General features: G+C 48.8%; 3 protein-coding genes across 4 annotated transcripts; 1 reads left to right on the top strand and 2 right to left on the bottom strand.

Annotated features, from left to right (window-relative positions):
* The first annotated feature begins 29,892 nt into the window (after positions 1-29,892).
* LOC123089395 (probable E3 ubiquitin-protein ligase ATL44) lies at positions 29,893-30,971 on the top strand. Its single transcript, XM_044511087.1, has one exon. It carries the CDS (start codon positions 30,120-30,122, stop codon positions 30,750-30,752), a length of 633 nt encoding a protein of 210 aa, XP_044367022.1. The 5' UTR covers positions 29,893-30,119; the 3' UTR covers positions 30,753-30,971.
* Positions 30,972-34,254: 3,283 nt separating this feature from the next.
* Positions 34,255-52,219, bottom strand: LOC123089394 (MLO protein homolog 1). Of its 2 annotated transcripts, none has more exons than XM_044511085.1 (9): positions 51,909-52,219; positions 51,478-51,762; positions 51,284-51,400; positions 51,129-51,188; positions 50,788-51,037; positions 35,524-35,573; positions 35,389-35,429; positions 35,062-35,274; positions 34,255-34,964 (listed from the first exon to the last, which is right to left on the bottom strand). In XM_044511085.1, exons 2-9 carry the CDS (start codon positions 51,638-51,640, stop codon positions 34,461-34,463), a joined length of 1,398 nt encoding a protein of 465 aa, XP_044367020.1. In that variant the 5' UTR covers positions 51,641-51,762; positions 51,909-52,219; the 3' UTR covers positions 34,255-34,460. The 2 variants fall into 2 exon arrangements, with proteins under 2 accessions (XP_044367020.1, XP_044367021.1); XM_044511086.1 differs by having other exon boundaries at positions 50,788-51,045; positions 51,136-51,188.
* An 8,063-nt stretch (positions 52,220-60,282) lies between these two features.
* On the bottom strand, positions 60,283-64,913 carry LOC123089393 (monosaccharide-sensing protein 2). The gene is made up of 8 exons (XM_044511083.1): positions 64,730-64,913; positions 64,268-64,390; positions 64,019-64,126; positions 62,779-63,348; positions 62,391-62,668; positions 61,570-62,079; positions 60,979-61,166; positions 60,283-60,852 (listed from the first exon to the last, which is right to left on the bottom strand). Exons 1-8 carry the CDS (start codon positions 64,896-64,898, stop codon positions 60,378-60,380), a joined length of 2,421 nt encoding a protein of 806 aa, XP_044367018.1. The 5' UTR covers positions 64,899-64,913; the 3' UTR covers positions 60,283-60,377.
* Between the last annotated feature and the right edge of the window lie 6,893 nt (positions 64,914-71,806).

Genomic DNA, 71,806 nt, shown 5'->3' with positions numbered 1-71,806 from the left:
AACGTCCAAATCCAAATAAACACGAACTGGAGCTAAATTCAAATATATGGAAATATTGCAGCGTCAAGAACTTTCCCAGGAAAAAAAGTTGAGTAATATTCGAGGATTTTTTTCACACACACAAAAAGGTTCACGCGCTTGCAAAGGATTCCATATCGTGGTTGTGGTACTAACTAATGAAAGTGCTGCCTAAGTCTAATGCTTACGTGTACTAGTACGGTTTTCTTTTAACTTTGACCAACCTTATATAAAACTAAAGTAAGCTCTCACACGCGCACTCATCAATATGCCGCTGCCGCCGTTGCCCATGCCGGCGCCCGCCTGCTCTGGCTAACAATTTCTCGCCGATCACCGTTGTGTCGCCGCCATCCCTGTGCCATGAAGTCGAAGGCTCGCCCGCTCACGTCGTCTGCAGTCCCTCCTCGCGATGCCGCCGCACTGCCAAGCACGCGAGCAGCTAGTGGAGCCACGTCTATGCACGCACCGTATGAAGAGGAGGACGAGCGCGTGCTCCAGCACGCCGGCGAGGAGGAACTAGCATGTCATTGTCGTCTTCGCCTGCGCGGAGGAGGCGCGCATGGTGGCTGTCACGGAAGAAGCCGGTCGCGCACACGTCGAGCCCGCAAACCGGGTGCGGACGCAGAATCTACCTTCGAGACCTTGAATGCCACGTGGATCCTGCAATCTGAAGGAGCAATTTGGGTCAGTCGACTCTTGTGAGCCGTTTGATGCAACATGGATAGCTAGAAGGGCTTCTTCCACCTCTTTTGCCGTATTCTTCCTTCACTCCGTCGAACTTCTTTCACAAATCGACTAACCCAAATTATACTACTAGTACGAACGTATTAAGTATAGTAGGAACACGAAGATACGAGCAGTAGTACCAACTGCAAGAAGAACAGTAGTAAGACATAATACTAGTACTATTGTACATACTAAAGAGTTCAAATAATGAGAAAGAACATAAACATAGTTCTGATGGGGCCTCAGCACAACACACCCTTGAAAATAAACTAAACAACTAGTCCGCTTCACATTGCAGTAGAACCAGTATGAGCAACAGCACTGCCACCTACTCGGAGTCCGAGTCCACGTCCTCGACTTCATCCTCGTCCCTCTTCCTCTTCCTCTTCGCTGGCGCTTCTTTGCTTGAACCGGACACTGGGCTCTGCTTCTTCATCCAACCCTTGTAGATATTTAAACAAAGATAGGCATCCATTGCTGTGTACAGGATGTGATCTTCATCTAATGTCTTCGACTCCCATGCATGATGAAACTCGTGATGAGGTTTCTTCAGTTTAGCGTACAAAGGATCAATCATGGCTGCTGCCAGGGTCAGCATTGAAGGTTGAGAGGAGGACACCAGGCTTGCCTTCTAAAGATCGAAGGGCTGGCCTACAACGAGACCTATCCGACGCAGGACATTCCTGTCGTTCTTAAATTTTACAGTAACGAATTTCACTCTTTTGTCCTTGAGGAAGTTCTTAAAATCCTGGCACTCAACGTCGGCATGGCATATGTGGTAGACCAAGAAAATGTTATGTACGCAAACCTGGATCACGGCGGGCTACTTCCTCTCTTCTTCCTTTATATCCTTCTCTCATCCCAGGACTGTGGTGTACTCAACATCTAGCCCAGCGACCCACTCATCCGTTGAACTGTTGAACATGCGTAGGAAGCGAGCAAGCCATGCTTTCACCGTCGCGGATCCACTTGTGTAGATGATGATGAACTGATCGCCAACGATGGCTCTAACTTGGTACTCAGCGGCGACCATGGAGATTTGGGAGGCCATGGATTTTGGAGGAGGGTTAAGAGAAGTTGAACTATTGTACCCCGCAAAAAAAACTGGGAGTGAACTAATGTGAAAGGACGGGACGACTAGGAGCAAACTGTTATAACATAGAAGACGGGGACGAGTAGGGTGTGCGAACGGCGTGGGGTTGCTGGCTTTCCCGGTAGATAAATGGCTGCAAGCCCCCAAAGAGTTCTCGAGAACTATGCGGGACCCACTAGATGTCATGTCTACTAGACCCATATCGTAAGCCTGACGGTATAGCTTTTGCCTGTTCGCACGCTATGCCAGCGCGTGGATGTAACTTCACTTAATTACGTCAACCGTCGCGCCTCCCACGACCTTCGCCTCCCTCGCGCCCTTTGAGACTTCGACCGGCTATAAATGAGCAATTTTTTTTGCCTACTCCGCATGCATGATACTCCCTCTGGTCCTTTTTACTCCCGTCAACCGTTTGCAAAATGTTTGACCAAATTTATACTAAAAATATCAATATCTACAACACTGATTATAATGAGTATAAGAACTACGTTTTATAATGAGTGTAAAAATATTGATTTGACATTGTGAATGTTGATACATTTTTCTATAAGTCTCGTGAAAGTAGAGGTACATTGACTTCAGACAAAACTCAAATGCACAATGCAGACTAGTTCCTCCGTCCAGGTGCGTGCCATGTCCTATCTTGTCATCACAACAAGGTTAGCTATTAGAGTACCACTACCTCCCTTCTAGTTTAAAGGGCTTGATTCAAAAATTTCACCTACTCTTAGCAAGATAGTAGAGGCGGTGGAATAGTTTTTGAAGTCTGCAAAAGTACTCAACTAATGTTGTCGTTCTTCACAAAAAATGTGTTTACCAATGCATGCATGAACACTAGTTACTCTAACCCCCCTCTCTTCTTTAATTCTTTGCCACATCAGCATGTTTGCTATTCCCGTGTGCATGATACCAGCTAAGATACCACCATTATGGCCAGCCTTAATCATCGCATGCAATAATTTAGTGCACCTTGAAATATGAACATGTGTGGGGAGTGTATGTTTTTAATGACTTGAGACTATACCTAGCCCGGCATGCAAGATGACTTATTATGCACCGCTCCCCATACCTGCAGGAAGCCCGCTCGTCTCCAAATCTTTTCCTCTCCATGTGTGGAAACAATATGCCTGCCAAACTCTCCTTCTCCCTTCGGCGGTCCCACCACTCCACCCCGTGTGAACATTTTTGCATGCATGACTCTCCTCCCCCCACGCTCGTCCAATCCGTTGTGACCAGCAATATTTCAACCCCTTCCCTCCCCCGTAATTTACTCCAACAAATATGCCCATGTAGCTGTTACTTAACTGCAGGTGCATTGGGTCACTGACATATGGGCCCAACAGGGGTCTAGCCCACATGTCAGTGATGCAACTGGACCTGCAGTTAAGTCAGTGTATCTTAGTCCATATCTTACGTAGGTGTGCCATTGCTTGCTATAAATACTGCGCCTCCCACGACATCGCTATCTCCTCCCCCTCACATTCATGTTCATCGCTATCTCCTCCCCCTTCCTCTCACGTCGACCACCATGGCATCGCCCCTCCCAAGCCCTAGGAGCCCCTCGCTGCACCGCGCGGACGGTTACGCGTCGTCGTTCCGTTCCTCGCCACCACTAGTCGAGGAGACCACGTCGGTGTTCCGCTCCTCGCCGCTACGCGATGCGTCTCCGTTCCGTTCCTCGCCGCCACTAGTCGAGGAGGACGCGTCGGTGTTCCGCTCCTTTCCACGACGCGATGCGTCGCCGTTCCGTTCCTCGCTGCCACTAGTCGAGGAGGACGCGTCGGCATTACGCTCCTCGCCGCGACGCGTCGAGGTGGACGCGTTGGCGTTCCCAATCTCGCCAGCACGCATGTCGGAGGACGCGTCGGCTCCCCGCTACGAGAGAGTAAGGCAATTGGCTCTTTGGCAGAAGGCTCGTGCGAGGGCCGTGAGGGTGGTGGAGGACGCCCGTGCTGACGCCCTGAGTGCAGTCGGGCCCAAGTGCCTCATCTACGCTTGGCGGTACGTGGGCCGGGTGCATGCTTCCAGCGAGGAGGAGTACCTGTTGGCGCCGGATCACCACACAGGTGAGATCGCGCTCGCCCGCCGGCAAGCCGCCAATCAGCACCTAGCGAGGTGCGAGGCTGAGGAAGAGGCGTTGTGTCGGCGCGCTGGGAAACGGACGTTTACCAAGGCACTCGTGGCGCGCCGCAAGCGCTCCTGTGAGCGATGTGGCGTTTAGGAGGAGTATAATTTTTGTTTCATAAGGCGATCTCATTAGTTTTGGGACGCAAATGATAAATCCCGAACGTTCAGGAATTTTGAGCGTCCTTAATTAAGTATGTAAAAGGGAAAGTTTGGAAACCTTGTTTATTTGTATGCATTTTGCAAGTACGTGCATATAGCACAAACTTTACTATATACTATCGCACTACACGTCGCTCTCGATATATGCTTGCAGACTGTGTTACTCCCTCTGTCCAGGTCAATAAGTCATCTTTGGTTGTGCACCGTGACCAAGAAGGAGGGAAGACTTATACACCTGGACGGAGGGAGTACTACTATTACTTATGTACGTGCAAATGCACGTTTTAACATTATGATGTGATTTTTGTAAAAGTAGAAAAACAACACTAGTCAAGCTTGTGAAACGGTTCAATGCAAAACAAATGCAAAAATGCTCGTTTGATTCTTTACTTTTAGCTTCCTTCTCTGTGGTTATTTCTCTATCATACTTTGTATGGAGTATCTCACTGGTTGGAAAGGCATGCAAATTCCCAAACCGCTTCCTACACCCTGTATCGAATTTTTTGCCTAACAAGTTGTGCCGTGCAATTGGAATTCCAACTTGAGTACTACTACTAGTAGGAGTACCAGGGGCCAGTTCTTTTAGGCTTCTAGATTAGTAATCCCATAACTACTACCTCCGTCCTAGTTTATTGGTCCCCATTGTAATCTGTGTCAAATTTTGATCATAAATTTAACTAATGAAATGTTAGTGCATGTCACATGCACTACTCCCTCCTTCTAGGTGAGTAAGTCATCTTAGGCTGTGCACCGTGACCAAGGAGGATGGGAAAACGAGAAACGTTAATGTTTATTTGCTAATTAATAGTATTGCATGCAATGAACTAACCACTGCATGTCGTGTTTGATATCTCAAGTCATTAAAAGCATGCATAGTCTTTATCTCTTATTGGTTGATATGTCAAGAAACAAGAAAAGAGGTAGAAGTTAATGCACCGCACCTAAGTGTTTTGGGATTATTTGGTTTTCGTAAGATGACTTACACACCTAGACGGAGGGAGTAACATTTTATCAGTTAAATCTTTGGTCAAAATTTAGCACAAATTACAATGGTGAGGAATAAACCAGGACGGAGTAGTAGTTTAGAAGCCCAAATAAATGAGTAAGGCGCCTTATTGTTACTCTCTACTATAACTAGTTTTATGGGAAAAGCTGGGGAAGCCGCCAAAAGAACTGGACCTAGGAGTATTAGCTAGGGATGGAGTGTGCGAGATGAACCGGAGAAAGTAAATGCAGAGAGATGAAATGCAAAAAAGACGGAGGGATGTGATGGTTGCTTGTCCGTTTTATTTTACCAGGCCACTTATTACTGGGAGTGGTTGGGTTTTGTGATATGACGACTTTACTGACGCGCCACGAGTGGGGTGAGAGGTGATACTCCCGTGCAGCGCCGCCCTCTACACTTGTACTACATCGGTCGTGGTTTATTAGTCCCCCATTGAATTTGAATGAAGATTTAACTAACAAAATGTTAGTGCATGTCAACAAAAACTATATCGTTGGATTCGTATTTGAACATAGTTTTGAATGATATAATTTTAGGCGGCATGCATCAGCATTTATCGTATTATATATAATGTTAGTTCAATTTTTTGTCGTACTAATCTATAGTAGTAAGGTGCCCGTGCGTTGCACCGAAGAGTGAAATGCATTGATCGGGGAGTTGTTTATTTTGACAAAGGATGTGGGGGTCATCTCATGTGTAACGGGTATCGATAGGTTTCTTCGGATATTATTTCATCTCTAGAGCTCACCAACATCCGGGTGAAATAGATAAAAAGGTATCTTTTGCAAACAAAAGCGTTCAACTATTCAACCTGCATCCAAAACTTGTGAAGAAATAACACTTATTGTTCTTTGCAAGAAATGATCTTTAAGAATTAGTTTTTGAGTATCGATTGTTATACATGTTGGGTACAGATGACATGGCACTTTCTTATAGTCAACAGTTGGCTATACTATTAAGTAATATTAACCATGCCCTTATACACCTAGACGGAGGGATTAAATCAGGATGACTAGCAAGGGAGCAGAGGAGATGTAAGAAATGGTTCATCGTAAGTCTTTCACCAGTACTGTAGTAAAAATTCATACATGGAAGATTCTAGACTAAACCATAAACGGATACACTTTTACTCATGCGCGATACTCCAATAGAGCAAGATCCTGCATGGAAGTCTCCACATGCTTAGACAGTGGATTACATTGAGCGAAGACTAATGATCAACATTTAACTTGATAATGCGTATGTCCAGGTGAACCTCCTTGGAGTCCCCATGCACTGCGTCGACGGGTAAAGGATGCCATGGGTTTCCAAGTCCACATCGGTGGGAAAGTCCCAGCTTCGCAGAGTCCAAGTCCATCCGATGAGGCCGGTCTCGCCGCCCACGTGACCCAGAGGGGTAGTAATAGTGAGCATGCACCCATACATCGGCCTCGTGTCAGTGTCACCGTCAGCGGCGTCGCCCCTGATGCACACTACAGAGACGGGACGACAGCCTGCGTGGGCCTCGTCGGTGCCCACGATCAAGAGGAAGACGTTGTTGTCCTCCTCCGAGACTAGCAGGCAGCGGTGATCCTCCAGTGACTCCGGCATGGTGAATGGGTAGCACGTCTCGTACTTGATGTTCTCCGCCAAGGGCCAGTAGTGACCACTGCATGCATCCATGAGGTGATGCACCACATCCGCCGGCGAGCCCCAAAACGGCATCGGGCACTCATAGGAGTAGACGAAGGGCTCCTTGGAGGCATCGACCAGGCCGTCCATGAAACGGGAGTGGCTGTAGGGGACGTTGCACCAGTTGAATATATGAGCAAGTTACTACAAGATTTAATCTGAATAAGCATAAAATAAATCACGACGGCTATAACAGAGATGAAACTAATCATGTGGACTAGCATAGTAGTAGGATACAGAGTAGAAACATGAATTCTACCACGATTTCGAACAGGAAGGACAGAAACACATACGGTGCAACGGGAGCAGCACCGTTTGCGTTGAGGTTGTCGCCCATGTCATTGAGGAAGAGGTTGCCGAGGTCGAGGAATAAGTCGTTGTCGATGAAGTCGTGGCTGCCAGCAGTCGCGAGAGTGCACTCCCGAAATTTCAACAGCGCCTGCCGAATGGAGCGCAGGAGGGAGTGGATGTAGGGGACGTTGCGGCCGCCGAATGGAGCGCAGGAGTAGCACACGAAACAGTAGATGGTGCCCTTACTAGTACTCCCTAGTCTCTATCTATCTATATCTATATCTACTCTTACAGAAAACCGAGTTGATGATGATGGTATGCCTGCCATCTTGTAATATAGACTGTCCGATCTATATCTGATGGATAGAAAGCCAACTATGACAATTTTACAAAAGATACCCACACCTCTCTCCACATTTACGGATAAGGCCTTGCCTCATTCATCCTTATCTCCCACAACCTCGTGCTCCTCCCTAAGTCTCTATCTCTACTACTCTTCTTTGTTTTTTATAACAAATCGAATAGTATTGCGTCGTCCGCTGCACGCCCGGCTGAACACGCCTCCTCGCCTCCATCATCACCAACTGAGTCTTTTATAGGAGTAGGAGTAGAGAAAAAAAATGAGTTGGTGATGATGGTGTGCCGTGCAATGCATGGGCATCTTGCTATTTGTTTTGCATATAATTCCAAACAGCACGTAGACACGGTCTTTGAGCACGGTTCGTAGTCGTTCCACGCTCGGGCATTGAAGTTTGTAACTATTTTAGATTAGAATATACTACTCCTCCGGTGCTAGTAGTAGAGCAGAGTCCTACTCTACTACTCTACTCAAGCAAGTTAGGGCATAGTACTGTAGTAGGTACTGTAGGGAGTACCAGTATTGTGATCACTCAAGCAAGTTGTCTGGCATCGATATGACCCTACGGTGCTGGTATGTGTCTCGTAAGTCAAGCGGCGTGCTGTAGTCATCATCACCTGTCCACTTCCCACAACACATAATTGCTTCTCCATCTTTGTCCGCACATAATCTTGTCCAATCTTCCATCCCCGCTAAGGCGCCTCCCCCCTCGTCCGAAACCCAAGCACTAACAATGGCAGAACCGAGCAGCATCCGCCGAAAGAGTGGCTGGAATTCGCTCCCCACAGAGTTAATCAAGCTCATTTTTTCGCGTGTGGACAATCTCAGTACCATGTCGCTCGCCGTGTGCTCATCGGGGCTGTACCGTTTACTCAAAGCCCTCAGGCCGGAGCTTTTTAAGCCAGCTCCTTGCTTGCTGATGCCACCTGATCTTTAGAAACGGCGTGTCACGCAGCATAACGATTGTAGGTGGCGAGCATCAACCCCCTTGACTGCGATCCGATCCCCATCAGCCTCAACTACATTAACGGTATGTACTGAGTCGGCATGAACACGTCTTGGATGGTGCTCGTCGACGGTTGCAGCAGCTGGATGCTCGTGGAGGTCTACACCCGGCGATTGATCCCCCTTCCTTTGATTAACATTGCACTGCTTTGGCACCGCGGCCCAAAATACTCAGAATCTTACAGTAGCCAACATGATACCAAGTTTGATTTGCCCAAGGTTGTACTCTGCCAAGTGCCCACAAGATCTGCGAATTATAAAGACTTCAGGCTAATTGCGTTCTTCAACCGCGGTCTCACCTATCTGACAAGTCACTGCGGTAAGTGGATAAATCTGCACGTCCATCGCAGGATCATATATCCTCCATGGTTCTCTGATGCCATTGAACACATGGGCTTCATTTACACTGTCGACTCCTTCTATGGTTGGACGTATTGCTGGCCTACTCCAGTCATCGCTACAAACGGCTGTTACAGCAGTATGTTACTTTCCTATGATATCATGATGGCTTGCTTATATTACTGTCAACATTTACTGAAAAAATATTCATGCTCATAACATGCCGTTCTTAAGATTGACTATCAAGAGCCCTTTTTTATTTGACTCCAACTTGATATGATGTTGTAGGCCGCCTGGTGTCCCTACCCTTCCTAATCACAGAACCTTTCAAAGAAAAGCGGCATGGCAGTTGCAGGTGGTTCCTGGCTCGGTCAGACGACGGCGAACGATTGATGATCGTTCGCACGTACCGGACGTGTTGTTTCGCGGAATACAATCACAGTCACTGCAAGGTCTTTGAGCAGGATCCCAGCTTCTCTAGGCCTTCAGGAATTTTTGAATGGAGGCTGGTAAGTAGCCTTGGTACACGCTCTCTGTTTGTCCGACTGAATTATCCGATTAACTAGGAGATAACCGATGGCAAGGATCATGATGGCAGCGCGGTTTCGTTCATCAGGCAAAATTGTGTGTACACAGCGTACCATGCGTCTCCACATGCACCATACCCTGATACGTGCTGCCATGCTCTGCAGCCCAAAGTAGGAGAGAGGGTCGCAAGTATCAGACTTCGACTTGCTGGCTGGAGTTTCCCCCGTCAGGCACCCATCTGGTTCAAGTTGTCAGCCAATCTCCACAGCTTAATAAATAGTAACATCTAACTGAGCCAGTTAGTTAGATGCGTACACTTGGTGTAGTAGGATCTTTATTTAGTTTGATGCATACACTTGTTCTTTTTTGGTAGCCCTTTTGTAATGATGGCTAATGTTTGGTTTGGAAGAGAGAGCTGCGTCTTCACTCTTCTGGCCTGCTTACTGCTTCTGTTGCACCCCCAGCCTTGGTTGCTGCTGCTATTGTTTTCGATGTACAATCAGTAGTATATTTCGTCTGTTGGTTGAATAAATGTGTTGTTAGAACGACAAACACAATGTTTTGGAAGTCGTTGCACGGTTCGATCCTTTAGTGCCCCGTACCGTACGTAGCGCATACTATTTTTCGTACGGAACACATTTTCCACTTGTTGATAACATGCAGCCCAGTGATGAAGGCCCAATAGAGAAGCCCATAATTAACTGGAAGGGAGGCTCTCACATGAATCCGGCCTAGGTACATGCTCATGGTCCCCTAAACATAAATAAGTAAATAAATAAATAAAGTTAAATGCTCATGCACCAGTTCTTTGGGAAAATAGGTAGCCCAGTATTTCTTTTTGAAGAATACCCAAGCTAGGCCTATTTGTTTTCTCCAAATTACTGGGCTGCAAATCTTTCAAGACGAGGAGGGATGAATTCCAGCCTGGCCAAAGAGTATGGTCAATGTCTGTTAAAAGTAATATCAAAAGGGGTTGAAAATTCCAAAAAAATTATAGCAAATGGGATATTAGTTTCCTTTTTTGGTTTTGTTCTTCAGTGATATCTTACACGTATTTCATTGGATTTAACATGACATAGTACTAATTTATTTTTAAATTTGTTTTAGTATGGCTATTAATTTTTGGATTAAGAATATTTCATTCCCCAGCAAAAATTTGCAAATTTCCAAAATTTCCCACATATTTAGTTAATTTTTTGACCCTGGTACTGACCAGAAAATGGCCAGCAATTCTAAAAATGGAAAACGGGCTGCAATAAATTCCATATGAATTAGAAAATGAATAAAAATTATAAAAATAATAGCAAATGGGCTGTACACGCCACAAATTTCGAGGCTGACTTGTTTATGCAAGGTTTTGTCAGTGAACACACGATTCTAGCAGCAGTGACTGTTGGATATCCATCCAACGGCCGACGTGCTTCTTCAATCTCTGAACTTCTTGCTCCAGCCGCCTAAACTAGCGCCAGCGGGACTGCCTGCTCCCTCCTCTTGTGGCCCGCTGTGATGCAGCGCAGGCTTCCCCGGCCCACCCTCTCCCTCCGCTGGCCTGGCCGCATGCAATCAACTGCCTCCTTATTACGCGAAAAAAATAATTCCTCCCACTGACATCTGGGGCGTACCGGTTGGGAGGTTGACCTGTGGGCCTACTAAGTTGACGCGTACGTAGGGCTTGTCAACTTAGTCAACAAACGATTCTAGCAGCAGTAACCGTTGGATTTGAATCGAACGGTCCTGCTGCTTCTTCAATCGCTGCTCTTCTTGCACCAGCCGCCCAAACCAGCGCCGGGGAGACCGCGTGCTCCTGCCTCCAGTGGTTAGTTATGCTGCCGTTGAGGCCTCATCGCCCCTACTACTCCCACCGCTAGCCAGGCCCTGCGGCGACGGCAGCCTCACACCGCAGCCGAACCTGTGAAACCTCGTACTCCTCTCCGCGTGGGCATCCACTGCCGCGTCTTCCCCGGCTCCGCGTCGTCCCCTTCCTAGGCCTCGCCGTCATCCACCGCCTTGGTGCTCTCGGCGCGGCGTGGTCAACGTGGTCAACGACATTCCATCGGAAGAGTATTGTACGTGGAGAGGCTGACGGCTGGGTCCACGGCCACAGCCCAGTTTTTTTGTGATTTGCCAAGTAAGTCGCTTTGTCAGGCCTGTTGGGCTGCAAATCTTTCAAGACGAGGAGAGCTTTCATTCGGTTGGCCGATAAAATGGCCCATCAGTAATGAGAAATGGGTTGTACATTTTTAAAACACATCAAACCGGCAATTAGTTTCAAATATCTTTTTTTCATTTCGAGATTTTAAATAACATTAATTTTTATGCGTGGAGAATTCGTTGGATTTTATATTGATATACATTTATTTTTAAAATCAGTTTGAATGTGAGTCAAAATTTCGGGATTAAAAACAGCTCGGACCGCACCGAAATATGCAAAATTTCGTATAACTTTTGAACCGTGGCCACAATATGGGTTGTAATGCTAACAAAAAGAATATGGGCTAAAAAAACCTTAAGAATTAGCAAATAGGCTGTAAATTATTAGAAATAATGGCAGATGGGATGTATGCTGTTTTCCACAGATTTGAGACTTTCCTAAAAAAAGGTTGACGCACAAGCAGTGACTGTTGGATGTCCATCCAACAGCCGTCGTGCTTCTTCAATCTCTGCTCTTCCTGCTCCAGCCGCTCAAACAAGCGCCGGTGGGACTGCCTGCTCCCTCCTCCCCGCGGCCGGCTGTGCTGCGCGCAGGCCTCACCGCCCCACCATACTCCCATCGCTGCCTAGCCATCCCTCTACTCACCCACACCTGCTGTTATTCTCCGGCGATGGCAGACGAACCAGTAAACCCTCGTACAGTCATACTCCCCTCCGCGCGGGAAACAACTGTCGAGTCTTCCCTGCCTCCGTGTCGTTCCCTTCCTAGGCCTCGCCGTCGTCCACCGCTCTGGTGCTCTCGGCGCGGCCTCGTCAATGACCGACATGCATTTGAAGTAGAGTGTACCTAGAGAGGCCGACAGCTGGGTCCACGGCCGCACGCAAGGAAATGCATCCTTATTACATGCAAAATAATGATTCCTCCACTTGACATCAGGGACCCACCGAAAGGGCCTCTATATTTCGCGAAAAAAACGTTACCGCCGCTGACAGCTCGGACCCACCAGCTATATCTTCGCACGCAAGGAAGTGCCTCCTTATTACGCACAAAAAATGAATACTCCCCCTGCTATCTGGGACCCACCATGGTGGGAGGCTGACTTGTGGGCCTACTAAGTTGACTGGGACGGGGGCCTTTGTCAACTTTAGTCAATATGAACGATTCTAGCTCCAGTGACTGTACGATGTCCATCTAGCGGCCGTAGTGCTTCTTTGTAGGACCTTGAAGTATGTCTAGAGGGGGGTGATTAGACTACTTGACCAATTAAAGACTTAGCCTTTTCCCAATTTTAGAGATTGGTAGATTTTAGCTATCTTAGGACAAGTCAAGCAATCATCACACAATTCAAGCATGCATGCAAAGAGTATATAGGCAGCGGAAATTAAAGCATGCAACTTGCAAGAAAGTAAAGGGAAGGGTTTGGAGGATTCAAACGCAATTGGAGACACGGATGTTTTTGGCGTGGTTCCGATAGGTGGTGCTATCGTACATCCATGTTGATGGAGACTTCAACCCACGAAGGGTAACGGTTGCGCGAGTCCACGGAGGGCTCCACCCACGAAGGGTCCATGAAGAAGCAACCTTGTCTATCCCACCATGGCCGTCGCCCACGAAGGACTTGCCTCAGTAGCAGTAGATCTTCACGAAGTAGGCAATCTCCTTGCCCTTACAAACTCATTGGCTCAACTCCACAATCTTGTTGGAGGCTCCCAAGTGACACCTAGCCAATCTAGGAGACACCACTCTCCAAGAAGTAACAAATGGTGCGTTGATGATGAACTCCTTGCTCTTGTGCTTCAAATGATAGTCTCCCCAACACTCAACTCTCTCTCATAGGTTTTGGATCTGGTGGAAAGAAGATTTGAGTGGAAAGCAACTTGGGGAAGGCTAGAGATCAAGATTCATATGGTAGGAATGGAATATCTTGGCCTCAACACATGAGTAGGTGGTTCTCTCTCAGAAATGGTAAGTTGGAAGTGTAGGTTTGTTCTGATGGCTCTCTCCACGAATGAAGAGGAGGTGGAGGGGTATATATAGCCTCCACACAAAATCTAACCGTTACACACAATTTACCAAACTCGGTGGGACCGAATCATCAAACTCGGTCGGACCGATTTAGTAAACCTAGTGACCGTTAGGATTTTCGGTAGGACCGAAATGCAACTCGGTAAGACCGATATGGTTAGGGTTAGGGCATAACGTAATCTCGGTAAGACCAATTACACAAACTCGGTGAGACCAATTTTGGTAATAAGCCTTCCAGAGAGTTGGTCAGGTAAACTCGGTGGGACCGATTTGCTCTTTTCGGTGAGACCGAAATGTTACAAAAGGGAAACAGAGAGTTTACATTGCAATCTAGGTGGGACCGATCGCTCACTTCGGTTACACCGAAACGTTACGAAAGGAAACAGAGAGATTACAATCCCATCTCGGTGAGACCGAGATCCCTATCGGTAGGACCTATTTGCCTAGGGTTTGTGGCAGTGGCTATGACATTAGAACTCGGTGGCGCCGGATAGGAAGAATCGGTGTGACCTATTTTGCCTTTAGGTTTAGGTCATTTGTGGATGTGAGAAAGTAGTTGAGGGTTTTTGGAGCATATCACCAAGCACATGAAGCAAGAGGCTCATTAAGCAACACCTCATCCCTCCTTGATAGTATTGGCTTTTCCTATAGACTCAATGTGATCTTGGATAACTAAAATGTAAAATGAAGAGTCTTGAGCTTTTGAGCTTGAGCCAATCCTTTGTCATTAGTATTTTGAGGGATCCACTTTCATCATCCATGCCATGCCATTCATTAAGCTTTCCTGAAATAATAGTCTTGGAATAGCATTAGCTCAATGAGCTATATGTTGTTATGAATTACCAAAACCACCTAGGGATAGTTGCACTTTCAATCTCCCCCTTTTTGGTAATTGATGACAACATATAGATCAAAGCTTCGACAAATGATAATAAGATTGAAAAACATCGTCGCGTTAAGAAGTATGTGATAAGCAAGAGCTCCCCCTAATTTTGTGCATAGTTTAAGATTTGCTTTGGACTGCAAATGCACAAGGAATTAGGCTCATGGGTTACTCTTCCATGTCACATACATCTTGGTGGAGCGCTCAAAATGATAAAGATTGCATACATGCACTCATCACCAAGCAAAGTGAAGATCACATATGGATAGATAAGATAATATCATCAAACATGCATAAGTGTAGCTTATGATCAAACACATGATCATCAATGTCTCACAAAAACCGCATAGTATCTCAAGCAATCAAAAGCAAACAAAGTTTAACCACCAAAGCAAGAGAGAACAAAAGCAACACTCTCTCTCTCGAAGCCTATGATCTATACATTTTTCTCCCCCTTTGGCAAAAAGTTACCAAAAAGTTCATAAAAAATGCATAGTGCTAGATCGACTCTCAGGCTTGATCTTCAGGTGGTGGTGTCCGGAGAACTCCAAGAATGAAGGCTTCAGTTGAAGTAGAGGGAGCTGGAGGAGTTGGTGTTGGAGCTGGTTGCACTGGAGCTGTAGGAGCTGTAGCTGGTGCAGATGATGTGGCTCTGGTGTCTGGCACAGGCACTGCAGTTGACCTCTGAGCTCTAGGCACTCTGGCTAATACATTAGTGGTAGTCTTTCCCTTCCTCTCCTGCATGTCATCCTGTAGCTGCTCCACAACTGACTGAATCTCAGTTACTTTGACATCTAGATCATAGAATTTTTGTTCCATGATTCTTTCCAAGCTCTGCTGATTTTGAGTGAGGGTGGCCAATCCCTTCTCAATCCTCAGTGTTGATGCTATCAAGTAACCAAGCTGCTCCTGCTTGTTCTTTAGAAAGTACTCAGATGCCTCCTCTTGAGTTGGCATCTTGGCAGCCTTCTCTTTCCTTGCCTTCTCCTTCTTCTCTTGAGCTTGTACTGATGATGGTTCATTCTCATTCATGACAACCTGATTGTCCTCAAAGTCTGGATAAAGAGAAAAATGTTCCTTATCCAATAGATATTTTACTATGCCCATCTTTGAGTTAATCAACTCCTGAATCTGAGGGGCATATCCACAGCTTCTCTTTTGATCTGCTGCTGTCCTCTTAATGGTCTCAACCATTAGGCTCATGACCTTGAATTTCTGTGGCACATCAAACAAATGCAACATGTTGATTGCATGCCCTCTAATCATGTTGTGGTCACCAGACTTAGTCAACAGAGTGTGCCTTAGGATGCAGTTGATTGTTGGCAGCCCTGACAGAAGAAAGTGGACTGACCCAAACTTATGTGTCTCAATGGCTTTGTCTGGGATCTCCTTGTACATGTGTGCCATGGAATTGTGGTCCATCTTCTTCTTGTCATAGACATCCAAGTCATCTTCACTCTCCTTTGGGGCATTGATCAGTTTTTCCCACTCCTTAACGGTTGACTGGTACCTTGTACCTTCAGACATCCAAATTATCCTCCCATCTGGATAGAAGTGTGTTGTGGGGTAGAATTGCATAATGAGTTCATCATTCCAGTTGGTGAGCTTTTGCCCAAAAAAATCTGCAACTCCACATCAACAAAACTGTCTTGCACTCCAGGATAGTGTTCTTCATTTTCTTTCATGTAGGTCCAGTCGACCCACCTCATATCACACACTATGGGCTTCTTGTCCAACAAAATTGTCTCATAGAAGTCCTGATGTTCCTTTGTATGGAACCTGTAATCAATAGCAGTCCTTCTCCTTGTGGCATATGGATCTGTCATCCTCCATAGCCTCAACCTTGAGTCTCTTCTGATGTTCATGTCCTCAGCCACAGGATGGGCATCATTATGGTCTGGTATCTTGGGCTTGAGCTTCCTCACGACTTGTCCTTCTTCATCTTCCTCATCAGCAACTTCAGGCACTGGGTCCTTGTTCTTCTCTGCAGCTGGAATACTCCTGGTATTCCTCTTTGGTGCAAGCTTGGGCTTGGGTGCAGCTTTGGGTGCTTCCTTGGGCTTTGATGTTGCAGCCCCTCACTTAATTGCATCACCCATAAGATTTTGTGCCTTGGGTGCTGGTGTAGCAACCTCTTCTTCCTCTTCCATCATGGAAGGTTGCCCAACAACTCTGGCTATGGTCTTTTTGACCCTTTCTTTCCTTTTCTTTCCTTCTATAGCAGGCTCTTGGGGATCAGGCTTCTCAGGCACTTGAGTAGATCCTCTGACCTTCAGCATAGGTGTCCTCTTGGCAGGAACCTTCCTATTGAGTCTAGGTTTAGTGGTCTTGGCTAAGCCATACTCCTTCTTGAGCACTACCTTCTTGGAAGTAGCCTCATCCTCTTCTGCTCTATAATCCTCATCCTCAGAATCTGAGGTTCTCTTCTTCCTTGTCCTGGTGGCAGCTTTAGGCAGGTTGCTTGGGGTGCTCTTGCTGCCTTCATCTGAAGTGCTAGAGGGACTAGTGCCCTCACTCATGTGCATCTGCTCTTCTGACCTATTCTGACTATCACTTTGGTCTGACATGCTGCAAATCACTGACTACTGACCCTGTGAAGAGTTATAGATGAGATAGAGTGGATGAGCAGCACAAAATGCAGAGATTTTTGCAAAAGAATGATTCAAAAATTCAGTTTTAGTTTTCCACAGAAAGCATTTCGGATCAACCGATTTTCAAACTCGGTGATACCGAAGCAGTTTTTGGAACCTAAACTGATGAACTCGGTTGGACCGAGTCACAGTTCGGTGGCACCAAGGCAGCTAGGGTTTCACAAAGTCCTAAAATCGGTCTCACCGATTAGCAATTCTCGGTCAGACCGAGAGTTACTAGTGCAATGGCATTAGCCAAATCGGTGGGACCGAGTTTTTCAACTCGGTGGGTCCGAGATGGTTTTGGCGGAAACCTAACCCTAAATTTTCAAATCTCATCTAATCTAAGGATTGCATTGACTGGATAGGAGTGTTTCAATCGTGGCAAGAATCATTAAGAACACAATGTGCTAGGAATCGGACGAGGATAGCGCTGTGATCGAGTTCATACCCTAACTTGGCGATGAACTCGCTACGGCGGCAATGGCGGGGGTGAAATCCATTGACGGCGGCAGAGACCAGCGACAGGAGGCGGCTAACGACGAGGAGACGATCCAGAGACCCTGATGGCAGAGCGAGCTATTGCGCGGGCGAAGAGGTTCGAAGAAATTTCCAAATTTTTGCTCGTGACTATATATAGCCTGACCCTGTCGGTGTGACCGAGTGGAACAACTCGGTGGCACCGAGATGCATAACTGTGTACAATTACAGCAACTCGGTGTGACCGAAAAGTTCAAATCGGTTGCACCGAGATTGAAAACCTAGATCGACTTAGTGATCTCGGTGGGACCGAAATGGAGGAATCGGTCAGACCTAGAATCACAAAGAAGTTTTGGAAGGTTAAGTCTATGACAAATCGGAGACTCCGAGTGCTCCTCACACAGAGTGGTTCGAATCTGACTTGATCAAATTTTGTGATGTCGCATGAATAGAGTTTGAGACAAGAAAAGCATAGATATCTAGAGAAGGTTCTTAGGCATTCTTGTCCATCCACTTGGCAAAAAGAAAAAAGAACCAAAAAATCAAATCAACAAGTGGATGTCCTCGAATGAGTAAAATATGCACCAACATGCTCACACAATAAGATGGCAAATGAAATATGTGGCAAAACATGCACAACCAATTCTATCATCTATCAAAACAATTGGCGATGACTAGGTCATCTATATATGAGTATATTGACTTAGGAGCCAAATGAAATCATTTGATCATAGGTCATACTCATCGTTTAAGCTTAAGTGGGGTTACCACTCTTACATAATGCATTGATGTGTTCACACCATTAGAGTTGCTTTGACTCAATTCTTAGAGTTAAGCTCCCCCTAGATGTGAGATCCCCTTTTAGAGGGATGAACTAACCTTGGGTTTTGTCGATGATGACTTCATGTAGGTGTTGAAGATGTGGATGCTCAAGGTTGATGTAGATCATTTGGAGCAATCCTTTCGAGTGAGTTGCACTTTCAACATACCTACATGGGTTAGTCCCACAAGGAACAAACAAGAATATCCATAGACATAGAGTGATGCACACACAAGATAATGTCCATGAAATCATTAGGTTACCTTGTCCCTTGCCTTACCAACATGAGGGTTTGTGACTCCTTGAACTAGTGCAAGATGTGGAAGTTGATTGCACTTGTTGTTGCCAAAAAGATATGAGTGAAGAATGTTGGCGGAGTCACCCTCAAGAACTCTCTAGTTCTTCTTCTTCGGGATCCACATCATTTTGATGGGAATCCTTGGAGTTGTAGTTGTACTTGATGAAGTAGAACTTGACGTAGTCTTGGGAACCCACTTGACCGAGACCTTAGGTGCTTCTTCAAATGCATCAATCTCTTCTTGAAGCTTGTCCTTGCCTTTGTTCTTGTGGTCTTGTGGTGGAAGATCATCTTGTGCTTGTGTTCCTTTGAAGGAAGTAGGATCATACTTCTCTTGTTGAGGAACAAACTTCGTCTTGGGGTATTGATCTTCTTCCCACTCAACTCTATTGGCATTGAACTTTTGTTCAAAACCAACACCTTGATTCTTCCGGTGCCTTCCTTGCTTGCGTACAATTTCCTTGAATTGCTTACTCCCGGCAAGGCTCTTGTAAACACCTTTCTCTATAATTCCCTTCAATAAGCTATTTTCTTGCTCAAGTGTAACTTGGCTAAGAGAATCATTAGTGGAATCAAGAGAACTACTAGAAGCAACAATATTGGATTTGACATTATTATTGTTACTACTATAGGAAGTATCTTTCTTGTACTTGTTACTAGACTTGACTTGAGGCATGTAAGTAGATAAGAGTAAACGCTTGGCAATGTAAGAAGAACTTTTCTTGCGGAGATCATCATTGATTGCTTTTAAGAACTCATGCTCTTGCTCAAGATTGAGCTTTTCAAAGCGTAACTTCTCATGAGCCCTTAAAAGTTCTCGATGATCTTCGAAGATAGTTTCATGAGCCAACTTAAGAGTGTTTAGTTCTTTAGTTAGAAGCTCAATCTTCTCCTTATCATTGTCATTCATTTTATCTTGATTAGCATGATTAATTGACGTTTCATCATAGTATTCATCACTAGAGTTGTCAACAAGTAAATCATCATCCAGAAGCAAGTCATCTTCATCACTATTGAAATCAACATACTCGGGATGTGTTACCTTTGGACCTTTGGCCATGAAGCATCTTCCAATTCCTTCATTTGGTGAATCAAATATGTCGTAGGAGTTGGTTGACACAAGTGCTAGACCGGCAACACCTTCATCTTGAGTATATTCGGAGTCAGAGTGATAGATTCTCTCAGAGTGATTGTCGGAGTCGGAACCGGATACCCATTCACCAACATGAGCTTGATGTCTTCGTTTTGTGTAGCTCCTTGATGACTTGTCCTTCCTTTCCGAATCCTTTCTTCTTCGTGAGGGTCATTGTTCATAACGATCATCTCTTCTCCTCCTCTCTCTTGGTGGTGATTCTTCTCTTTTGCTTCTTCTTTTTGGAGAATCTTCTCTTCTTTTGTAGGGTGTCGTACACTCATTGGAATAGTGTCCGGGTCTCCCACAATTGTAGCAATTTCGCTCTCGACTAGAAGATCTTTTGTCATTGTAAGACCTTGACTTGGAGCTTCTTTCTTTGCTTCTACTCTTGTAGAATTTGTTGAAGTTCTTCACCATTAAGCTCAATTCTTCATTGAAGGTTTGTTTCTCACTTGATGATGTGGGGGGTTCACATGAGGCTTTGTAAGCACCACTTGACTTGTTGTGAAGTTCCTCCTTATCCTTAAGTGACATATCATGAGCAACAATTCTTCCAATGACTTCCGTTGGCTTGAGATCTTTGTAGTTTGGCATCATTTGGATCAATGTGCACACGATATCATACTTTCCATCCAATTCTCTTAGGATCTTCTTGATGATGAATCTGACGGTCATCTCTTCACTCCCTAAGCCAGCAATCTCATTTGTGATAAGTGCAAGCCTAGAGTACATTTCAGTGACACCTTCACCATCCTTCATTTTGAACTTGTCAAGCTGACTTTGGAGCACATCCAACTTGGATTCCTTGACGGAGTCGGTACCTTCATGCATATCAATCAAAGTATCCCAAATTTCCTTTGCATTCTCAAGACGGCCGATTTTGTTAAATTCTTCGGGGCACAATCCGTTGAGATGATATCACAAGCTTGAGTGTTGTACTGCAGCATCTTCAATTCTTCCGCATAGCTTCACGGTTCGGCTCTCTCCCATCAAAGAATTCACCTTGCAAGCCAATACAAATAATTGCCCAAACGGCGGGGTTATGTCCGAGAATATGCATTTTCATCTTATGCTTCCAACTAGCAAAATTAGTACCATCAAAGTAAGGACCTCTACGGTGATAATTTCCCTCACTAGACGCCATACTCTCCTAGGTTGTGAAACCAAGGCTATGACCACCAAAAGCTATGGAAATCAAAGCAAATGGAGACCAAAGCTCTGATACCACTTGTAGGACCTTGAAGTATGTCTAGAGGGGGGTGATTAGACTACTTGACAAATTAAAAACTTAACCTTTCCCAATTTTAGAGTTTGGCAAATTTTAGCTATCTTAGGACAAGTCAACCAATCATCACACAATTCAAGCAAGCATGCAAAGAGTATATAGGCAGCGGAAATTAAAGCATGCAACTTGCAAGAAAGTAAAGGGAAGGGTTTGGAGGATTCAAACGCAATTGGAGACATGGATGTTTTTAGCGTGGTTCCGATAGGTGGTGCTATCGTACATCCACGTTGATGGAGACTTCAACCCACGAAGGGTAATGGTTGCGCGAGTCCACGGAGGGCTCCACCCACGAAGGGTCCACGAAGAAGCAACCTTGTCTATCCCACCATGGCCGTTGCCCACGAAGGACTTGCCTCACTAGCAGTAGATCTTCACGAAGTAGGCGATCTCCTTGCCCTTCCAAACTCCTTGGTTCAACTCCATAATCTTGTGGAGGCTCCCAAGTGACACCTAGCCAATCTAGGAGACACCACTCTCCAAGAAGTAACAAATGGTGCGTTGATGATGAACTCCTTGCTCTTGTGCTTCAAATGATAGTCTCCCCGACACTCAACTCTCTCTCATAGGTTTTGGATCTGGTGGAAAGAAGATCTGAGTGGAAAGCAACTTGGGGAAGGCTAGAGATCAAGATTCATATGGTAGGAATGGAATATCTTGGCCTCAACTCATTAGTAGGTGGTTCTCTCTCAGAAATGGTAAGTTGGAAGTGTAGGTTTGTTCTGATGGCTCTCTCCATGAATGAAGAGGAGGTGCAGGGGTATATATAGCCTCCACACAAAATCTAACCGTTACACACAATTTACCAAACTCGGTGGGACCGAATCATCAAACTCGGTCGGACCGATTTAGTAAACCTAGTGACCGTTAGGATTTTTGGTGGGACCAAAATGCAACTCGGTAAGACCGATATGGTTAGGGTTAGGGCATAACGTAATCTCGGTAAGAACGATTACACAAACTCGGTGAGACCGATTTTGGTAATAAGATTTCCAGAGAGTTGGTCAGGTAAACTCGGTGGGACCGATTTGCTCTTTTCGGTGAGACCGAAATGTTACAAAAGGGAAACAGAGAGTTTACATTGCAATCTCGGTGGGACCGGTCGCTCACCTCGGTTACACCGAAACGTTACGAAAGGAAACAGAGAGATTACAATCCCATCTCGGTGAGACCGAGATCCCTATTGGTAGGACCGATTTGCCTAGGGTTTGTGGCAGTGGCTATGACATCAGAACTCGGTGGCGCCGGATAGGAAGAATCGGTGTGACCGATTTTGGCTTTAGGTTTAGTTCATTTATGGATGTGAGAAAGTAGTTGAGGGTTTTTGGAGCATATCACCAAGCACATGAAGCAAGAGGCTCATTAAGCAACACCTCATCCCTCCTTGATAGTAATGGCTTTTCCTATAGACTCAATGTGATCTTGGATCACTAAAATGTAAAATGAAGAGTCTTGAGCTTTTGAGCTTGAGCCAATCCTTTGTCATTACTATTTTGAGGGATCCACTTTCATCATCCATGTCATGCCATTCATTAAGCTTTCCTGAAATAATAGTCTTGGAATAGCATTAGCTCAATGAGCTATATGTTGTTATGAATTACCAAAACCACCTACGGAGTAGTTGCACTTTCATTCTTCAACCTCTGGTCTTCTTAGTCCAGCTGCCCAAAGCAGCGCCGGTCGTGCCGCATGCTCCTGCCTCCCGTGGTCGGCTGTGCTGCCGCGTTGGCCTCACCACCACCTACTATTCCAACCGCTGACCAGGCCCTGCGGCGACGGCAGCCTCACACCGTAGCCGAACCAGTAAACCCTTGTACTCCTCTCCGCGTGTGCTTCCACTGTCGCGTCTTCCCCGGCTCCGAGTCATCGCCTTCCTAGGCCTCGCTGTCGTCCACCGCCGTGGTGCTCTCGGCACGGCGTGGTCAACATGGTCAAGGAACGACTTCCATCGGACGTGTATTGTACGTGGAGAGGCTGACAGCTAGGTCCACGGCCGCAACAAGGGAGTGCCTCCTTATTACACGTAAAATAATGATTCCTCCACCTGACAGTAGGGACCCACCGGACGGGCCACCGTATTTTGCGAAAAAAACGTTTTCCCCCTGACTGCTGGGACCCACCAGCTACATCTTCGCACGCAAGGAAGTGCGTCCGGGCAAAAAAAAACGATTCGCCCCCCTGACTGCTGGGACCCACCAGTTACATCTTCGCACGCAAGGAAGTGCCCCCTGACTGCTGGGACCCACTAGCTACATTTTCACGCGCAAGGAAGTGTCTGACAGTCGGGACCCACCTGGTCGAAGCGTATGTACAGTTGTCATTCTGGTCGCGAACGTGTATGTACATATATACTGGTCGATGTAGAGGCGCACACCTTCGTAGTAGAGGCACGTACATGTCATAGTAGAGGCACGCACGTAGCATGTACACGTACGTACAGCGGCCAGTGTGCAAGAAAGAAAATACGGCCACGTATGTATACATACGGGCGGGGTCTCGAACGCCTACTCGCGCATACGTACGACCAGGGCTCGTGTACATGGCTGGGTCGGAACAGAGAAACAGCATCGTCATCGTGTTCATGGGGAGGCAACGAAATGCGTCGTGTTCATGGGGACGCAATGGAATGCGTCGTGTTCATCGGAAGGCAACGGAACGCGTGGGAGCCAACCGGCTGGGTCGGAACGAAATGCGTCGCTGTGTTCATCGGAAGGGCTTGGACGAAACAGGCGATGGAAATGAGGCCTGGCGTACCGTAGAATGGAGTAAATGGCCTTGTGTTTGACTGGCCACATTCGAAACGGGATCCTGTTCATCGGGAGGGGTCTGGCGTACCGCAAAATGGAGGAAACGGACCTCCTATGGTCGAAACGGGGGTCCTGTTGATCAGGAGGGGTGTGGCGTACCTCAAAACGGACGAAACGGACTTGTGTTGGAGCACTACGGTCGAAACGGGGGTCCTGTTCATCGGGAGGGGTGTGGCGTACCGCAAAAGGGGACTCCACGGGATATTGTTCATCTCCACCGTCGACCTCCTCCAGCCTCCACGGGCTACCGTCGACCTCCTCCAGCCTCCACGGGTTCCTGCTCATCTAGCCTCCACCGCATGCTACTCCACAGGCTACTGTTCAACCACCCCTCCACGAGCACCCCTCCACCATCTACTGTTCATCCAGCCCTCCACGGGGTTGTCCTGTTCTTCCAGCCCTCCACACCACGGGGTCCTGTTCATCCAGAGGCAACGCCACCTCTCACTGTTCATCCACCCCCTTCCCCCCGCAATGCTCACTGTTCATCCAGAGAGGCAGCATCGATCGGCTTCAGTTTGCAGCAGTAGCGAAGGAATCGCTCGATCGGGTTCAGTTAACAGCCATCGATCGATCGCTCGGGTTCAGTAACACGTAGCCTGCAGTGCAATCGCTCGGGTTCCGTTAGAGCCCAACGCCTCGCTCAGGTTCAGTTAGAGCCAATGCCTTTCACACACGCGCGTACGTGTACGAGAGAAACGCGCATCGCTCGGCCCCCGACCGCCCACCGTAACCGGGAACTCCCCAAAATTTTCCTCGCCCTCGCTTCTACCATGGTTTTTTCCGTCATGGACGGCCCAAAGAATGTCATGCAGCTGCGTCTCCGGCCCGCCCAGGACGAAAATCCCATTTTCTGTCATGATTTTTTGTCATAGAAGTAGGAGCCCATCACATCTATGATGATACCGGGTTTTGTCACAATTATCGTCATAGAAGTGTCATATGTATGACAGAAAAAAATTCGTTCGGCCCAAAATGTCACGGATGTGTCTTTTTTTTGTAGTGATGGAAAATAAATCTACGCACACATAATATCTATCCATGGAGATGCATAGCTACAAGAGGGGAGAGTGTGTCTACGTACCCTCATGAACCGTTAAGCGGAAGCGTTTATCAATGCAGTTGATGTTGTCATACACCTTCACGATCTGTCCCGATCAAGTATCGAATGTACGGCACCTTCGCGTTCAGCACACGTTCAGCTCGATGACGTCCTCGCCTTGTTGATCCAGCAAGACGGGCGAAATAGTAGATGAGTTTCGGCAGCATGATGGCATAGTGACGATGGTGGTGCAACTATCTCTGCAGGGCTTCATCGAGCACTACGAAAATTATGACCGAGGATGAACTAGAGGGAGAGGGGCGCCGCACACTGCTTGGGGATCGTGGTGTGTGTTTTCCCTCTCCCTCCTCACATATATATAGGTGGGGGAGGGGAGGCAGCCCTAGGGCACCCCCAAGGGGGCCGGCGATTAGCCCTGGCCTCCTGCCCTAGGCGCCTCCCCCCTTTCCTTATTCGGGTACGGAGGAGAACGCAGGAGGGGGACCGGCAGCTGCCCTGCCTAGACGCCCCCCTTTCCTTCATGGCGCGTGGGCAAGGGAGGTGGAGCGCGCCCAACCCCTTAGTGGGCTGGTGCGCCTCCCCTCTTTGGCCCATGAGGCCCACCAAGGGTCGGTGGCCTCCCGGAACCCCTTCCGGCACTCCGATAAAACCCCGATGCATTCTGAAACCTTTCCGGAGACCAAATAGTTTTGGCCTATACATCAATCTTTACCTCCGGACCATTCCGGAGCTTCTCGTCATGTTCGTTATCTCATCCGGGACTCAAACAACATTCGGTTACCAATTCACGTAACTCATATAATACTATATCGTCAACGAACATTACGTGTACGGACCCTACGGGTTCGAGAATGATGTAGACACGACCGAGACACCTCTCCGATCAATAACCAATAGCGGGACCTGGATGCCCATATTGGTTCCTACATATTCTACGAAGATCTTTATCGGTCGAACCTTTATGACAACATATGTAGTTTCCTTTATCTGTCGGTATGTTACTCTCCCGAGATTCGATCGTCGGTATCTCCATACCTGGTTCAATCTTGTTGCTGGCAAGTCTCTTTACTAGTTTCGTAATACATCATCTCATAACTAACTCCTTAGTCACTTTGCTTGCAAACTTCTTGTGACGCTGTATTACCGAGAGGGCCCAGAGATACCTCTTCGATACACGGAGTGACAAATTCCAATCTCGATTCACGCCAACTCCACATACACCTTGAGAGATATCTGTAGAGCATCTTTATGATCACCCAGTTATGTTGAGACGTTTGATAGCACATAAGGTATTCCTCCGGTATCCGGGAGTTGCATGATCTCATGGTCGAAGGAATATGTATTTGACATTTAAGAAGGCAGTAGCAATTAACTGAACGATCATATGTTAAGCTAACGGATGGGTCTTGTCCATCACATCATTCTCCTAATGATGTGATCACATTATCAAGTGACAACACATGTCTATGGTTAGGAAACCTTAACCATCTTTTGATCAACGAGCTAGTCTAGTAGAGGCTCACTAGGGACACAATATTTGTTTATGTATCCACACATGTATTTAAGTTTCCGGTCAATACAATTCTAGCATGAATAATAAACTTTATCATGAATAATGAAATGTAATAATAACAACTTTACTATTGCCTCTAGGGCATATTTCCATCAGCCGCATCCTCCACTACCTCGAAGGTGGCAATGGCGACAGTCACTCGGACTCAACAACTGTCTTGTCCAAGGAGGAGGGGGCGGAGAGGCAACAGGCACGCTACGAGCGGCAGAACATCACCCGTCGCTCCGCGTACGCCAATTCAGACACGACGCGAAAATGGGCCCACTATGAGTCTGACATCGCCGCCGCCTGGGCCCCCAGCCGCTCCATCACCACCGCATAGACGGCCGCCAGACAACGCCGCATAGACGGCCGCCAGGCGACGCCGCCTTAACGGCGAGCTCGCCAAGATCTGCAAGAAGTGGTCGCTCGGCGACTACTCCGCCAATGCCGGCAGGGGCAAGGCCGCCACCAGGGCTCCGCGGGCGCCATTGGCATTGGTCGCGGCGGCCCTCCGCACCACGCAGGAGGAAGCGGAGCGGCTCCTCCGTAAGCAGCGGGCAACAGTCGCACAAGGTCGCTATGGCGGGTCGAACGCGCATCGTCGGAAATTCTGAAATAAATGCGAGCACTAGGACTTGAACCATGATAGACTGGTGATAAAAAATGCTAGACTTATGTACCAATTCCTACGTCCTTTACGTAGAGGCTGGAGTGTCCTAATTTTATTTGCGTAGTTACTGCCTTCTCCTAGTAAAACGTCCGTGGATATAGCAAAGCTTGTTGAGATACCACTGTGACTTAACCATTCAACCACATGGGTTGGTTTGCATTTTAGAGCTATTGTGTACATCGATCGAACTGATTGGGTGACGCAAATGGGCAACCAAAGTCTTGTGCGTTCATCTCGGCACGAGAAGAGCAGGTAGACGACCCATCCATCCACCGGTGGCGTGCTCATTGCGGACGCTCGTTTCGTTTCGTTTCTAGACCCTACGAGAGAGGGAACACGGCTCCATGGATCGGAAAAGAGAAGGTGACGTGACCGCAAGCGCAAGGCAGCCCCCACCACCCACCTATGTCTGCATCGCCGGCCACTCACCTCCTCGCTACGGATTGCACTGCACCGCGCCTAGCCGCCTACCTACTCACCGCCGCCGCCCGCCGGTACACGCATGTAATAACCACGGCCAAGAGAATCAATTGACAAGGCCAAGTGATGCACCCCGGATTCTCATTCCCCGGCTCATATCTTGCTCGCGTCACTGGTGACCGTGGTGCACGCGGCCAAATTTCGTGTTTTGACCCTTTTTACAAAGAAATTCGAGATCTGACCCCTGTCTGAAACTATTTCGGGATCTGACCCTTTTGACTACCGCCAGGAGGACTGACGGTAGGTTTGCACGTCCTACCGCCATCATCAGTGGCGGTAGGCCCTCTAACGGCGACTGACGGCCGTCGGCGCGTACTGACGGGGGAAAGGGCCTACCGCCACAGTCTGAGGCGGTAGTGTTCGGTGGCCTACCGCCCGAGGTGGTGGCGGTAGGTACCGAAGAGGCAAGTGATGCTGCGGGCGGGCCCTACCCACGCACCAGCCCGTTCTTCCTCCTCCCCTCGACTCGAACAGAGTCGAGCGCCGCCTCTCTCCTCATCCCGATCCCCTCCCTCGATCTCCCTCTTCCCTCCACCATTTTCGCGGATCTTTGGGCAAATCGAAGAGGCCGGTAAGCTCCTCCATTCCCTCCAATCAGTTTTCGCAATGGTTTTTTATTTTTGAAGTTATTTTTGGCACTAGGTGCAACCTAGGTTTTGGTGTTGATTCTTTTATGATGTTTTAGTTGTTTAGGAGTATATGATTTTGGGGCAAATCTTTCTGTATGTTGAATGCAAGACTGTGAGGATAAAGGCATAACAAAATTCGTAGATGGTTAATGTATTGCAAATTTGTGAAGATGTATGTTTTGTAAAATTGGTAGGTGGTTAATGTATGAACCCTCTCTAGTTGATATGATGAACCCTAGAACCTAGATGAACCTTAGGTTTAGTCTTTCTTATAGCCATATGTGATGATTTATTGTGTGAATATTGTAGATATTTGTTTTGCTTGCATTAGAACAAATATTGATGTTTAATTAACTTTATCCAATCAATGCTTATATAAGGAACATGGCGCCACCACCACCACTTGATGAGGATGATGACTATGAAGACCCACTTGAGGAAACCATCTGTGCTCAAAGAGTGAGGCTGAGCGAACGGGAGGTGTGCAACCTATGGGACAACTTTCTGCCACGTGCAGAGTTGATCGGGGCGCCAAGTACCATGATCGATCGACATGTCATGGTATGTTATTAGTGTAGAATCCACGGAATTGTTAATAGTTTAAATAATCCATACTTATCAATTGATATGTTTTTCTTATTCAGAAATTGCCAAAGAGCCTATCTGAGAGTTGTGGCATCGAGGCTGACGAAGAAGGCTATGCTGGAATACGCCTTACCGCAAGGGGCCCCGTCACTACTTGTGTGTACGGCGTGGAAACGGACGGTCGCACACATTTAAGTAAAGATGGGTGGAAGAGCTTCCTCGTTGACAAGAATCTTCATGTTGGACAGGACATCCTTATTACTATCAGGAAGACCAACCGTCAAGGCTTGAAGATGATGATCGTCATCGATACCATCTAAACTATATATGCGTGTGGCTGCTGATGATTGTAATGTTTAATTGCTACCTATTTTGGCTTCGTGAAACTATTTGGATGTGATCAAACTATGTTATGTTTATGTCTATGAAATTGTGATCAAACTATGTTATGTTTATGTCTATGAAATTATGATCAAACTATGTTATTTGGTATTTGTTTCTTAATTTGTAATGGCAAAACTAATTATGCTTATGTCTATGAAACTGTGCCTATTGGTTCTTATGTTCAGGGCCCTTGCATATTTCTATGAAATTGTGATCACACTATTTGGATGTGATCAAACTTTTTATGTCTACAAAATTTTACACGAAACACAGGACCCTACCGCCAGGCACCCTGGCGGTAGGGTCAGACAGCCTACCGCCGTGGGCCCTGGCGGTAGAGTGAACCTACCGCCAGGACGCTTGCATATCTCGTTACAGAAGGCATGCACGGCAAAATCCTGCCACACACCTTACCGCCAGATCCCCTGGCGGTAGGGTTAGACAGCTTACCGCCTGGTTGTCTGGCGGTAAGGTACTTATCCACGTCAGCGCGCGGTGACGGCCCCCGTCTTCCTCCGTCACACCCTACCGCCAGGGTATCTGGCGGTAGCCTGTCTAACCCTACCGCCAAGGGCTCTGGCGGTAGCAAAAGGGTCAGATCCCGAAATTTTTTCGAACGGGGTCAGATCTTGATTTTGTTTACAAAAAGGTCAAAACACGAAATTTGGCCGGTGCACGCTGCAGACACACAGCGCAGCGCAGCACACGGAGTGAGTGAGAGTGACCATGGTGCACCAGCGCCAGCGCTCCCGGCTGTCGCTCTCAAGCCCGCGTTAATACGCGTGCCATTACTAGTAGGAGTACTGCCGTGCTGAAACTCCAGCCTCCCCCTTCCCCTGCCTGCCCGCCGCTGCCATTCCACTCCACCACGCCCCGATCCGGTGATCCGGCCAAGAACGAACCGGCCCCGGCGGCAACCAATGGCGTCGGCGCGCCGCCTGCTGCAGACCTACCCGGGCCAGTTCCAGGCCGCCGAGCCGCCCGACGCCCTCGGCGCCGACTCCGACGTCGTCGTCATCCTCGCCGCGCTGCTCTGCGCGCTCCTCTGCGTCGTCGGCCTCGCCGCCGTCACCGGCTGCGCGCGCTCCCGCCGCGGCGCTGGGGGCACCAGATCCGCCGCCTCCTCCGGCCCCGACGCGAACAAGGGGCTCAAGAAGAGGGCGCTCATGGCGCTGCCGAAGCTGGCGTACGAGGACGCCGTGGCGGCGGCCGTCGCGGCGCGCGGCGGCACGGCCTCGGCGGCGGCCGGGGAGGGGCAGGAGGGGATCCTCTCGGAGTGCGCCATCTGCCTGTCGGAGTACGCGGGGAAGGAGGAGATCCGCGTCCTGCCGCAGTGCGGCCACGGCTTCCACGTCGCCTGCGTCGACGCCTGGCTCCGCGCGCACTCCTCCTGCCCTTCCTGCCGCCGCGTCGTCGTCGTCGTCGCCGACGCGGCGCCCCGCAAGATGCCGCCCGAGCCCAAGCGGTGCCGCAAGTGCGAGTCCATGGAGGAGGCGTCCTCCTCCGCCTCCGCGACCGCCGGCGACCACAGGGCCGCCCGTTTCTTGCCATGACGTGCTCTAGCAAGTGAGTCTGGACATGGCAATGGCATGGATGCATAATGTGTCTGCGGATGTGAATCAGTGAATGTGAGTTTCACATCGATGTCTGTACATTCTCTTTGACGTGACTGGCCTGTTTTCATGGACTCGATCGCGAAGTAGGCTTTCACTCTGAAATCCGTTGAATTTCAGTTGACATTGAAATATTTAAACATTTCAGCAATTTCAGTACAACACAAGACTTAAAAATGTTTTTCTTTTAAAAAAATTGGTTGAATTCGCTTTGGCCGAAATGCAAACCGAAATCATTGAAATTTACTTGAAATATCTGAAACTAAAAGTGAAAACCATATTGGGGCCTCGATTTGGTCAAGTATTACAGTTGGTTTGCATGCCTGTGCCTAGCATATCTATGAATTTGCTGTATTTCTAGTTCAACCATTTTTCCTGTCAAAGTTATCATCAAGAAAGTTCAGAAAAGAACTGGCGATCGCGTATAGTTTTCTTCCAGCAGGGCACTGCCGCTTGCTTCAAGTAAGTTCAGTTGAGTGTGGCTACTTAACCTCTGATCGGGTTCATCGTTTTCCTATTACTGCATGTCCATTAGACCCAGAGAACTACTGCTACTGATAGTAGTACCACTGTATTCAACAGTGTGATTTAGGATTTCAGGGAATAATCTGATGCCTTTCATACCCCACTCATGCAGTCATGCTACATGCGGATAGTTCCGACCAATTTGGTCACGAGATCAAGACTTGTATGTCGTTTATCTCCTAATAGCTTGATGCATGTGTTACATTGCTACGGATTATTTTCTTAAGAGCTCGTTTTTATCAGTCTTGCTAAGTCTCAGTTCACTGAGACTTTGTTAAGTCTTAGTCGATAATATATTCGTGAGATCTCACATGAAAATCAGTGCAATTTTTTTCAGTTTTTCTTTTTCTCTCCTGCATGTTATGTCACTCGGTGAAGACTTAGTTAAATCTCAGTCGACTGAGACCTAGTCACGCCCTTTTTTATAGTTATCTGAGTTATTACCATTTAGTGTAGTTTTTCTTGGTTGAGATGAAAGCGGCCCTTGATTGGTTCGTGTACTTAAGGCATCTACAACCGGACTTGGCAAATCCGTTCCCTATACACCCGCAGGCGCGTCCAAGCATATCCACGGACATTGCCCGCCAGCCCCTCATATGGGTTGTCGCACATCTACATACCTCAAATGCGGAGCCTCAAATCCATGCAATCCATGCACGTCGATCATAAGATACAAATTGTTCAAATTCAACGGTTCGAAACAAAGCAAAGGAAATTCACGGTTCAATAATTCGAACATGCCAAAATGAAATAAATGTCCAAACGTGACGGATGCCTCGATTGCTGGCCGGATCACTGGCCGGACGTCCATGTTGCCTGCTTTGAGGCCATCCTTGCGTCCTGCTCCGCCTACATCCGGGTTGCATGTTCCACCTGTATCCTTGCCGCATGCTTCATTATTGCTGCAGTCGCCCTCGCCGACTCGTACTCCCTACACTCGCTGATTTCCTTCTTCTTCTCCGCAAGCCACCTCTTTGCTTGCTCATCTAAGAGGGTTTTGTCCACCAACATGATGTTCGCATCCTCCGCTTCCCTTACAACATCTCCTTCTCAAGCTCAATTTCTCCAAGTGTCTTGGCCTTCTCAAGCTCCCATTTGATCGCCGCCTCTTGCTTCTCGAACTCGATCTTCTCCCTCTCAATTTCCAGCTTCTTCTGCGCCCTCTTCCATGTGGAGGACATTTTTGTAGTCACGGCGTCACGGGAGGCCCTTGCCTTCTCCCACTTGTTTCCCATGACTCGCAGGTTATCCTTTGGCATGGTGGCTCTTCCATTCTCGACGATAATATCGTCCTCTTCAACGTCAAACCCGATTGACTGGAGGGAGCTTGAGCCATCATTCCTCTTCTTGCCGGCCTTGAGATCAACCACAAATTGTGTCCACTTTGACACTCCATTCAATATGATCTAACAATGGCTAAAATCAAACGGCTTCTTCTCTGTTTCGTGATACAAAGTGGCCGCCATCGCCGTCTAGCAAACAACATATGTATGAGCACGAGAATGCAAACACAAGAAGCATATGCAAATGATGACAAGATGAAGCAATTGAACTTACGTGAGTTTCCACTCACATCCCATTTTGAGGGTGCTTGGTCACTTATAAGCAGTGGCTGACGTACTTGTTCTCTTCCCCTTGAATGACCCCTCATCGATGTTGGAGAGATGCCACATTACGGTTGGTCGCGATAGGATGTAGCTTCACATATTCCTTTTGTTCGTGATACTCCTTCCAAATCTTTTTCTAATACTTGTTTCCTTTTTGCTCAGTGCTGCATATTGGATCCATTGTTGTGGCCAACCAAGCTTTGATCAACAAGATGTCCTCAAAAGTTGAGAATGCCGGACCTCTTGCCTTTGCCGTCTTTCCCTTCTTCTTCTTCTTGCTCGGACTGGGATCTAATGTTTTCCCAACATCAAATGGGATGCCCCCAATTCGTACTCCATTTGGGTCGGACCATGATTGTCATTGATCATGTCCGATAGGAACACCTCCTAAATGATCATGGTTTGCAAGCATTCATCATGCACGAAATGAACTAGCGTTCTATGCAACATTGAATATGACATATGCAAAGTTGATCAGACATGAGCAACAAAAACATATCGACTCTTGTCGTGTCATCCCGTCGAACAGGTCGTGGGCAGCCTGGGCATCGCCGGTGCCGGTACTCATCCGTGCTCGAACGAGCTACAACGAGTGACATACCTCTACCGCCGGCATCTGCGTCGGCGGAAAGCTCACCGGAATGCCCCAACCGGCAGTATGGATCCTCCTTTGTCCCAACGCATGGTCCGAGGGTGCAATCCGCCTCGGCGACGGATGGATGGGGTGTGGGGTTCGGGTGCGGCACACGTGGGGGCGGGTGGACAATTGCTTGTTCATGTCCGCATCTCCCTGCGACCCTGCCGCCGCTTCCCTCTCGCTCTGTCGGTGTTGTAGCATGCTCCGAGCGACATTCTCCGCCTTGCACGACAGAGCTGAGGACGGGACGCCGACGGACGAGGCGGACGCAGTCACCCTCGCGGCCACCGGGGACGGGGTTGACGACACATCTATGGCCGTGGATCGAGACCGGTGGTGAGGATGTGGAGCAAGGGTGGCGGACGGCGAGGGCTTGGGCGCGGGAAAGGTAGGAGGGAGGCGGGAGGAGGAGGAAGGGTTTCATGGATTTGGTGCAATTTGAGATGGGTTAGGGATGTCGGGTCCGACGTGATGAATGCGTCCGGGCGCCTCCATACTCGCTCCTTATTTGTGCTGGATATGAGGGTGTCGGTCAGTCCGGACTTTTGAGGTCCGTGTAAGGAGCCCATCTTGGTCAAATTTTTGTGACCGGTTGACCGGCCTGTCCGCCCGGGCGTTTGCACGTTCATTTTTGAATCAGTGAAACTTGCAATTCTTATTACATACACTCTTTTTTGAAACAATTTGTGACATACACTTATAACTAGATCAATGGAGAGCAACCCTTTTCTACTGCTCACCGGCATCCTTTGCTGCGCCCTTGTATACATAGTAGTAGGACAGCCACCCCTGTAATTTCTATTTCTACTCTCTGTCAATGAAATGATACGGTTCCAAGAGTATTCACGAAAATAATAATGAATGAATTTGTCTGATCGATCAACGTTGCGTACTGAAGCAAAAATCTGCACCGGGGACGTGAGCGTCGAGGGCCGGCAACGAGGCCGACCTCCACCCGTCACAAGGAGGTACCCTGCGCACCGGAAGCGCCGCAGCCGGACGCTGCACGCCCCCGCCCTCCTTCTCGGCCCTCGGCGACGCCGGCACGCTCTCGGGGTCGTCGGACCGCGCCCCGGCATTGTGGAGCAGGTGCACCGGCGACGAGCCGACGCCCGGCGTCGCGTCGCCGCCAATCTGCGCCATCAGCATGCCGGCGTCTCGGGCCTTCTTCTTCTCCTTGGCCACCTTTCGCCAGTTGGTCAGCGCCTTGGCCGTCTGCTCGTTGAAGACGCTTCTCTTCATGTGTGAGCCCATCTGCGTGACGAGCGCGTAGAGCGGGAAGGTGATGTAGCTGCACATGATCTGGGCGGCCACCCCGAGCACGACCTTGGCGATGCTCACTCCCATTTTCTGATGGTAGCATTTCTTCAAGCCGGGCGTGCCCTGCGATGCAACAAAGCTCTCTGTCAGTGCAGTTCATCAGCAGCACTTGGTGCCATGCATTGCATCCATGACTGAAGTGGCAATTACTGGTACGTACTACCACTGTCCACACGAAATGTGCCATCTGAAACGCGTTCTGGAAGAGCGTGAGGTGTATGAGGAAGAGGACCCAGTCGGGGCGGTCGAACCAGAAGTACTTGTTGCTGGGCTGGACGACGGGAGCCCCCTTGACGACGCTCTCCCGGTCCTGGATCTCCTGGGCCATCTCCATGATCACCATCTCCAGCTTGGTCCCAACCCACAAGAGGATCTGGTGATGTTGCACACAAGGCAGCAAATGACATGTTAGTTAAGTTTGGAGTTACATCGCAATTGGCGGGTTGGCCATTCCATTGGACGAAGAAATTCTGGAATCTGGACTTACCACGAGAGGAACCACAGACATCCATACAAGAGTGCCGATCCCTGCGAGAAGATGACAATGGTGGTCATGGGACAAACTCACAAAATATGAAGAGAAGTAAAGGAGAAGGCGAGCAGGACAGGACAAAGCAGCTACCGTGGAAATCAAGGAAGAGGATGAGGACCGCCACGAACCAGAGCTTGAGGCTGCCACAAGAGGCCAAATGTGTCATCAGTCAAGATCATATTCATATGAGACGTAGCTATCTATTTTTTATTTTCCAGAAAGACTCTGCCCGTTCCGCCCGTGCAATGGCCACTCCCTCCCCGTCTGGCGGCCGCCCCCGTGCACTGCGGTGGCTGGAATCTAGCCCATCTTCCGCAGGCGCCAGCTCATCCCGCAGACCTCCGACCTCCCCCCTGCGGCGCTCCCCCCCCCCCCCCCCCCCCTCCCCCGCTCTGCTTCCCCTCCGGCGGCGCCCTCCCCGCCTGCCTGCCCTGCGGTGGAGGCGGGTCTGCGCTCCGAGGTTGGCCGGGTCAGCCGTGCTGCCTCCCCGCCTGCCGATGGCGGCTGGGAGATGCCTCGTTCCGCCAAACGGAGGCTGGCTCGGACTCGCCGTCGCCCCCGGCCCCGTCGGCCTGACCCGCGTCCGCGCCCCCCCGGCGAGTGCCCCAGGTGCCTGGATCCTGCCCCAGACCACCGCCACTCCGAGTGCCGCCGCGACGTCCGGTGCCGGCGATGCCGCTTCTTCGGGCACATCGCCCGGAACTGCGTCCGCCCGCGCTCTCCTGCCTCTTCCTCCGATGCCCCGCCGCTCAAGCGTCGTCGTGACACAGTGGCTGCGTGCGCTGGACCTGCGTCCTCCAGGTCCGGCTCCACCACTCCGACGGCCAGGGCGCTTCTACTCCCGCTGGATCACCCCACTCCCTGACGGCGGCACCGACGGCCTCCGGGTCGCTGCCTTCCTCCTTGCCCTCCCCTCCTGCTCCGGCTGCCTCGACCGCCTCCTCGGCATCTCCCGTCTCCTCAATGTCGGGCCACCCGTCGCTGCGGCCGGCTGCTGCGGTCTGCTACCTGCCGCGTTCTCCGGCGTTGGTGGCCGCAGAGCTGGCCCTGGAGCAGCGCGCCCTCGTGGCCACGATGGCGGGCACGCGGACCGGCATTCTCGGCCCCGAGATCCTGGCCTTCCTTCAGGAGCGCTTCCAGCTGGCCGACGGCGCGCTGTCCGTGCATCCGCGCTGCGACGGAGAGTTTCTCCTCCGCTTCCGCTCCGCGGCCGACCGTGCGCGGGTTGCTGCTGGAAACACTCGGGCCGGTCGCTTCCGCCTGCTGATCCATCCTTGGAGCCGCCTGGCCGGCGGCGAGCCGGTGACAACGCGTTTCCTCGTCAACATCGACATGGTGGGCATCCCGGACCACGCCTGGTGCCGGGCTTCCGCCGAGACGCTCCTCTCGCCGTTCTGCGACGTTGTCGACCTCGCGCCGGCGTCAGAGACCTTGGCGGATATGTGTGTCTTCCGCCTCTCTGCCTGGACCCTCAACCCTGACGCCATTCCGCGCCTCTCCGAGCTCCTCCTGCCGGTGCCGGACGACGCCCTGGCGGATGCCGACCCCAACTTGGTGTTCCACTTTGGACGCCCGCTCCTACGCTTTCCAGTCTCCATCCACGTCTCCAGCTCGGAGGACTATCGCCTGCCGGTGGCGCGCTCTCCGTCCCCGGCCCGCGATGGCGACGGAATGCTGGAGCCCCATTCGCCGCCCGTTCCGCCTCAGTACCCGCGGCGCCATGAGTTCCCGTCGCGCCCCGGGGCTGCTCCGTCCGGCCGCAGGGGCAACGGCGGTGCCCGCTGATATCGCTCTCGCCGTCACGCCCGGCCGCCCGCTCGCTCCTGGGCTGGCCTCCTCGGGCCCCACCCCTCCGCGCTTTCCGGAAGGGTGGGCCCGCATGTCTCCTGTCGCGTGACGTTCCCGCCTCTGCGGGCTGCTGGCGTGCCGCGTCCTGTTAACCGGTCGTCTGGCTCGCCTGGCTCCCCGTTGGCCGCTCCCTCCCCTGTGGCCCCGCCACAACGGTCACCCGCCCCCTCTGCGGCTGCTGGGCCGCCCGTGCTGGCCTCTGGGGGTTCGCGCGAGCCTTGCGTTTGTTGCGTGCCTGCCCCTGATCCCCAATCTGCGCCCCCCTCCGCGGAGATTTCTGTCGCGGCCCCATCAGCTGTCGTCCTGCCACCCATGCTTCCGCATGCCACCCCGCGGCGGGCAGAGATTCTTCCGACTTTTTGCGCCTCGCCTACTGCGCCCCCGTCCGTCGCCCTCGCTGTGGGTCCGGGGTCGGCCTCGATCCCCGCGGTCAGCTGGGGCGGCCCCACCACTCAACCGCCTGGCGAGGCGGGCCCCTCTTGCAACTCCGGGAGTGATTCGTGAAGGAAATATGCCCTAGAGGCAATAATAAAGTTATTATTTATTTCCTTATATCATGATAAATGTTTATTATTCATGCTAGAATTGTATTAACCGGAAACATAATACATGTGTGAATACATAGACAAACAGAGTGTCACTAGTATGCCTCTACTTGACTAGCTCGTTAATCAAAGATGGTTATGTTTCCTGACCATGAACAATGAGTTGTTATTTGATTAACGAGGTCACATCATTAGTTGAATGATCTGATTGACATGACCCATTCCATTAGCTTAGCACCTGATCGTTTAGTATGTTGCTATTGCTTTCTTCATGACTTATACATGTTCCTATGACTATGAGATTATGCAACTCCCGTTTGCCGGAGGAACACTTTGGGTGCTACCAAACGTCACAACGTAACTGGGTGATTATAAAGGAGCATTACAGGTGTCTCCAAAGGTAGATGTTGGGTTGGCGTATTTCGAGATTAGGATTTGTCACTCCGATTGTCGGAGAGGTATCTCTGGGCCCTCTCGGTAATGCACATCACATAAGCCTTGCAAGCACTGCAACTAATATGTTAGTTGTGAGATGATGTATTACGGAACGAGTAAAGAGACTTGCCGGTAACGAGATTGAACTAGGTATTGGATACCGACGATCAAATCTCGGGCAAGTAACATACCGATGACAAAGGGAACAACGTATGTCGTTATGCGGTCTGACCGATAAAGATCTTCGTAGAATATGTAGGAGCCAATATGGGCATCCAGGTCCCGCTATTGGTTATTGACCGGAAACGTGTCTTGGTCATGTCTACATTGTTCTCGAACCCGTAGGGTCCGCACGCTTAAGGTTTCGATGACAGTTATATTATGAGTTTATGAGTTTTGATGTACCGAAGGAGTTCGGAGTCCCGGATGAGATCGGGGACATGACGAGGAGTCTCGAAATGGTCGAGACGTAAAGATCGATATATTGGACGACTATATTCGGAGTTCGGAAAGGTTCCGAGTGATTCGGGTATTTTCCGGAGTACCGGGGGGTTACGGGAATACGGGGAAGAGTATTGGGCCTTGATGGGCTTTAGTGGGAAGAGGAGAAAAAGGCTGCGCCCCCCCTCCCCTCTAGTCCGAATTGGACTAGGGAAAAGGGGGCCGGCCACCTCTCCTTCTCCTCCTATTCCTTCTCCCTTCCTCCCCTCTTGGTGGACTCCTACTAGGACTTGGAGTCCTAGTAGGACTCCCTATCCTGGCCGCACCTTTGCCTTGGCCGGCCTCCTCCTCCTCCATCCTTTATATACGGAGGCAGGGGCACCTCTAAACACACAAGTTGACACAAGTTGATCCACGTGATCGATTCCTTAGCCGTGTGCGGTGCCCCCTGCCACCATATTCCTCGATAATACTGTAGCGGAGTTTAGGCGAAGCCCTGCTGCTGTAGTTCATCAAGATCGTCACCACGCCGTCGTGCTGACGAAACTCTTCCCCGACACTTTGCTGGATCGGAGTCCGGGGATCGTCATCGAGCTGAACGTGTGCTCGAACTCGGAGGTGCCGTAGTTTCGGTGCTTGATCGGTTGGATCGTGAAGACGTACGACTACTTCCTCTACGTCGTGTCATCGCTTCCGCAGTCGGTCTGCGTTGGGTACGTAGACAACACTCTCCTCTCGTTGCTATGCATCACATGATCCTGTGTGCGCGTAGGAAAATTTTTGAAATTACTACGAAACCCAACAGTGGCATCCGAGCCTAGGTTAATGATGTTGATGTTATATGCACGAGTAGAACACAAGTGAGTTGTGGACGATACAAGTCATACTGCCTACCAGCATGTCATATTTTGGTTCAGCGGTATTGTTGGACGAGACGACCCGGACCAACCTTACGCGTACGCTTACGCGAGACCGGTTCCCTCGACGTGCTTTGCACAGAGATGGCTTGCGGGCGACTGCCTCTCCAACTTTAGTTGAACCAAGTATGGCTACGCCCGGTCCTTGCGAAGGTTAAAACGGAGTCTATTTGACAAACTATCGTTGTGGTTTTGATGCGTAGGTGAGATTGGTTCTTACTTAAGCCCGTAGCAGCCACGTAAAACATGCAACAACAAAGTAGAGGACGTCTAACTTGTTTTTGCAGGGCATGTTGTGATGTGATATGGTCAAGGCATGATGCTGAATTTTATTGTATGAGATGATCATGTTTTGTAACCAAGTTATCGGCAACTGGCAGGAGCCATATGGTTGTCGCTTTATTGTATGCAATGCAATCGCGATGTAATGCTTTACTTTATTACTAAACGGTAGTGATAGTCGTGGAAGCATAAGATTGGCGAGACGACAACGATGCTACGATGGAGATCAAGGTGTCGCGCCGGTGACGATGGTGATCATGACGGTGCTTCGGAGATGGAGATCACAAGCACAAGATGATGATGGCCATATCATATCACTTATATTGATTGCATGTGATGTTTATCTTTTTATGCATCTTATCTTGCTTTGATTGACGGTAGCATTATAAGATGATCTCTCACTAAATTATCAAGAAGTGTTCTCCCTGAGTATGCACCGTTGCAAAAGTTCTTCGTGCTGAGACACCACGTGATGATCGGGTGTGATAGGCTCTACGTTCAAATACAACGGGTGCAAAACAGTTGCGCACGCAGAATACTCAGGTTAAACTTGACGAGCCTAGCATATGCAGATATGGCCTCGGAACACGGAGACCGAAAGGTCGAGCGTGAATCATATAGTAGATATGATCAACATAATGATGTTCACCGATGAAACTACTCCATCTCACGTGATGATCGGACATGGTTTAGTTGATTTGGATCACGTGATCACTTAGAGGATTAGAGGGATGTCTATCTAAGTGGGAGTTCTTAAGTAATATGATTAAATTGAACTTAAATTTATCATGAACTTAGTCCTGGTAGTATTTTGCAAATCATGTTGTAGATCAATAGCTCGCGTTGTTGCTTCCCTGTGTTTATTTTGATATGTTCCTAGAGAAAATTGTGTTGAAAAATGTTAGTAGCAATGTTGCGGATTTGATCCGTGATCTGAGGTTAAATCCTCATTGCTGCACAGAAGAATTATGTCCTTAATGCACCGCTAGGTGACAGACCTATTGCAGGAGCAGATGCAGAAGTTATGAACGTCTGGCTAGCTCAATATGATGACTACTTGATAGTTTAGTGCACCATGCTTAACGGCTTAGAATCGGGACTTCAAAGACGTTTTGAACGTCATGGACCATATGAGATGTTCCAGGAATTGAAGTTAATATTTCAAGCAAATACCCGAGTTGAGAGATATGAAGTCTCCAACAAGTTCTATAGCTAAAAGATGGAGGAGAATCGCTCAACTAGTGAGCATGTGCTCAGATTGTCTGGGTACTTCAATCGCTTGAATCAAGTGGGAGTTAATCTTCCAGATAAGATAGTGATTGACAGAATTCTCTAGTCACCATCACCAAGTTAGTAGAACTTCGTGATGAACTATAGTATGCAAGGGATGATGAAAATGATTCCCGAGCTCTTCGTGATGTTGAAATCAACGAAGGTAGAAATCAAGAAAGAGCATCAAGTGTTGATGGTTGACAAGATCACTAGTTTCAAGAAAAGGGCAAAGGGAAAGAAAGGGGAACTTCAAGTAGATTGACAAGCAAGTTGTCACTCCCACGAAGAAGCCCAAAGCTGAACCAAAGCCTGAAACTGAGTGCTTACACTGCAAAGGAAATGGTCACTGGAAGCGGAACTACCCTAAATATTTGGTGGATAAGAAGGATGGCAAAGTGAAAAAGGGTATATTTGATATACAGGTGTTTGATGTGTGCTTTACTAGTGTTTATAGCAACCCCTCGGTATTTGGTACTGGTTCAGTTGCTAAGAGTAGTAACTCGAAACGGGAGTTGCAGAATAAACAGAAACTAGTTAAGGGTGAAGTGATGATGTGTGTTGAAAGTAGTTTCAAGATTGATATGATCATCATCGCACACTCCCTATTCTTTCGGGATTAGTGTTGAACCTAAATAAATGTTATTTGGTGTTTGCGTTGAGCATGAATATGATTTGATCATGTTTATTGCAATACGGTTATTCATTTAAGTAAGAGAATAAACTGTTGTTCTATTTACATGAATAAAACCTTATATGGTTACACACCCAATGAAAATGGTTCATTGGATCTCGATCGTAGTGATACACATATTCATAATATTGATGCCAAAAGATGCAAAGTTAATAATGATAGTGCAACTTATTTGTGGCACTGCCGTTTGGGTCATATCGGTGTAAAGCGCATGAAGAAACTCCATAAAGATGGATTTTCGGAATCACTTGGTTATGAATCATTTGATGCTTGCGAACCGTGCCTTTTGGGCAAGATGACTAAAACTCCGTTCTTCGGAACAATGGAACGAGTTACTGACTTGTTGGAAATAATACATACCGATGTATGCGATCCAATGAGTGCTGTTGCTCGTGGCAAGCATCGTTGTTTTCTGACCTTCACAAGATGATTTGAGCAGATATGGGTATATCTACTTGATGAAACATAAGTCTGAAATAGTTGAAAGGTTCAAAGAATTTCAGAGTGAAGTGGAAAAATCATCGTAACAAGAAAATAAAGTTTCTGCGATCTGATCGCGGAGACAAATATTTGAGTTACGAGTTTGGTCTTCAATTAAAACAATGTGGAATAGTTTCACAGCTCACGCCACCTGGAACACCACATCGTTATGGTGTGTCCGAACGTCGTAACCGCACTTTATTTGATATGGTGCGATCTATGATATCTCTTTACCACTATCGTTTTGGGGTTATGCATTAGAGACAGCTGCATTCACGTTTTAAAATAGGGCACCATCTAAATCCGTTGAGACGACACTGTATGAACTATGGTTTAGCAGTAAACCTAACCTGTTGTTTCTTAAAGTTTGGGGCTGCGATGCTTATGTGAAAAAGGTTTCATCCTGATAAGCTCGAACCCAAATCGGAGAAGTGCGTCTTCATACCCAAAGGAAATTGTTGGGTACACCTTCTATCACAGATCCGAAGGCAAGACATTCGTTGCTAAAATGGATCCTTTCCAGAGAAGGAGTTTCTCTCGAAAGAAGTGAGTGGGAGGAGAGTAGAACTTGATGAGGTAATTATACCTTCTCCCTTATTGGAAAGTAGTTCATCACAGAAATCAGTTCCAGTGATTCCTACACCAATAAGTGAGGAAGTTAATGATGATGATCATCAAACTTCAGATCAAGTTACTACCAAACCTCGTAGGTCTTCCAGAGTAAGATCCGCACCAGAGTGGTACGGTAATCATGTTCTGGAAGTCATGTTACTAGACCATGATGAACCTACGAACTATGAGGAAGCAATGATGAGCCCAGATTCCACGAAATGGCTTGAGGCCATGAAATCTGAGATATGATCCATGTATGAGAACAAAGTGTAGACTTTGATTGACTTGCCCGATGATCGGTGAGTCATTAAGAATAAATGGATCTTCAAGAGGAAGACGGACGTTGATAGTAGTGTTACTATCTACAAAGCTAGACTTGTCGAAAAAGGTTTTTGACAAAGTTCAAGGTGTTGAATACGATGAGATTTTCTTACTCGTATCGATGCTTAAAAGTCTGTCCGAATCATGTTAGCAATTGCCGCATTTTATGATTATGAAATTTGGCAGATGGATGTCAAAACTGCATTCCTGAATGGATTTCTGGAAGAAGAGTTGTATATGATGCAACCGGAAGGTTTTGTCGATCCAAAGGGAGCTAACAAAGTGTGCAAGCTCCAGCGATCCATTTATGGACTGGTGCAAGAATCTCGGAGTTGGAATATACGCTTTGATAAGTTGATCAAAGCATATAGTTATTGTACAGACTTACAGTGAAGCCTGTATTTACAAGAAAGTGAGTGGGAGCACTACAACATTTCTGATAAGTATATGTGAATGACATATTGTTGATCGGAAATAATGTAGAATTATTCTGCAAAGCATGAAAGGATACTTGAATAAAAGTTTTTCAAAGAAAGACCTTGGTGAAGCTGCTTACACATTGAGCATCAAGATCTATATAGATAGATGAAGACGCTTGATAAGATTTTTTCAATGAATACATACCTTGATAAATTTTTGAAATAGTTCAAAATGGAACAGTCAAAGAAGGAGTTCTTGCCTGTGTTGCAAGGTGTTAAGTTGAGTAAGACTCAAAGCCCGACCACGGCAGAAAATAGAAAGAGAATGAAAGTCATTCCCTATGCCTCAGTCATAGGTTCTATAAAGTATGCCATGCTGTATACCAGATCTATTGTATGCCATACCACTGAGTTTGGCAAGGGAGTACAATAGTGATCTAGGAGTAGATCACTGGAGAGCGGTCAAAATTGTCCTTAGTGGAATAAGGATATGTTTCTCGATTATGGAAAAAGGTTCGTCGTAAAAGGTTACGCCGATGCAAGTTTGACACTAATCTAGATGACTCTAAGTCTTGATCTAGATACATATTGAAAGTGGGAGCAATTAGCTAGAGTAGCTCCGTGCAGAGCATTGTAGACATAGAATTCGCAAAATACTTACGGATCTGTATATGACATACCCGTTGACTAAGATTCTCTCACAAGCAAAACATGATCACACCTTAGTACTCCTTGGGTGTTAATCACATAGCGATGTGAACTAGATTACTGAATCTAGTAAACCCTTTGGGTGTTGGTCACATAGCGATGTGAACTATGGGTGTTAATCACATGGTGATGTGAACTATTGCTGTTAAATCACATGGCGATGTGAACTAGATTATTGACTCTAGTGCAAGTGGGAGACTGAAGGAAATATGCCCTAGAGGCAATAATAAAGTTATTATTTATTTCCTTATATCATGATAAATGTTTATTATTCATGCTAGAATTGTATTAACCGGAAACATAATACATGTGTGAATACATAGACAAACAGAGTGTCACTAGTATGCCTCTACTTGACTAGCTCGTTAATCAAAGATGGTTATGTTTCCTGACCATGAACAATGAGTTGTTATTTGATTAACGAGGTCACATCATTAGTTGAATGATCTGATTGACATGACCCATTCCATTAGCTTAGCACCTGATCGTTTAGTATGTTGCTATTGCTTTCTTCATGACTTATACATGTTCCTATGACTATGAGATTATGCAACTCCCGTTTGCCGGAGGAACACTTTGGGTGCTACCAAACGTCACAACGTAACTGGGTGATTATAAAGGAGCATTACAGGTGTCTCCAAAGGTAGATGTTGGGTTGGCGTATTTCGAGATTAGGATTTGTCACTCCGATTGTCGGAGAGGTATCTCTGGGCCCTCTCGGTAATGCACATCACATAAGCCTTGCAAGCACTGCAACTAATATGTTAGTTGTGAGATGATGTATTACGGAACGAGTAAAGAGACTTGCCGGTAACGAGATTGAACTAGGTATTGGATACCGACGATCAAATCTCGGGCAAGTAACATACCGATGACAAAGGGAACAACGTATGTCGTTATGCGGTCTGACCGATAAAGATCTTCGTAGAATATGTAGGAGCCAATATGGGCATCCAGGTCCCGCTATTGGTTATTGACCGGAAACGTGTCTTGGTCATGTCTACATTGTTCTCGAACCCGTAGGGTCCGCACGCTTAAGGTTTCGATGACAGTTATATTATGAGTTTATGAGTTTTGATGTACCGAAGGAGTTCGGAGTCCCGGATGAGATCGGGGACATGACGAGGAGTCTCGAAATGGTCGAGACGTAAAGATCGATATATTGGACGACTATATTCGGAGTTCGGAAAGGTTCCGAGTGATTCGGGTATTTTCCGGAGTACCGGGGGGTTACGGGAATACGGGGAAGAGTATTGGGCCTTGATGGGCTTTAGTGGGAAGAGGAGAAAAAGGCTGCGCCCCCCCTCCCCTCTAGTCCGAATTGGACTAGGGAAAAGGGGGCCGGCCACCTCTCCTTCTCCTCCTATTCCTTCTCCCTTCCTCCCCTCTTGGTGGACTCCTACTAGGACTTGGAGTCCTAGTAGGACTCCCTATCCTGGCCGCACCTTTGCCTTGGCCGGCCTCCTCCTCCTCCATCCTTTATATACGGAGGCAGGGGCACCTCTAAACACACAAGTTAACACAAGTTGATCCACGTGATCGATTCCTTAGCCGTGTGCGGTGCCCCCTGCCACCATATTCCTCGATAATACTGTAGCGGAGTTTAGGCGAAGCCCTGCTGCTGTAGTTCATCAAGATCGTCACCACGCCGTCGTGCTGACAAAACTCTTCCCCGACACTTTGCTGGATCGGAGTCCGGGGATCGTCATCGAGCTGAACGTGTGCTCGAACTCGGAGGTGCCGTAGTTTCGGTGCTTGATCGGTTGGATCGTGAAGACGTACGACTACTTCCTCTACGTCGTGTCATCGCTTCCGCAGTCGGTCTGCGTTGGGTACGTAGACAACACTCTCCTCTCGTTGCTATGCATCACATGATCCTGTGTGCGCGTAGGAAAATTTTTGAAGGTCAGCTGGGGCGGCCCCACCACTCAACCGCCTGGCGAGGCGGGCCCCTCTTGCAACTCCGGGAGTGATTCGCCCTCCGCTTCCCCCGCGCCACTTGGCGGCCTAGACGCTGGTCAGCCCGTGCAGCCCACCCCCCTTGCGCCACTTGGAGCCTCGCTTGCGGCACAACCCATGCAGCCCATGCACGATGCTGCCCACGTCCCGGACGATGCCTCCGCCACCCCAGCTGCCTCTCAGGGCGCCATTCAGGAGTTCATCCGATCCGTCTAGCAAGACGCGACTCCCCTCCTCCGCTCGATGCCTAAGCGCCGCCGTCGGGAGGTCCCGCCAAACTTCACCCCCCGCAGGAGCGGCCGCATCGCGAAAGCTGACCGAGGCCTAGACTCGGAGATGAAGGCCAAGAGAGTCCTTTTGCTGCGCCTGGGGCTTCTGAAGCAGGACGAGCCTGTTGACGCAGTTGCCCTTGCTCGCTACGCCAGGCTTTTCGAGGAGCCGCTCGCCCCGGATGTCATTCGCACCTTTGCGGAATTCTATGGTTGGGACGTGCCGCTAGAGGTCGTCGCCTCGGCCCCGCCCTCCTCGCCTACCGTTCTGGCGGCTTAGGCTCTGCCTCTCCATGCTCCCTGCTTGCTCGGGCAACATTCCTTTCATGGATTGTAAACCTAAGATTATGTTTTGGAACGTGCGTGGCCTCAACTCCGGCGCTAAGCGTGCGGTCGTCCGTAGTGTCGTCTCCTCAGACCTGCCAACGATCGCCTGCCTCCAAGAGACCAAGCTCGACGATATCTCCGCTCTCCTGGTCTCCGAAACCCTGGGCCCATCCTTCGACGCCTTCTACTCCTTGCCCGCGATCGGCACTTGTGGCGGAATCCTCCTGGCCTGGCGATCTTCGGAGCTGGCCATTTCCAACCCGACCCTCGGCGCTCAACACATTTCCGCGGTGGTCTCTTCTCCTTCTGGTGAGCATCCTTTCTGGCTCATGGGCGTATACGGGCCACAGAGCGAGGCCGACAAGATGGCCTTCCTGCAAGATCTACGCGACATGCGTGCCACTCATACCGGCCCATGGATCCTTGGTGGCGACTTTAATCTCATAGCCGCAGCCGCCGACAAGAATAACTCTCGTCTAAATCTACGTCTCATGCGGCGCTTCCGACGTTTCATGGCCGACTTAGAGCTCAGGGATATGTACATGCACGGTAGGCGGTACACCTGGTCCAATGAGCGCGAGAACCCCACTTTGGTCCGGATCGACAGAGTCCTATGCACCACCTCCTGGGAGACTGCCTTCCCGACCTGCCTTCTTCGATGCCTAACCTCCGCGGCCTCTGACCATTGCCCTCTCATGCTCGACTGCACCCAGCGATCTTCGGGTTCGCGCCGCTTCCACTTCGAGAAGTTCTGGCCGCAGTTGCCTAGGTTCACGCAAGTGGTCTCCGACGCTTGGACCAGCTCCCCCCTCCCGACCCCGACCCGTTCCGCCGGATCTTCGACCGCCTGCGGTTCACTGCTGGACGCTTGCAAAGCTGGAGTGCTAAGACTATCGGCAACGTCTCCCTACAGCTCATGGTCGCTCGCGAGCTCATTGCTCGGTTTGATGCGGCGCAGGACTGTAGGCCTCTCTCCAGCCAGGAATCCTGGCTGCGTCGGCGCCTCAAGCATGCGTATTTGGGCCTGGCATCCTTGGAGCGGTCCATCCTGAGGCAACGGGTGAGACTGGCCTGGTTACGTGACGGTGAAGCGTCCTCCGTCTTCTTGCGAGTCCAGGCCGCCCATCGCTCGCAGCGCACGCGCATTCTTTCCCTCAGATGCGGCGAGTCCACTATCTCGGGGGATCGGAACTTGGCGGAGGCGGCCTTCCATCACTTCGCGACTATCGTCGGCTCCGCAGACGCGCGCGCATACACGCTGAACCTTGATGTCATTGACCCTCGGGTCTTCGACCTGTCGTCCCTGGATCAGCCGTTCACCGAGGATGAAGTTTGGAGCGCCGTGAAGAAGCTGCCAACCGGCAAGGCTCCTGGTCCTGACGGCTTCGCGGCCGAGTTCCTTCGTTCCTGCTGGGCGGTTGTGAAGGACGACTTCATGGACGCGTTCGCCAAGCTCTACCGCATGGACGGCAGAGGTTTCCAGTGCCTTAACGAGGCCTTCGTCACGCTCCTTCCCAAGCGCACGGACGCCAGCTCCCTTGGCGACTACCGGCCGATCAGCCTCATTCACCTCGTGGCTAAGCTTGTCGCGAAGGTCCTCTCCCTCCGGCTCGCCCCGCGGCTCAACGAGCTTGTCTCCCCTAGCCAGAGCGCCTTCATCTCCGGCAGAAGCATCCACGACAACTTCATGCTTGTGCAGTAAACGGCGAGATACTTGCATCGGTCGAAAGCCAGCAGAGTCCTCCTCAAGCTTGATATTGCCCGCGCTTTCGATGCAGTCTCCTGGCCTTTCCTTCTTGAGGTCATGCGCCATCTGGGCTTTGGGAGGCGCTGGTGCGAGTGGATATCCATCCTCTTAGCTACCGCTTCGACCCGCGTCCTCCTGAACGGCGCCCCTGGCCCTCACATTTGCCACGAGAAAGGGCTTCGGTAGGGTGACCCCGTGTCCCCCATGCTCTTCACCCTCGTCATCGATGTGCTGAACTCTCTTATGCTTCATGCCATGACGACTGGGCTCCTCAGAAGGCTCAGCGCCAACATCGACGCCCCTTGCGTCTCCCTCTACGCCGACGATGTGGCCATCTTCTGCCACCCGAGCCTGGACCAGCTGCTTACTATCCGTGCCATTCTTCAGGTCTTTGGCCACGCCTCCAGGCTCCACACCAACTTCATCAAGTCTTCTGCTGCCCCCATTCACTGCACCGAAGACGACACGACCAACGTGGTGACCGTGCTGTCCTGCCCCCTGGCGCAATTCCCATTGCAATACCTCGGGCTTCCCTTGTCCGTGCGCAAGGTGCCGTCGCTCGTCCTACAGCCACTGCTAGACCGCATGGTCAAGAAATTCCCCTCGTGGCGCGCCTCCATGCTCTCTAGGGGTGAGCGGCTCGCCTTCGTACGCCACATCCTCACCGCGATGCCCACCCACATCCTCATGGCAATGGTGATCTGCAAGCCCGTGCTCAAACGCATCAACCGTATCATACGGGACTTCCTGTGGCATGGTCGCCGCGACGCGAACGGCGGCCATTGCCTTGTCAACTGGCAACGGGTATGTCGACCTCTCGAGTACGGCGGCCTGGGTGTCCTGGACCTGCACCGCTTCGGCATTGCGCTTCGCACGCGCTGGCAGTGGCTGCAACGCACCGACACCACCCGCCCATGGGCTCTTCTACCGCTTCCCAACGACCCGGAGGCCAACGCCATCTTTCGTGCATCCACATTCTGGCGCCTCGGAGATGGCCGCTCATGTCTCTTCTGGGAGGACCGTTGGCTCCATGGCCAATGCGTCGCTGATTTTGCTCCGCACCTCGTCCCTCTCGTGCCCCGACGTTGTCGCCGGGCATGTACCGTAGCTGAGGGCCTTGCCGGTCGTGCTTGGATCAGGCATATCCAGGCGGCCCTTACGCCCCATGCAACGGTGGAGTACGTCGAGTTGTGGCGCCGGCTGCAACCCCTTACGCCCATCGATCAGCCGGACCGCCTTCTGTGGCGCTGGACCGAAAACGGCACCTACACCGCCAAATCTTGCTACATGGCTCTCTTCGCCGGCTCCGTGCGCGCTCCGCACTGGAAGCTCACCTGGCGGTCCTGGGCGCCATTGCGGGTGAAATTCTTCGCTTGGCTTGCTCTCCAAGACAGGTGCTGGAAGGCGGCTCGACTGGCCAGACATGGCCTCCCGCACCACGCCGCCTGTGTCCTATGCGATCAGGAGATGGAGACTATGGAGCACATCCTTGTTGCCTGCCCATTCTCGCGCCAGGTCTGGCATGACTGTTTTTCATGGTGCCACCATCACGCCCTAGCCCCTACCTCTGATGTCCACTTCTTGGACTGGTGGCACGACACAACAGCTGCGGCACCGGCAGCGCTGCGGAAAGGCACCGCCTCGATCATCATCTTAGCTGCATGGCTCATCTGGAAACACCGGAACTCTTGTGTCTTTGATGGCACCACCCCCTCCACCTCCAGACTATTGCATGACATCCAGGAGGAAGCTCGTGCTTGGGCCAAGGCAGGGGCCAATGGACTAGCCGCTCTATTGCCGTAACTATCTTGTGATGTCTCGGGGCTGAGCACACCCGTCTTTCCCTCATGCTCGCACTAGGGTCCTCGCCTATCCTGTGTACGCTGTATCCTAATGCCCTCACCCTACCTCTTTGTAATTCTATTCCCCTCCCTTTTAATGAATGATACGCAAGCTTTGCGTATTCGCGAAAAAAAAAATCCAGAAAGGACGTGTGAGCTGAGCTCACACCCGATATCTGCATGTAGAATCTATCTTATCTGTATATCTATGGGATGTGCAGAGAAAGGAATGACACGTACCTGATGCCGACGACGACCTTGAAGTCGTCCTCCAGCGACCTCTTTATGTACCTGTGGAAGTCGAACCTGCTCTTCTGCGAGAGATGCGCGTTGATGAAGCCCTGGCGCAGCGTCAGGTAGTCCACCTTGGTGACCGACCCGAAGAACTGCCTGAAGAAGGCCACCACCCATCTGACGCCGGGGGTGCTGGACAGGCCCAGGTGCCGCCTCACGAACGTCGTCTGGTGCGTCAACCGGCTCCGCGATGGATCTGCGAGGGTTCAGTCGGAGTCGGTTCAACATATCAGTTCACTGTGATGACCAGGTTCCGGATAGAAAATGCAGAGTAGCTAGATCCTGACCATTGGCAACTGATACTCCAGCGAGGCCGTCTCCGACTCCCACTTCTTCCATTGCTTCATCTGGAGGAAGCCGCAGCATAGATTAGGATCAGTGCCAGCTTTGCAATGGAAACCAAGGATTACGTACTGACAAACAGCTTGAATATGATGCTCACTTTGAGACGGCCGAGAGCCATGGTGACGACGCTGTACAGGACGTGGAAGACGGCGAGCACGAAGATGAATATGTGCAGCTGGTGCATGCTCCCCGCCGACATCAGCGCCACCTTGCCCTGCAAACACTTATTATGTCAAGCAAGAGAAGAAATTCGGTACTCATCACCATGCTCACTAGCCGCTAGATGCTCACCTGTTTGGCGCAGACGTCCTCTCCGGCCGGGGCGGCCAGGAACCGGCGGTGGGTCTCGCCCTGGAGCCAGAGGAGCCTTCGGCGGTTCTCCTTGCCGTCGCCGGCGTAAGCGGAGGGCAGCTTGCACGGGAGCATCTTGCTGCCGGCCTCCACGGAGATGCATATCTTGGAGATGGGGTCCTGCGCCACGGTGAGGAGCAGGGAGATGAAGCCCACCAGCATGAGCTCCGCCTTCATCTTCTCCAGCGCCTCCCCCATGGCCTTCTTGTGCCGCTTGTGGAACCACTGCGCGCACGCCAGCAATGAGCAAGTACACGAAATCATCAACAGCATTTAAATAATTTTATGTAAAAATATTTGAGGCAGCTTAAAAAATGAGCAGGTACACGAAATTATCATGAAAAATGCACAGCAATTAGCTCCGGACGTACGTGGCCGAGGTTGTGGAGGGCGTGCTCCATGGCGACGGAGACGAGTATCATGACGGCACAGACGAGCGCCACCGCCCACGTCGGCGTGTCCGGCAGCTCCCGCCCTCCCGCCGGCCCCGCCATTGGCCCGCCGTTCAACCTCGGCAAACGACCACCTCGATCGATCAACGAGACGCACCACTCGTCTCGTCTGGAGGAAGGAGCTATCTACGTGCCGGGCCGGAGCGGGCAAAGCAAAATTAATGGAAGGAAAAGCGAAGGCTACGTAGGTCGTGCGACTGCCTCACTCTCTCGGCTGTGTGAATGGCTATCTCAAGTGCGGTCTGTGTGGCCGGACCGGTGAGAGCAGGCCAGGCTTTTATGGATGAGCGCGCTGGCTGCCTGGCCAAGTCTTCGTCAACGGCGGCGGGGTGGCAGGCAGCCGCGCTGCGGTTTCGCCGACGGGTACGTGGTCCATCTCCATGCATGGCGAGCCCGTGGTGCCGCACCAGTCTACCAGTATACTAGTAGTGCCGGAGTATGCATAGTATGTGACCGCAGTTTTGTTGCCATCGGCCACGCCTCTGGCTGCAGACAAAGCGGCACCATCACGATCGGATCAACGCCCGGCGGGTACTGACGGTTTAATTGTCGGGACCGGGACCGGCGAGGAAAGTCGCGGGAATGCGTGACTGCCGCCGGTTTCACGGTGGTTTCGGAGAGGTAAACACGTGCGTGCAGCGCAGTGCAGCGAGGGGCAGCCACACACACACGGCGACCTGAGAGCATCTACACCCGGACTTTGCAAAATCGACCCTCAAATGCCCGCGGAGGTGTCTTCGTGCACTGAGCAGGGGTCCTCACATACGATACCCTATATCTACACTACCCATGCAACGAGGAAATAAATTACATAGATCATCGCACGGACTATGAAACAGAGATATATATGCACATTCCGATCACTCAAATATCACACACGGATCTCCAAAAGCTATTGAAAGTTTACATGATCCACGCACGACAGACAGGTTCTAAGTAAAGACATAAATAACTAGAAATTAACAAGGAAGATGGCATAGATTCACCACTTTCTCGCCGGCCCTTTCCCCTTCATCGGCGGTTGGTTGTCCGAGTCGTCGGACGAGGAGCTGTGGTCGTCGTCGTCATTGAAGGAGGTGCCAGAGAGGATGATGAGCCCGTTGAGCCGCCGGACGGCCCAGTCCTGTTGCCGCTTGAGCTTCGCGAGCCGAGCCGCCTCCACCGCTGCCTCCGTCATCTCTCGCTCGGACTGCCCAATGGCAATCTGGAGGACCTTGGCGTTTTTCCGGCAGTGCCGCCAAGCGTCTGTCTCCACGGTCGTAAGCGACCGGCAGTAGACCCAAACGAGGAGCCGCTCATCCCCGCCTGCATCCCGCAGCAGCGGCGCATGGACTGCTCCGCCGCTTGCCTCTCACTTTTCCGCTGCCTCTGGAGGCGGGCGGCGCGCGCCTCCGATTCCGGCGTGCACGTTCGGGCCGGTGGGGCGGGCACAAGCACCCACCGGTGCCCATCTGGGGATTCGGAGCAGAGGCTGGCGAGGCGCGGACTGCGCAACCGTCTTGGAGCTGCGCGTGGACCGGGAGGGCCCAGCACCGGCGTCCGCATTACATCAGCGGGGTGCTGCAACGACACTGCAGATCCAGAGCTGCCCCCAGTGTCCACCTTGAACCGCTCCAAGGCAATGCGGAGGGCCAACTCCTCGTCGACATCTAGGTTGGAGTCAGAGCGACTGCCGGAGCTTGACATGGTCGCAGGATTGGATCAAAATTGAAGAGGGGAGTAGAGAAGGATAGAGTGAGAGAGGAGAGCGAGTGAGGTAGGGTTCCGAGCACGAAGCCAGATTGGGGTTTTCTGTGGGACAGTGATGGGGTCGATGGTGGGCCGGGTCTATCAGACGAACGCGTCAGGACGTATTCGGGCCTCCACATATCCATCCTACATTTGAACCAGATATGAGAGACGCCGAATAGCCCAAGCATTTGAGGCCGATCCGAGGCGCCCGGCTCGATCGAATTTTTGTGACCGGTCCACCCGCCCAGACGTTTGGAACAGGTTTGAGCCGCTCGGCTGTAAATGCTCCAAGATATCACATGGGCGGGGAGGTAGACCGACGGCAGCTTGGTTTATGCGATGTTGAGGCCCACCGTGTGCCGGTGTGGCACGGTGAAAAGGATGTTTTTTAGGGCAAACATTGCATATATTACTCAACGGTGCTTGAGTAAATCACCCATAGCACAAGAGGCCACATGGGCCGGTACATCAGACTCCCACTCGACGTAGTGGTTTGATAAACACAAGCGACCAATCTTAGCTAGCTCATGCGCTACTGTGTTTACATTGCGGCTACAGGCCTTAACACTTTGGTGCGAGAACCAAACTTTTAGTTGGAACTTGGAGTCCTCAATCAGTGCTGCGTAGGCCGATGAGTCCACCCTGCGGAGGTCTAGCGCATCCGTCAGAAGCTGGGAATCTGTCTCAAAGGCCACCCGAACCATTCCCATATCAGCAGCGAGCGAGATGGCCTGCGACATAGCACATGCTTCGGCACCGAAGGCGTCGGCGACATGATCCTGTCGGCCAGCACGAGCGCCCACAATATGACCCAACTCATCTCTTGCCACCACGCCCCAGCATTTGCGTACCACCCTTGGTCTTGAGTGAAGATGCAAAGGCCTCAACATATTCAAGCACATGAGCTTGTGCACGGCGCGCCACGCCACTGGCCGTCATCGGGAGCTCCCCCTCTCGCAGTTTGTTTCTGTTGTGCCACCACAGCCACCATGGGGTCAAAATCAGAACATGAGCTTGTTCATCTAGCCCCCACAGAAAGTCGAGCATCGCATGCACCGACGTAATGATTTCAAGCTGGGCTCGTTCCCTCTCCAAACCAAGTTCCTGACACACCGGTTTCACAAATTTGCATTTGATGAACAGGTGCGCTCCGTCTTCGTCTGCCCGGTTGCAGAAGAGAAATTTAGTATCCGCTATAGGCACCCCCCTCCTCGCGACATTTGTCCGGAAAGCCAATGACTCATGCCGCAGCCGCCACGCAAACATTTGTATGTTCTTTGGACATGGTAGCTTCCAAAGCTGCTTCCAGGAGTCATCAGCACACTCGTTCAGGTTTCCAGCGACACTCGAGCTACTTCCCAGCCCTCCATTTCTATTCTGCCTACCTAGCTGCACATGAAGCTTATAGGCACTTTTCACTGAGTGTTCCCCTTTACTGTCAAAATACCAAGCAATAAAATCGGTGACTCCCTCACGCAACGGGATCTGCAAGATATGGCGAGCATCGTCAGGCCAGAAGGTTTCCCGAACAAGCTGCTCGTCCCATACTCCAGTGATTGGGGATATGAGATCAGAAACATGCTCGAGCAAGTTGCTTCCCCGGGAAGTAATGACTTGGCGTGACCATGCCCTGGGGATCCATGGGTCATTCCAGATCCAAACATTGGATCCATCACCAATACGCCATATATAGCCTTGTTTGAACAGCTCAAGCCCATGCAGAAGGCTTCTCCACATGTAAGATATTCCGTCCCTCGGCGAGGCTTCCAATACATGGGTGTTCGGGAAATAGCGGGCTTTCAGAACCTGTGCGCACAAGCAATCTGGACTTTGAACTAGCTGCCATATCTGACGAGATAACATAGCCACATTGAAGCTATGCATATCTCTGAAACCAAGCCCGCCATGTGCTTTGGGCATGATTAACTTCTCCCAGCTAATCCAATGCATAGCGTTGTCCTTATCTTGCTGACTCCACCAATAATTGCCAATGAGCGAGCTGATTTCTTCGCAAAGCGTTTTAGTCAGGTAGAAGCAGGACATTGGATACGTAGGAATTGCTTGGGCAACCGCTTTCACCAGTGACTCCTTACCCACTTTTGCAATCAGCCTTTCCTGCCATCCATACACTCTGCCAGCAACAGCACCTTTGATATATGCAAACGCTTTGCATTTAGACCTGCCAACATGCATGGGTAAACCCAGGTACTTCTCATTCCAGTTCTCGCTTTGGATTTGTAGAGCATCCTTCACCTCTACTCGAGTTGTAGCCGGCATATTCGGACTGAATAGGAGAGCAGATTTCTCGATATTGATGCACTGGCCGGAACAGCTCTCATACAGGTCGAGTAATTCCTTGAGCCCGGTTGCTTCTTGCCGATTTGCCTTCAACAGCAGGAGGGAATCGTCTGCAAAGAACAAGTGGGAGACAACCGGGGCTGTAGGGCAGATTTTAACACCAGCCAAGCTGCCCTGAGCAGCAGCATTATGTAGGAGCGCTGAGAATCCCTCTGCACATATCACAAAGAGGTATGGGGAGATGGGATCTCCTTGCCGTAAACCCCTAAAGGGACAGAATTGATCCGTGAGCACCCCATTGATTTTGATTTGGTACCGAACAGTGGTAACACACTTCATAATAAGGTCCACCCAATTCTGCCTGAACCCAATTTTCCTTAACATTGCTTCCAAAAAATTCCACTCAACCCTGTTGTACGCTTTGCTCATATCAGCCTTAACTGCCAAATAGCCATTCTTCCCGGTCCTCTTGTTCAGGAGAAAGTGTGTCAGCTCATAGGCAATAAGTGCATTGTCGGTTATAAGCCGGCCCGGAACGAACGCACTTTGGTTGTCTGATATGATTCCCGGAAGAATCATCTTAATGCGGTTGGCAAGAACCTTGGACACCAACTTGAATACAACATTGCACAAACTGATGGGCGAAGATCCTTAATTCTACTAGGGTTTTTCACTTTTGGGATCAGAACTACCAAAGTGTCATTCCAACCTTCAGGAATCACGCCCCCATTTAGAACCTGGAGAACCTCTTCCACCACTTGGTCACCCATGAAGTGCCAATGACGTTTGTAGACAATGGACGGCATTCCATCAGGTCCCGGCGCCTTCAGGTCCCCAATGTGATCAAGAGCAGCCTTGACTTCCTCCCTAGTGAATTCAGCATCAAGAACAGTATGCATGGTTGCAGTTATGCGTGGCTGGACTTTGCTGATGAGCTCATTTAACCGTCCGCCCGCCGACGAAGAGAAGAGGTCCTGAAAAAATGAGCAGACATAATTAGTCATCCCCTCCCCCTCCTTCACCACTGACCCATCTTCCTTCCGCAACATCTTCACACGGTTAGCCTTCTTTCGGCCTGAGGCAATAGCCATATAATAGCGAGTGTTGTTGTTCCTACTGCCTTCTTTTAACCACGTAACGTGTGATCGCTGCTTCATCTTAATATTCCTCTTCTCCTCCAGTTCCTCAACTAGGCATCGTAGCCTCTCTTCCTCTCTAATTTTTGGGTTTGATATAGGCTCTCTCATGCACTTCTCCAGATCACCACGGGCCTTCTTGAGCCTCTCCTCTAGCTCACCGACAACTTCCTTGCTCCATCGTCTCACACCCCCAGCTACCTTCCGCATTACCTGGGCAACATCTCCCGCGCCTTCCAACCAGCCCTTCTCCCACTCATCCTTGATAATCTCATTGCACCCTTCCTCCTTGAGCCACCAGGCTTCAAATGGAAGCCCCGGTCTCCCCTAGGGCCTCTTCCACCTCCATCCTTTGTGAACACTATGACTGCCCGGTGATCCGAGTGGCGTGGCCTACCATTAATGACAGCAAACTCTGGGAACGCCTCACACCACTTGTCATTGGCAGCAGCTCTATCCAGTCTCTCGCATATATATATGTCTCCACTTCTTGACTATGATTCCTCCATGTGAATTTGTCGCCCGTAAAGCCAATGTCAGCAAGATCACAACCCTCCAGAGCTGCTCTGAAACTATCCATGAGCCTTTGGGGCCGAGCCACCCCCCCCACCCCCTAGCTTTTCATCACCAGATAGTATTTCATTGAAATCCCCCAAACAAAGCCATGGACGCCCCTGTTGGTGTTGCTGCCCCAGAACTCGAAGAGTTCGCCAAGTCTCATGTTTCCTTTCCGTCACCGACTCACCATACACCCCGGTCAACCTCCATACACCTTCATGCTCCCCAGCAATGTCTACATCTATATGTCTCCTCCCATACGACCTTAAAGTCACATCCACCCCCCCCCCCCGCTTCCAAAACAATGCAATACCCCTACTCCTGTCATCCGAGTCCCAAGCCACCATGTTGGCGAGCCCCAACAACCACCGAAACCTGTCCAACTCCTTCTCCGTCATCTTCGACTCCGCCAGAAACAGAATGTCAGGTTCCTCCGTCCTCCCCAAGTCGAGAAGGCTACGAACTGCCGGGCCGTTCCCGAGCCCCCGGCAGTTCCAACTTATAATTTTCATTGAGTCCGGCGGGACAGCTCCTGCAGCCCGGCCGATATACATGCATTGCTTGTAGGTACACCCTCCCTATCTTCGCCTTGGACTCCATCCTGCATCACCAATTTTCCTCTCTTACCATCACATTCATCCTTCCCCTCCCCCTCACGGCCCCGCTTTGATCCAATCGCGTCCTGGCCCGTGATGGGGGCCTTGAGGGCCTCCATGTTGCAGCGGTGTAGCTCTTCCCTCTGCTACGAATTAAGAGGTTGGGGCTCGTACTCCTCGTGGCCGAATGACGGGCCGCCGCCGTCACCGTTGCCGAAACCCGGGTGGGTTGCGACGGGGGTCGACCACGAGAACTTCTGTCGTGGGGTCATAGCTCCCGCACTCGCAAAACGTACCTGCAGAGCTAGTCGACAAGTCGACTGGACCGTAGTGAAATTCGTCGAGCTTGATTGCCGCGACTTGGGGGTGGCCGTCTGGCAAGCCACCGTATGATTCACCCACCGCTGGAGCCGCGACTGACCAGATCGCTTGTGGCGGTGTCCAGCGGAGTGAGTAGGCGATGTGAAGACCGACGGATACGGAGTCGATGGCTGTCGTAGGAGGACGCCGCAGGCACTCGCGCGGAAGTGCGATGATCCGCGGATCCGGAGAGCCTCGACATCGAGGGGGGCTTCTTGGAGCCAGGCGGAGTCGTCGGCGATGAAAGTGAGCGCACCGAGTCGGAACTCACGGCCCATGACCGAACCGCCACCGGAAACCATGTTGATGAAGATCGGAGAAAATGCAACCTCGCTGGAAGTTGCTAAGATGCTTTGCCCCACGGTGGGCGCCAACTGTCGTGGTACTAAGTCTGACAGTAAGAGTAGGGGGTGCGTATGAGGAGGCAAGGCCCTAGCTACAGCGAGGTTGTACACACGAGTTTACGAGTTCAGACCCCTCTCGAAGGAGGTAAAAGCCCTACATCTCGGTGCCCTGAGGCGGTCGATTGGAATATGGGTGTGTGTTACAAGGGGTGCGAACCCTTGTCCCAGAGGAGGGGTGGCTTACATAGAGTGCGCCAGGACCCCGGCCATCCTCCGTTACACGGGTTCAATGTACATTAAGATAGGGCATTACTGGTAACGCCGGCTATAAAGTGCTATTAATGATCTTTAAGACTAAGGAGTGAACGCCTGACTGTTGCCATCCCGAGTGACTCTAGGTCTTCTGTACTCTGAGTGGTTTCCTGTATGATCGAATGACTTCATCCAGGTCGAGTAAAATTGGAGGTATCCGAATGAGACGACTGGTCGAGCGGATTGCACCTGATGGCTTCAATCGATATTCCTTGCTATACTTTGAATGTCCTTACTTCTAGAATAGTGACCTTGGGTAGGACGTATAGATCAGGTCTATGACCCTACTCTAGGTCTATGGCATCATCACGTACCTCGCTCCATAGCTGCGAGGTGTATATTTTTTTTTTGAGACATGTGTATATATACAGGTGATGATGTATATAGGTGATGGTGATGGCTGTGGACACGGCACCCCCGAGCCCAAGCAGTGCCGCAGGTGCGGAGCCATGGAGAAGGCGCCCTCCCCCACAAAGCAAAGATGGCGACGGGGATCTCCAATTTTTGGCCTTGACATAGTCTGCCAGATAGATGTTCTCAGTTGACACGAGTAATTTTGTGCACTTGTTTCTTGGATAGGTATGTGGCCTATGCGTTTAAAAACTCTAGAGAAGTTTTTCATAAGATTCTCGACATTGCCGTCATGTCTAAGAAACCTAACATTAGTTACCACCTGATGATTCTAGAGAAGTCCTTGTCATGTCATGGTTTGCTAATCATATGATGGCAGGCCATTACAAGAACTCCGTGGTTTCTTATGTCTGTTGTGCACTTTTTAACAAAAGAAGAGTTGATGTCGATATTTCACCAGGTAATCAATTGTAACTTCTCCATTTGAAATATGTACAGTTGAACACCAAGCTAAAAGTTTCTTGCTCCTCCATGGATTTGCATTCAAAATTTTGTATTATGCTACTACTAAAAAGATTAACAGAATAAAAAACACTATATTGATATGGAAATTTAATTGTAATAAAACCACACGGGAAACCATTATATTAAAGCCACCATAAAAATACAGATATTAATATCATGTTTCTAATAACCTAATTGTCACACTAATAATTTCTCTGAATTTTCTTTCTGCCTCTCTTGGATGATTTGGGTACCTGACCCGCCAAGTGCATAGAACTCTGCTATGACCTCAATAGGTATATTCTTTGTTTCCGGGACCTTTAGACAAACGAAAACAAAAGCCAACACACAAACAATGGCATAAACTCCGAAAACACCCGCAAGACCTATATACCTCAACAATACAGGAAGGGTATATGTCACAATGATGTCACAAATCCAAAAGACTAGGCTACATATGGCCAAGCAAATAGCACGAACTTTGTTGGGGAAAATCTCTGAGCAGAATATATTTGGTATTGGACCAAAACCCATGACAAATATGCAGAAATAGATTCCAACACTCATTGTTGAGAGCAGTGCGTGTAGTTCAGCACTCAGATTCACAATGTTGACGGTTACTAAAACAACGAGGGACACTACCAAGATGGGTATTGTCACAAGTAGTATCCTTCTGCATGAGGCAATGAAAAGAAATTATTATGCTGTTATTTTATTTTGGAAATAATAAATATGGATGTAAATCTTAAATTTTAGCAATAATTATTTGTAACTTGTGGCAGTAAACAAATACGGATACCTTCTTCCAGAGCGGTCCATAAGCCACATGGCTATGCAGATAAAAGGAAGCATCAATAAAGTTGTGAGAGCGCTCATAAGAATCGACACTGAAGAAGAGTTGATGCCAAACTTTGAGAGAAGAACCCCAACACCAGCTTGCTCAAGTATTTGAGGAGTGTAATAAAGAATGCCATTGATGCCAGCAAACTACAAAAAAATATTGAAAAATAAATCATGTACAATTTAGATAGAACAAAATAAATAAAAATTTAATTTAATTTTGTACTTTAATAAAACCTTGTGGGCTCGATGAGTTTCACAAAAAAAATAGCATTGTCATAGAAGACAATGTTCTGAATCATTAATGTGCACCTACTTTATATGGCTAAATGTTTCTTTGGTTATATACATATATCATATATTAGTTATGAGACGTATAAATTCAACATGCAAGTCAAAGTATATATATATATATAGTCACCAAAAATAGGAGAATAAAATGACGGTCAGGACAAACTAACTAAAAGATGTAATGTGATATTTAAGTGTCACAATACTTATGTTTTAAAATAGGCTCATAGTAATTAGTTCCCACTCCTAAAAAACTTACCTGTTGAAGTACTTGTATTCCAACACCCACGACCAATGCACGTTTTACACCAGGTTCTAACAGATCCTTCCATTTTGTACTTCTATAATCTTTATTAGGTGAATGAATACCAATATTGTGTCCAGACTTGTGAAAAACCGATTTGTTGACCAAAGCAGTCGCTTGAATGAAATTCCCGTCTATTGGAGCATCCAGTAGATTTTCAGAACTTGGTACACCTCCTTCATGCAAATATACTCGTTCCATGCCACCTTCCATTTGCCCATCCAAATGATATCCTGATGACATTTTCCAAGCCAATTGCCAACCTCCACCAATATGGCCGCTTTTGCGACATATCACAAAATCATTTATATTCGTAGGTTTGGGTTGAATAAGATAATCATGCTCGCTATCATAGGTATCATCTCGGTTGTGTTCTAGCTCATGCTCTTTGGTCTCTTCCTGATTCTCTTCATCCCCTTCAATTGGACCTTGTTGTTCTAATTCATTGAATATGCCGTGGGCAACCTGTTTTATGAAAATGAAGTGTACTTAGATAAAATAGTAAATTGAAGGCGAAACCAATAGAAACTTTTGAATTAGTGAGAAGCATTAAATATCCAAATCATTTGTAAAATAATAGAGCGATATAAATATTTCATTACATGATGCGTTATGACCCAATTTATTCTTCAAAGAAGATCATAAAGTAACTAAAAAATTAATATGGCTGAGCATGTATGTACACATGTATTGAAAATTCCAAACCATGAAAGTAAAATATAAAGCTCCAATGCTAACTAGATGAAATATTGGAACTTTGTTAATGATTACATTACCTCAGGGAGCCCGTGCATACTCCCAATAATGTTGACAACTGGGTCATAGAACGATGCTCCACGACTCACAGAATGACCAATGGCACTTTCTTCTGTGTTTGTTCTCTTCAATGGATAGGCAACACAATGCAAATCTTCTGGAAGTCCATATAATTTTATTATTTCATCATTGCCAATCACCTTTTCCCTTAACATACTTTCGTTAGTGCTAATTAGGTACTCCTCAATAGACGGAGTGTCACCAACTTGTGTGCCCTCCAAAAGACTTGCCATTTCACCTGTAATAAAAGCCATATATAACATTCAATGCTAACTAAAAACTTCAAATCATCATATAAAGAGAGCAAAAAAGATGACTTGATTTCAAGTAATTGAATCTAAGATATACCTGAGACATCTTCCTTTCTTCGTAGTTTTTGTAAAACCATCTTGGCTTCATCCACCCTTCCTTGGCTCACAAGCCAACTCGGAGTCTCAGGTAGATAGAAGATAGTTAAAATTGAGTATATTAGTGAGGGTATCAGTTGTATCCCAAGCATGATCCGCCAACTAACCTTTGGCAGCATGGACATCCAAAACACCATGCAGTAAGATAAGAACATACCAGCTGAACCACTTAACTGGGGAAATGTGCTTAATTTTCCTCTCATATCAGGAGGCGCAGTCTCAACTATATATAATGGCACAAGTGTAACTGCCAAACCAATACTAAATCCCTGAATAAGCCTCACGAATAGCAGCATATACACATGTTGGGACCAAAATATGACCAATAGTGCACTAACAAAGGACAATACCGCCGAGGTAAGTAGCATCGCCCACCGACCAAATTTATCAGATAGCATTCCAGATAGTGTTGTGATTATTGTTGCCCCAAAAAGTGCCATAGCCATAATACACCCCTCAATCATTGGCATGCTATCTAGTTTAAACTCGTCCTTTATGTAAAACATAGCACCTGGTGATCATGCAAAAGTTCATAACCAATTAGTGAAACTTTACAACTTTGAGCTCCGCTCGAAGAAAAATCAAACTAGGAAAAAGCACAATGATACACCATATTTATCATGATCGGAGTGTTACTATGTAAGCATATACTAGGCATGCATAATAATCTGAAGAAGAAAATAATCAGAAGCCAGGTGGCGGAGTGCATGCAAGCGAAAGGCGCAACAAACGCAATTGTATCTGGAGGGCATATGCAGATAGATGTGCATGCACGCACAGCTGCTACGTGTTCACGGTGGATCGGAACATTTACATCCGTGCATACATAATTTTTGGTACCCTTGTGGAATTTGTTAACTGCAATGACTCAGTTGCGCTACCTAAAAATGCTTGGCGGTGCTAGAGTTGGCAACCTGTACGTGATGTCAATCCACCATATATATAATGACACACATATGAAGCTAATAGTACTATTTTTGCATAAGTTGTGATGTCGCTTGGCACCACACAAACATGCATGTGTGTAGCACCCGCCACTTCAAATGTGTGTCAATATGTAGTTTTTTTTTCCTGTCAACTAGATAAATCTCAAAAATCCTATGAATAAACTCAAAGAAACTACATGTGATGGTCGGTATATGCAATGGCTAAAACAATCAAGGAATATAGACGTTCTTCACCTGCAATGCTGGCATTGTCCCAGCCTTGGAGCAGGTTGCCGATGGATGCCACGAACGCGACAAGAACCGCGCGATCAACGGTCGTCAAATCACGCAACTTCTTACACGCTGTGCACAGAGAAGAAGAAGAAGAAAACATGAAAAGAAGTCATCATCCATGCGAAGTAGTAGAATCGATCTTAAAGCTGGCCGGTCGTGAAATCACGAAACCACGCGCAAGTCGATCGTTTTCGTTCAATTACTACCTACCTTGTCGTAGTCCAGATCCGGAGCCGGAGGGAGCGAGCTTCGCATGAAGATTAGCCTCCGACTCTCTCACAAGAGGCCGTGTTAAATCTTCCATGGTCGAATCCAGAGAGACACCCGATGCGCCTGCATTGAGAAGATTTGTTTGTCAGTTAGGTACCGGGGAGAGAAAAGAAATCGTTCGTGTGCATGCAGCAGCTAGCTAGCCGCCGCCCGTTGAGTCCCTACTGATTGTTCCAAAGAGCCGTCATATGATTTAATCTTTATTCGCTAAAGAAAAATATGATTTAATCGTAGCATCGAGAGACCAGATGGTGAAGCAGATTCTTACTCCCACGCTGACCCAAAAGCCCAGACGCCAAAACCCAGCAAATTACAAGCAGGTTCTCCAGAACAAATCAAACGGCGTGAAGGGGTTGCATTGCATGCGATGGGAGAGGAGAGGGATAGAGAAGAAGCACTCACCCGAGGGGCGACCGGGCTTCCGTTCCGCCCTCGATCGCTGCCGGCCGTCGTGGTCAGCTGATCTCGGTGGTTCGGTTTGCAGGATCTGGCTGCCCTTTGGTCTCCGGTACGTATACTTCGCGTCTATATTCGCCTTGGGTGGTTGGTGAGCCCACTTATGTAGCACCATTTTTTTTTCGGGTGCTGTTTCCGTTTGGGAACTCGTTCCTTGGTCCCGTCCGATTCGTTCTCTACCAGCAATCGATCGATAGGCTCCTTTTGTTCCGTTCCAACCACACACCCGGCGACCCCCACGTTGGGTAAACAAATTTCTGTTACCCGCATAATAAGCCGGCCCATTCAGCAGCGGTGTGCGCGGCACGGTCCAGCTAGCCAGAAGACGGCCCAGTCAAGCCGCAAATATATGTTTCTCAAATACTCCTTCCGTTCCTAAATATTTGTCTTTTAAGATTTCAAATGTACTACCACATACGGATGTATATAGACATACTTCAGAGTGTAGGTTCACTCATTTTGCTTCATATGTAGTATATGTTTTGATGTCTACTTTTTCATAAGGTTGTACATTATATATATATATATATATTTTGATGTAGATTCACTCATTTTGCTTCATATGTAGTATATGTTTTGATGTCTACCATTTTTGTATGCATGTTTAACATTTTTTCAAGTCCATGAGTAAAACATTTATAAATACAAGATTAACATTTTATAAACACATGATCAACCTTTATAAATACAATGATTAATATTTTTCTCAAATACATGTTTTGGCATCTACTTTTTCTCAAACACATTGTATATTTTTTGTATACATCTGAAACATTTATTTGATTTACCTTCAACATTTTTCCAATACATGATTAACTTTTTTTAAACACATGTTTTTGAAAAATAAAATAAAAAACATATTAAAAACATTCAAATACGTGTTGAAACGTTTTTTAACACTACAAAGAAAACAATTCGAAGAAATTCTTTGTGAAATATATGTATTTTAGAATTTCCTAAATTTGTAAGAAAATGAGATAAAGCGAACAAAAGAACGAGAAACAAAGCGATGGTCCCGGGGGAGAGGAGCGTGTCATATTTTTTAACAAAGTAAAATCCCATATACCCACAAATAAGGACATATGCTCTCCTTTATGGATGCACGTACATTCTATCCACATGGGCACCTTCGAGAAACTAAGTCAACAAAATATCTTGAGATTGACGAAGACACCACAGACACCTTGTAGCCGACAAGAATGTCTCCTCCCATTAAACGAACGTGCCCAGAAAGACTGAAATAAATACAGAAAAATATGAGCATCAATGCCAAGTATAGGATTTAAACCTTAGTGGCTTGGTTCAACCACAAGGAACCTAACCTCTGAGCTACACTCAGGTCGCAGAGCTAATCACGGTTAGGTGCATGACTTGGACCAGAGCATCTCCAGTAACAAACCCAAAAAATACCTTGAAACCCCAAAACTGATTTTTTGTGTTATTTCCAAAAAAACTGGCTCAGACACAAATTTGCATGAAGCCAAACAATTTGGGTAGGGATCCAAATTTTCTTACCAAGACCCATTTTTTCATCCAACCTATCACGCTACCCAAAAGACCCTAATCGGTCATGGCCTCATGGGAATGGCAATCGTCGCTACATGAAACTTCCCCGCCGCCACATCCGCCTCCATGGCGACTGCCATCGTCGCCGCTCCCACAGCAGCCCCATGCCCCGCCACTGCCCTGCCGGCCGGTCTGCTCCCACTACTAGGACAAGGCTAATTAGTGGCGCATATGTTTTGGCCATTAATGATGCACTACAGGTGCGTCAGTATCATCACGCCACTAGTAACTAATACTAATGGCGCACCCTTGGTGCGCCATTAGTATACCAGACAATAGTGGCGCACCAGGGAGTGCGCCATTAGTATGTCAAAGGGTGCACCATTACTATGCCTCCCGGGGGGCATACTTACCTTGTGCTCTGGGTTACTAATGGCGCACATCTAGCTAATGCGCCACTAGTTTGTTTACTGTAGTGCGCCACTAAAGTGCAGTGCGATGCACCACTAGTATGAATATTAGGAATTTTTTTCTTTTCTGATATTTGCACAGGTTACAAAATATATTACTGCACAGAATATAGACAGCACAACATATAAACAACAGATTTATCGAATACAATAGAAGATTAGTCTCCGAATACAATTCATCATATTAGTCTCCGGATTCAAAATACCGAACAAAGTTAGAATATTACAAGTCTCGAGACCGCTAGTAGTGAGTTTGTCTTCACATTACAAGTCAATATCGATCATCTAAACTACCATTACATAGAAGAAAGCTGCGGTCATCATGATGAGCATCATTGCGATGAAACTGGTCTTCATCCGGTTTCTCCAACGCTCCCTCCTCTCTCCCGCTAGATAGCGCGCGTATCTAGCTTCCGCCTCCGCCCTAGTGGTGTACCCTTTGTAACTGTTACCGCTGAAACCGTGAACCTGTCTCCGAAGCTCCTCCCAGTCGTCGTAGACTCCGGGAACCTTACCCTTGTATACGACATACAATGACATCTCTATGCACTAGCCAAACAAAACGTCAGTAGCAATTCATAGACAATACATAAGCCATATATAAGTATGTAACAAAAGGATCGGAAGAGAAAAGCAACACATTAATAGCACGATTCATGGTCCTACTAATAAATAGCATCGATTACATATAAGTTGAAAGACTGTCCAAATCAAAGAGACATACAAGTTCATTAAAGTTTAATTAAAACATGAGCTAATCGATATTTCATAACTACATAGCATCACTACTTTCGACTCGACACAGGGACCGGAACATGGATGAAGCCGCCGTCTTTCGTGATGGTCATGAAATCGCGGTCGTTGTCAGCCTGCATTTGTAGCGTTGTTTCTATCTCACTGTTGGACGGTTGATATCTGAGGTAGAACTGCCCCGAGGTATGAAGGACATCTTGATGGATGATTTCCGCAAACTCCGACTGGATGCGAAAGAATTCTTGTCTGATGTCCGCGTCCTGGATTGCCGACAAGTGTGCGGCCCAGTCTTTGAGATTATTTGGTAGCAGAAGGTGATTATGGTCCCATATGATCGCCCGCATGTGATGGAGGGAGTAGTAGGCATCCTTCTGACCGCCAGACGGCTGCTTGATGCAGGGGAACATCGTATTGTGGGTGAACACGTGATGGTCGTACCTACGAAGTGGCCTACTGAAGGTGCGTCCAGATCTGGCATAGTCGGGAAGAGCTTCATCAAGAACTTTCTTGATATTTGTGTAGTCTTTCTTCGACTGATGGTCCGAGTCAAAATACGTGGCCATGGAATATTTCGGGCTTAAGAGGATGAGTGTGCAATGTGTGTCACTGCACAAAACATGGAATGTTAGAAGAAAAAAGAACGAACGGAATCTAAGAAATCATATGTTACGGGGCGGTGAGGGGATGACTTACTCGGGAAAGTAAGGCACGAGGAAGTTATCCTTATCTGGGTTTGCCAGAATGACGCCTTCGAGGTATGAACTCGTGACTTGTCGGTCCCCAGCGCTGCCCAAGATCTTGGCACGCATGTAGAAGGGGTCGACTATCACGATGTCCGGGGCCTTGTCTCTAATGATCCACATCTCCATACTCAGCAAAAATAGTCGAATGAAGGTGTAGTGCAGCGGATGAAGGTTAAACATAGCGAAGATGTCTGCAAACCGCAGGACGATCATACCCCCGATGGCGCTATCGACAAAGCCCTTGCCCTCTGGCACCTTGGACATGAAAACCGGGTATGCCACATCATTCTCGGAGAGACGCCGCTTCTCCAAAGAAAGAACACTGTCATGCAGACTCCGCATAGCACCAGTTGCAGCATTGAGCAGATTAGTCGGTAGCATCGGCCTACCCGCCACATGCACCCTCATCGAGATATCCTTAGGTGAAGGTGGCCCGTCCTGAGCACGGATCGTACTCGGTGCCGGCCGGCTCGCACCCTTCTTAGTCTTTCTTTTCCGTCCCTTCTTCTTCTGCTGCTGTAATGGGATCGAGTTCTGCTCAGAGACCACCTTCTTGAGTGTGTTGGGGCTGATATTATTTCACACCTCGGCTATCTGAGGCTCAGTGAAGGCGGCAGCTGGAGGCGTCTCTTGAGAACTGAACGCCAGATGACGCCTGTTGCAATTGGGTTTCTCTGCGGTACCAGCTAGATCGCGGTCGTCTTTTGCAGGGTTGGGTTCTTGAGAAGGAGGCCCCAAGAATTCGTCACCGTACCCTTGTTCGGCAAAGTACTTATCGACGTTGGTAAATGTGTCGTCATCGTCGTCGTCGTCGTCCGAATCCTGTGCCATATGCATGTCCGGATCCTGTGCCATATGCATGTCTGGTAGCATTGCAGCGGTCTTGCCATGGCTTGGCATCGGCACGACTGGCGGTGTTGTCTGTGGGGTGGTGTCCCCCGCCCCCAAATGAATCTGGCTCTTCGGCCAAAGCAGGGGCCAGCTTAAGCAGGCGCTGAGGGTCATCACATCATCTTCGTTGGCCCCAGTGGGTCGAAACGGAGGTAACAAGTCGTCGCAGCCTGGCAGCACCCGAACCAGTTGAACCCTATACACGGTGGGTGGCATCGGATTACCGTGGAACACGGGGTTGCCCGGTTGAATGATTCTGCCCTTGGCAACACCGATCAACTCGCCACCCACGAATTGCGGGAGAGTGCATGGAACGTCGGCGGCGCCCTGCGAGAACATGTAGGGCGTCAGGGATGCCCAGTCAAAGGCAAGGAGATGAAGTCATTGGCCGAGAGGCTTAGTTATCGTGATGGCGTCGAGCTCGGCTAATGTCGAGGCACCGCCAATGGCGGGCGTGCAAGTGACGGAGGGGCCGCTTGCTGCCGAGGTGCCGGCCCGCATATTCTTCGCACACCCGGGTGCATTAAGCTCCAATGCCCGCGCCGGCGCCGAAGACACCAATACCGCCTCCACCAGAGACACCAATGGCGCTGCCTGCGCGTTGTGCAAGTTGCTGGCCGTGAAGCTGGGAACCGGGGGCGGCCCCTGTTTTTTAACACTACAAAGAAAACAATTCGAAGAAATTCTTTGTGAAATATATGTATTTTAGAATTTCCTAAATTTGTAAGAAAATGAGATAAAGCGAACAAAAGAACGAGAAACAAAGCGATGGTCCCGGGGGAGAGGAGCATGTCATATTTTTTAACAAAGTAAAATCCCATATACCCACAAATAAGGACATATGCTCTCCTTTATGGATGAACGTACATTCTACCCACATGGGCACCTTCGAGAAACTAAGTCAACAAAATATCTTGAGATTGACGAAGACACCACAGACACCTTGTAGCCGACAAGAATGTCTCCTCCCATTAAACGAACGTGCCCAGAAAGACTGAAATAAATACAGAAAAATATGAGCATCAATGCCAAGTATAGGATTTAAACCTTAGTGGCTTGGTTCAACCACAAGGAGCCTAACCTCTGAGCTACACTCAGGTCGCAGAGCTAATCACGGTTAGGTGCATGACTTGGACCAGAGCATCTCCAGTAACAAACCCAAAAAATACCTTGAAACCCCAAAACTGATTTTTTGTGTTATTTCCCAAAAAAACTGGCTCAGACACAAATTTGCATGAAGCCAAACAATTTGGGTAGGGATCCAAATTTTCTTACCAAGACCCATTTTTTCATCCAACCTATCACGCTACCCAAAAGACCCTAATCGGTCATGGCCTCATGGGAATGGCAATCGTCGCTACATGAAACTTCCCCGCCGCCACATCCGCCTCCATGGCGACTGCCATCGTCGCCGCTCCCACAGCAGCCCCATGCCCCGCCACTGCCCTGCCGGCCGGTCTGCTCCCACTACTAGGAAAAGGCTAATTAGTGGCGCATATGTTTTGGCCATTAATGATGCACTACAGGTGCGTCAGTATCATCACGCCACTAGTAACTAATACTAATGGCGCACCCTTGGTGCGCCATTAGTATACCAGACAATAGTGGCGCACCAGGGAGTGCGCCATTAGTATGTCAAAGGGTGCACCATTACTATGCCTCCCAGGGGGGCATACTTACCTTGTGCTCTGGGTTACTAATGGCGCACATCTAGCTAATGCGCCACTAATGTGTTTACTGCAGTGCGCCACTAAAGTGCAGTGCGATGCACCACTAGTATGAATATTAGGATTTTTTTTCTTTTCTGATATTTGCACAGGTTACAAAATATATTACTGCACAGAATATAGACAGCACAACATATAAACAACAGATTTATCGAATACAATAGAAGATTAGTCTCCGAATACAATTCATCATATTAGTCTCCGGATTCAAAATACCGAACAAAGTTAGAATATTACAAGTCTCGAGACCGCTAGTAGTGAGTTTGTCTTCACATTACAAGTCAATATCGATCATCTAAACTACCATTACATAGAAGAAAGCTGCGGTCATCACGATGAGCATCATCGCGATGAAACTGGTCTTCATCCGGTTCCTCCAACGCTCCCTCCTCTCTCCCGCTAGATAGCGCGCGTATCTAGCTTCCGCCTCCGCCCTAGTGGTGTACCCTTTGTAACTCTTACCGCTGAAACCGTGAACCTGTCTCCGAAGCTCCTCCCAGTCGTCGTAGACTCCGGGAACCTTACCCTTGTATACGACATACAATGACATCTCTATGCACTAGCCAAACAAAACGTTAGTAGCAATTCATAGACAATACATAAGCCATATATAAGTATGTAACAAAAGGATCGGAAGAGAAAAGCAACACATTAATAGCACGATTCATGGTCCTACTAATAAATAGCATCGATTACATATAAGTTGAAAGACTGTCCAAATCAAAGAGACATACAAGTTCATTAAAGTTTAATTAAAACATGAGCTAATCGATATTTCATAACTACATAGCATCATTACTTTCGACTCGACTCAGGGACCGGAACATGGATGAAGCCGCCGTCTTTCGTGATGGTCATGAAATCGCGGTCGTTGTCAGCCTGCATTTGTAGCATTGTTTCTATCTCACTGTTGGACGGTTGATATCTGAGGTA

Source organism: Triticum aestivum, chromosome 4B (genome assembly GCF_018294505.1).
Source record: "Triticum aestivum cultivar Chinese Spring chromosome 4B, IWGSC CS RefSeq v2.1, whole genome shotgun sequence".
Taxonomy (NCBI): Eukaryota; Viridiplantae; Streptophyta; class Magnoliopsida; order Poales; family Poaceae; genus Triticum; species Triticum aestivum.
Note: the sequence above shows the minus strand (reverse complement) of the source record. Positions and strands in the feature narration are given on the sequence as shown.

Coding starts and splice junctions, on each gene's coding strand:
- LOC123089395 (XM_044511087.1), top strand. CDS start 30,120: ATGGCGTCGGCGCGCCGCCTGCTGCAGACCTACCCGGGCCAGTTCCAG.
- LOC123089393 (XM_044511083.1), bottom strand. CDS start 64,898: ATGGTGCTACATAAGTGGGCTCACCAACCACCCAAGGCGAATATAGAC. Junction 64,391..64,729: donor GAAGCCCGGTCGCCCCTCGG/GTGAGTGCTTCT, acceptor TTCTCAATGCAG/GCGCATCGGGTGTCTCTCTG. Junction 60,853..60,978: donor ATGGACCGCTCTGGAAGAAG/GTATCCGTATTT, acceptor TGCCTCATGCAG/AAGGATACTACTTGTGACAA.
- LOC123089394 (XM_044511086.1), bottom strand. CDS start 52,031: ATGGCGGGGCCGGCGGGAGGGCGGGAGCTGCCGGACACGCCGACGTGG. Junction 51,189..51,283: donor TGGCTCTCGGCCGTCTCAAA/GTGAGCATCATA, acceptor GGCTTCCTCCAG/ATGAAGCAATGGAAGAAGTG. Junction 34,965..35,061: donor ATTTCGTGTGGACAGTGGTA/GTACGTACCAGT, acceptor GTTGCATCGCAG/GGCACGCCCGGCTTGAAGAA.